This window comes from Hipposideros armiger, unplaced genomic scaffold (assembly GCF_001890085.2).
Source record: "Hipposideros armiger isolate ML-2016 unplaced genomic scaffold, ASM189008v1 scaffold_521, whole genome shotgun sequence".
Lineage (NCBI taxonomy): Eukaryota > Metazoa > Chordata > Mammalia > Chiroptera > Hipposideridae > Hipposideros > Hipposideros armiger.
Window position 1 is genome coordinate 1,060,828 of NW_017731871.1, and position 72,089 is coordinate 1,132,916.

General features: G+C 37.4%; 2 protein-coding genes across 3 annotated transcripts in view; both read left to right on the top strand.

The window, feature by feature from the left end:
- Positions 1-27,885: 27,885 nt before the first annotated feature.
- ING3 (inhibitor of growth family member 3) lies at positions 27,886-55,809 on the top strand. 2 transcript variants are annotated; one of them, XM_019668219.1, is made up of 12 exons: positions 27,886-28,061; positions 28,300-28,371; positions 31,234-31,334; positions 32,875-32,940; positions 45,894-45,990; positions 47,810-47,881; positions 48,724-48,843; positions 49,094-49,251; positions 49,925-50,049; positions 51,370-51,562; positions 52,732-52,770; positions 54,874-55,809. In XM_019668219.1, the coding sequence occupies exons 1-12, from the start codon at positions 28,034-28,036 to the stop codon at positions 54,988-54,990; spliced, it is 1,188 nt and encodes a 395-aa protein (XP_019523764.1). In that variant the 5' UTR covers positions 27,886-28,033; the 3' UTR covers positions 54,991-55,809. The 2 variants fall into 2 exon arrangements, with proteins under 2 accessions (XP_019523764.1, XP_019523763.1); XM_019668218.1 differs by having other exon boundaries at positions 27,887-28,061; positions 49,856-50,049.
- Positions 55,810-65,602: 9,793 nt separating this feature from the next.
- LOC109396421 (cadherin-like and PC-esterase domain-containing protein 1) overlaps positions 65,603-72,089 on the top strand; it is a 27,807-nt gene continuing 21,320 nt past the window's right edge. The window contains exon 1 of the mRNA XM_019668211.1: positions 65,603-66,715. Within this exon, the coding sequence (XP_019523756.1) occupies positions 66,467-66,715 (249 nt within the window). The 5' untranslated portion in view covers positions 65,603-66,466. The remainder of the gene's footprint in view (positions 66,716-72,089) is intronic.

Consider the following 72,089-nt stretch of genomic DNA (forward strand, 5'->3'; position numbering starts at 1 on the left):
ATATATAAATGACCATATGTAGATATGTAGTGTGTTGAATAGACGTCCCCATTCCATCCATATCTTACCTTCCAAGCCTGTGAATATGACCTTACTTGGGGGAAAAAGTCTTTGCAGATATAATTAAGGATGTTTATATGAGGTCATCCTGGATTAGCTGGGTGGGCCCTAAGCCACATAATATGCATTATTATTATTATCATTATTATTATTATTATTGATCTAAGCTCTCTGCCTTTAACAACCCTAGTGAACTTAGATAAGACATTTGATTTCTCTGGGCCCCAGTTTCTCTATCTGTACAATGGGATATTTGGACTATAAACTTTAGGTCCTTTCTACTTCCAACATTTAGCAATTCTCTTTTATAACCATACCAGCAGTTCTGTACAGCTTGACATGAAAACAAAACAACAGAAAGACTCCAAGAAAGGCACTTATGAAAAACCCACAACTAACATATTCAATGGTAAAAAACTGAAAGTTTTCCTTTAATATACAAATCAAGACAAGAATGCCCTCTGTCATCACTGCTATTCAACATCATACTGGAAGTTCTAGCCAGAGCAATTAGGAATTGAAACAAGATGAAGGAGCACTGAAGGACTGCTCTGGACTGAGCTAACATGCAAAGACTAGGAAAAACACTAGCTCAACACAAGCTAAAGGAATACAAACTTCAGAGACCACATATAATAAATGTTGTAGACTTTATAAAAATACTTTAGAAAAGTAATTAGGCTAACAAACAGCTAAGGCCTATAGCAAACAACAAAAACAAACACTTGAAAGAAAAAACAATCTGATTTCCAGAGTTGCCACATTATAATATTAAAAATATTCAGTTTTCAAAAATATTATGACTATGAAGAAAAAGAAAGTATGCCCTATTCACAGAAGATATTAATAGAAACTGTCCCTGAGGAAGAATTGAACTTATTAGAAAAATACTTTAAATCAATTGGTCTTTAATAGTCTCAAAGAGCTAAAGAAACAAATAGCTAAAGGAAAACAGGAGAACAGATATAAATAAATAGATAATATTAGTATAGAGTTAGAAATCATTTTTTAAATAGAACCAAACAAATCCTGAAGCTGGGAAGTACCATAATTAAAATGAAAAACTCATTAGAAGGTTTCAATAGCAGTTTTGAGCAAGAAGAAGAAAAAAGTTGTGAACTTGAAGGTATATCAATTGAAAATACCCAGACTAAGGAACAGAAAGAATAAAAAATGAAGAAAGCTTAACAGAGCCTAAGAGATCTGTAGGACACCATCGATCACCATCTATCGCACCAACACATGTATAATAAGGATCTCAGAAGGAGAGGAGAGAAAGAAAGTTGTACAAAGGATATTTGAAGAAATAATGGTCCCACACTCCCTGAATTTGATATAATACATAAATCTACACATTCAAGAAACTCAACAAATTCCGAGAAGGAAAATCACAAAGAAATCCACACTGAGACACATAATCAAAATGTTAACAGCCAAGGAAAAGAGAAAAATCTTAAAAGCAGCAAAATATAAGTGACTCATCATGTATAAGGGATCCCAAAAGATTAAGGGCAGATTTCTCATCAGACACAGGGAGGCCAGAAGAAAGTAAGATGATATATTTTTCTAATGTTCTGAAAGAAAAAAACCTGGCAGCTGAGAATTGTATATAAGGCAAAATTATCCCTCAAAAGTGAAGGAAAACTCAGGACATTCCTAGAGAGACAAAAGCTAAGGAAATTTATTGGTAATAGAACTGCCGTACAAGAAATGTTAAAGGTATTCTTTAAGTTTGTCATGCATTCTCATAAGAAAAGGAAGACACAAACACACAGGCGAAGGCCATGTAAAGACAGACGCAAAGCCTGGAGATACAGAGTGCTGACAGCCACCAGAAGCTAAGAGGCAGTAAGTGTCTTTCCTATGAGGCTACAGCGGGACTGCAGCCCTGTCAACACCTGGGTTTCATTCTTCTGGCCTCCAGAGCCGTGAGATTAGGAATTTCTCTTCTTTTAAGTTACTGAGGTTTGGGCAATTTGTAATGCACCCATATCATCACTAGGTCCCTTTACAGGCCTTAATAAGAGGTCCAGGTAAGACAACAGATTTCCTCTGCCTTGAATAAAAGCAGGACAGCCAAACTTTTGTGTGTAACTTTGTATTTTGAAACAATTTCAAATGTATCCTTCACTCAGACTCCCCAATTGTTAATATGTTAATATTTAATTTTAATATATTATATATATATAAACATTTTATATATATATATATATATATATATATATATGAGCAATTTAAGATTAGTTACAGACACAAGCCAGGTCCTGCCCCAAATACTTCAGCATGTATTTATTTCCTTAGGGGAAAACAAAATCATTCTTACATGTCTATAGTATGATTATGAAAATCAGAAAATTAACAATGATTCAATACCATTATCTAAAAATCTTTTCCATTTTCCCCAATGGTTCCAATGATGTCTTTAAAGAAAAAAAACAAAAAAAAACAGTCCATAATGTAATCAAATATCACAGGTTGTATGTAGTTGTCATGTCTTAGTCTCCTTTAATTTGGAACTGTTCCTCTCCCATTTTTTTTGTTTGTTTTGCATGATTTTGACATTTTTGAAGAAGATAGGTCAGTTATTCTGTAGAATATCCTCAGTTTGGGCTTGTCTGATGTCCCCCCATGATTAGATTCAGGTAGTACATTTTTGGCAAGAATTCCACAGAAGTAATGTTGGGTTCTTACAAAGCATCATGTCAGGAGGCACATGATATTGATTTGCCCCATTTCTGTTGATATGAATCACTTGTGTTTAGGTAGTGACTGCCATATTTCTCCATTGTAAAATGACTATATTTCCCTTTTAGCTAATGAACATCTGGGGGGACATGTTGAGACTACTCTAATATCTTAGTTCTTATCACACTTGTACCCACTTGTTCTAGCATCCTTTGATGATTCTTGCCTGAACTGATTGTTGCCAAACGGAACAAACTCCATTGTTTTTCAACATTTAATAGTTGGCGTTCTACTTTAAAGTTTTTCTTCCCCTGTCATTTATCTTTCTCAGATTTGGCTAGTGGGAGCCCCTTTACACTGGCTCCTAAGGACACCTTAAACACACTATGGTGTCTAATGAGGCAGACATGAGATAGGTAGGTGTGGTATAATAGAAAAACTATATTTTATTTTTGTCCCCAGTTCCTGACACAGAGGTCCTAAAACTTTTGGATTCTTTACATAATAAGAGTATCTTTCGTTTTTTACAACAAGCCCCTTTTAACTATACCTGACTTTTGCTAAGGAGATGGCTTGGCAGGCCCCTAGATGGCTTCAGGATGGGGCCTAATCACCAGAAAAATCAACCAGGTAATTAGAGGGATAGGAGTATCACTCCTCAAACTCCAGGCAGGGGCGAGGGGCGGGAGATTGAGTTCGCAACCAAGGGCCAATGATTTAATCAGTCATGTTAATGTAATGAAATCTTAATTAAACAACAACAATCTAAACAACAAGGTTTGGAGATCTTGCAGGTTGGTGGACACACTGAGGTTCTGGGAGGGTGATTTGTCCTGAGAAAGCGTGGAAGCTACCTGCCACCCCAACACTCATATCTTGCCCTATGAATCTCTTCCATAGGGAAGTTCTTGAGTTGTATCCTTCATAATAAACCTGTACATGTAAGAAAACTGTTTTCCTGAGCTCTGCAAGTGATTCTAGCAAATGATTGAACCTGCAGTGGGGCTGGGGTGGAGAGTTGTAGGAATCCCACAGTTTGTAACCAAGTCAGACAACAGTGCAGAGAGCCTGGGGACTTGGGACTCAGTGTTGAAATGACCTGGCCTTCTAAGGGCTGGACTCATAGAATTAGTTTATAATCTTTGGCAAAATCAAGGAAGCCTTTGAATAAGAAACAGAATAAGAAACAGGATGAAAATAGCCTCAACCATCCTGGACAGTAAAGTGGAAGCTAGGAGGAAGAAATGAAAGTAAGACCGTATGGGGTTTTCCTTTCACACCGAGTCTTCAGGCTGCCGTCCCCTCTGGCGTTCTCAGGGCCTGATGATCCTCCCAAGTCTTCACCAAATTGTCATGGAAGATAAGATGACAGACTCATGTTTTACAGCTGGACTTTGTTAGTTACAAGAATATAAGAATGAAAGGTACAAACACAAGTTCAATATGACTGTTAGGCAAACTTCAGTTCATTACCTGGACTTGCTAGATGTTATATATATTTTCTTAAGAATCTAAGTATTTTTTTTAAATACCAAATTTACATTTAAAAATTCAAGGCATTTTCTTTAGATGTATTAATTCATAAAGCAAACTGACCATGCCATTCTGCTAATTTATGATAGGCTAACAAACTTGGAGAGTTATCTAAAAGAGTGCTGATAGTGCTTTCAAAAGCGACAACAGTATGTTTGTCCAGGAAAAGTAAAACACAAGGACTTTATCAGTTTGTTGAGTTCATAACTACATGCACGCCCCTGTAGTTTGGACTATTACAGAGATTGATGTCTTCTTCTAGAGAAAAGAAGAGAGGTTGAATCTTAGAATGAACAAGACATTATATAAAACAGAGCTACTTTGAAGGACAAAATTGCTGTGGTTGTTATTAAGACATAATAGCCTCTAGGAAAGTGTCCTGGAATGGTGTGATCATCCCCACATCTCCTACTCCCAGAGTCATCGCCGCACCCTTCCTCGGTTATAGGTCATTGCTTGCCTATTGGGTTAGCAGAAGATTAAATGATGCCACTTTGGTTGATCATGTTTAAGGACATTTTATTGGTTGATGGACTCTCCTTTTTTCCACTCTGTTCCATCCACACCAGGCTCCTGGTTGTTCTATAACACACCAGGTGTGCTTTTCCTCCAGGGCTTTTTACTTTCTCTTCCTTCTACCTAGAATAGTCTCCCTTGAGGTATCTGCCTATATTAGTCAGTTTGGGCTGCTATACCAAAATACCATAGACTGGGTAGCTTAAACAATGGACATTTATTTCTCAGCGTTCCAGAGGCTGGGGGGTCCGAGGTTACATGCCTGCAGATTTGGCGTCTTTTCCTGGCATGCACATGGCCACCCTCTCACTGTGTCTTCACGTGGTGGAGAAAGGGCTCTGGTTTCCTCCTCTTCTTATAAGGACACTAATCCCATCCTGGGACCCCACCCTCAAGACCTCATCTAAACCTCATTTCCTCCTCAAAGCCCTACATCCAAAGTCCCTTGGTGCGGCTGGTTAACTCAGTTAGTTACAGCGCAGTGCTGATGACACCAAAGTTGGTGGTTCGATCCCCATATTGGCCACTGAAATGCATTCTCCACAACTAGAATTAAACAACTACTTGACTTGGAGCTGATGGGTCCTGGAAAAAACCACACTGTTCCCCAATAAAACAAAAACAAAAACAAAAACAAAACCAAGTCCCTTGCATTGAGGACTAAGATTTAACATTAATTTTAAGGGAGCAGCCTATGGCACAATTTCTACACATATTCTAATTGCTTCTAGTGAGCCTCTTGCCTTTTGTTTCTTGAATTCTTATTGTCCACCTTTTCACATAGACTTTTCTTTGTTTATCCCTTCCTAACACTAAAGGGTTAATGGGTAAAAGACCAGCAGGGTATAGACTGAAAGCTTAAGACTAGTGGAAGGAAGGGGCAAATATTTCAGTTTCTTTCCCCTAGCATTTTCAATTTTTAATTCTGCAAGCTTCAAGAGTGCTTTACTACATATTACCAGAAGTGAACTCATATAGCTTGCCCAATGAGCTGTTTCAGGAATTTTTAATGGGAAATGCTGTCTCCTGTAAATTTCACTGAGTCACTGATATATAGTTTAATAATAACTTCTAAGGATTCCAACTTTAAGGCTGGGATGTACTTCTTAAAGAAAGTTGTTTTGCTATGCTTTAATGTATATTAATAGATTTCACTTGAAATTACAGTAAATAAAATTAATTATAAGAGTTAATTTACACTAGTTATTGTAGATGTATTCTAAAATATACATTTAGAACAATCTTAGGTAATTAATTACTACTGTTTATGCAAAATTTGAAATTCAATATCAGCTCAATAAGTTCACAAATCTAAATCCAACATTATTTACATAACCTGCCTTTTATTGTAATTGTTCTTTTTAGAGAATTAAAAAATGTTTTGTTCTAAAAGTAGTATATGAATTACCACATTCCTTGCATAAATATCTTTGCTTATAGAATCATGACACTTTGGTTAAATCAGTTTACCACATTCTTGTATAACCATGTTGGTTTTTAGAGCTGTGTGCCATTAATCATTCTACTATTAGGTAAACTTCTCCTTTTCAAGGAAAACTCATATTTGAATCAATAAGAGTTCCAAAACACTTACTTTTAATAAAAGCAACCAATAACTTCCTCCATATAAGGCTTGTCTTCAATAGTAAACCCAGGGTAAAGAGTCACAATCTATAACCCAAATAAATAATAATTATAAGGAAAACAAGTGCAGAAATGCAGCTTGGAAAAACAAGAATTTCCATCATTATGGTTACACAGACAATGTACATTTCAATGAAGTTAATATTGTTTCTCCTATTTCCTTACATATTTTATCCAAAAAAAAGGAAGGAATTGTATAAAACTCCTACTAACTCTGAAAAGGCTTACAATGACTAGTGTAATATTATTAAGCTTGAAAAGGAAAAAGGATACTCTAGTTCACCATCCAATGATTCACTGAGTCAATACTCATTACTAACTTCTGATGATTTAATTGAGAAGCATATTTCTAGTAGGACTTGAATTTTTTGGTCCTAGTTTAGCTGGATGGTGAAGACTAAGGAGTAGCCAGAACCTGGATTTTTAATAAATTGCTAAGGCCAACAATACAGGTACAGGCTCATCTACAGTTGTTTGAAAATAGAAAAGCCCAGTTCACGAGACACAAATGGTGTCTAACATTGGACAGCAGAACAAACTCTTAGGTCATGTGGAAGGCTGCCTCCAAAATGGCTCCTAATGATCCTCACCTGCTGGTATTCATCCCCTTGTATATTGTTCTCCCACATTGAATCGGGCTGCTCTGTGTGACAAGTAGAGAATGACAGAGATTGGAGTGTGTGACTTCTGACGTTAGCCCATAAAGGGCCCTGTGGCTTCTGCTCTGCTCCCTTGGATTGGTTGTGCTGAGGGAAGCCATCCACTCTGTAGTAGGGACACTGAAGCAGTCCTATGGAAAGGTCCATGTGGAGAGAAACTGAGGCTTTCTGCCTAAAGTTGGCACCAACTTACTACTCATTTGAAAGAGCCTTCTTGGAAGCAGGCCCTCCAGCCCAGTCAAGCCTTCGGATTACTATAGCCCTGGCAGACATCATGACTGCAACCTTATGAGAGACCTCAGAGCCAGAAATGCTGCCCATCCAAGCAGCTCCAGAATTCCTGGCAGAGAAGTTATAAGAGATAACAACTGTTTATTAGTGTTTTCAGTCACTACATTTTCATTTGTGGTAAAACAATAGGTAAATAACGAATACTGCAATCATTATTATGACAGTCAAGAGACAGGCGGGAGGACATGAAGAGACGTTTCTCTAAAGAGGACATACAGATGGCCAACAGGCATATGAAAAAATGTTCAACCTCACTAATCATCAGGGAAATGCAAATAAAAACCACAATGAGATACCACTTCACCCCGGTCAGAATGGCTATCACCAATAAATCAACAAACAACAAATGCTGGCGAGGTTGTGGGGAAAAGGGAACCCTGGTGCACTGTTGGTGGGACTCCAGATTGGTGCAGCCACTGTGGAAATCAGTATGGAGGTATCTCAAAAAACTGAAAATGGAACTACCGTATGACCCAGCAATTCCACTCTTAGATATTTATCCAGAAAAACCCAAGACACTAATTCGAAAAAAATATATGCACCCCTATGTTCATTGCAGCGCTATTTACATTAGCCAAGACTTGGAAACAATTGAAATGCCCTTGATAGATGACTGGATTAAGAAACTGGTACATTTATGCAATGGAGTATTACTCAGCCATAAAGAAGAAGGACCTAGAGAACATTATGCTAAGTGAAATAAGTCAGTCAGAGAAAGACAAATACCATATGATCTCACTTATATGTGGACTCTAAATAACTGAATACATGAGTAATGTAAATAGAAAACAAAAAGAGACAGGCGGAACGATAACAGTAAATCAGGAACATTCACTATTCAAAAGCACAAGTGTTATATGACCGTGACTCAGATCTGTGGCAAAGGGTCATTCCCATTAGCAGCAAGAGCCTTGAGAATGAAATGCCTAAATAGCTCCTATGGAAAACACTTTGCTTTGACCAAGATACTAGAGGGGAGAGAATCTAGATGAGAGATGAGTAGCTGAATCGGTAGAGAGACGAAATCCAAGGCTCTGAGTTACATATAACTGTAAGAACTTTTCTAATATGTGTATAGCATAAATACAAATTATTCCCCTCGTTGTTTCAGATGGAATGCTAATGTGATTTCTGTGAGTCATGTTTCTATTTGTACTGCTCTCTAGTCCTGAATTCGCACTTTTTTTCCCCAAGAGGTTATTTTTAACCGTTGTAAAACAAACTATTTTAAAGTTATGATTTCTTGATCTGTAAGTTAACAAAAATGTACAATAATTCTAAAAGTGTATATAATTATTTTTATTCCTGCTGTGTTTATAAAATACAGGCATTTACAAAAACAATAATTTTACTTTGTATTTTAAATGTAAATAAAGAAAATGACATCTAACATTCTTCAAAGGTTTTACTTTCTGAGTCTCCCTGGGCCTGCTAAACCGATTGCACCTTACAGAAAATCAACTGGACTTTTAAAATAGTCTTCATTCTGTTCTGCATTCAGAGTTCACACTGTAGGACCCTACTCTTCACTTAGCTGTTAAGAGAGAAATAAACCAATTCACAAAATACACTCATTTCTGACAATCCCGAGAAATATGCATTTTATAAAGAATAATACTTTTAATGGTGACTTGTTTGTGAAGAAACTGCTTCTGGAAGGAGAGCTTTCCCACATAGACACTTGCCAGCCCTACAGCAACTCAGGTCTGGGTATGAGGGTCAGCATGGAATTAGTAAGTGGGTACATGAGGACACTTAGACCAGTTGGGCTTTGGAGGATGGAAAGAGTGACACAGAGTTGTGTTGATTCAAGAGCAAGAGATTTTCATGGCTGTCTAACTCCACAGACTGGCACTTAAGGGAGTGATATTCTTCATACGCCTAAAAATACCATGGAATATAAACTAACTTCCTTCTTTCCTTCTTTTCTATCTATGTATCATCTATCTATCTATCATCTATCTATCTATCTATCTTTCTATCTATCTATCATCTATCATTATTTTTTGCCTCTCTTCACCTTACTATGAAAACTTGTTTCGTTTTTATAAAAAACTACTTAAAAGTCTTTCTAAAACGTATTTGGGGTTTCTGGGTGCCACTCAGTAAGTGCTAACCATATGTTAGGTATTAGGCCAAACCTTTCCTCTAATGTAGTTAAGTATGTATTATTACCCTCACGTAACAGGGAAGGTAGGAGGTTGGAGGAGAGAGCGAATAACTGACTTGCCCATGCTACACTGACAATATGAGGTAAAGCTGAGATTGGTCCCCAGGTCTGCACAGCTCCTGTGCCCATGATTTTAATTACTACCATATATTGAGGGGAAATACAGCTAACATGATTGTGGTGCTCACAAATGTCAGCCCTTCTCCTAAGTATTTTGCATATATCTACTTTTTTAATCATCACAACAATGCTCTGAAGTAGGAACTTCTTTTATACCCATTTTACAGATAAGTAAACCGAGGCAAGGAGAGGTTAGGTAACAGCCAGGAGAAGGTGTTTGATCCCCTGCTGTCTAGCTCCTAAGGACATACAACTAATCAATAAATGAACAAAAGTTTTTTTCTTTTTTTAAAGTACATATATTTGAAAACAGTGCAATATGAAAAGTTGTAAGTAAAATTCAAGTCAAAAATGTATCTTTAATATTGCCATAGCATTAAAAGCAATAAACCACATTTTATCAACAAGTTTGAATAAGAATCAAAGTTTGAGTCTTTGGAGACATTTCAATGGTTTAATGATCCAAAAGCAACCTTTCAAAATTACACTATATTTTAATTCATTTAAAACAATTGCAAAGATGGGCCTTCAAAATTGTAGTTTTTACTGCATACACAAATATATATAATATTAAGTTAAAATTGATCTTTTTAATTTTTACTTGTTTAAGGGTTAATCACTTTTCAAGGTCTTTCTGCTAACAGGAATAGATAATGAGAATATTAATTAATTCAAGTAAATTTATTGAGAAAGTGGAAATTCAATGGTTAATAGCTGATGATGTTTTTTGCAGAGTGTCAGGAAACAAAAGGAAATTATGACTAATTCAACTGTAAATGAACTAAAAGAAAAGGCATGTGTTTGTCCAAATCTGGGCTAAAAGTCAAGTTTGAAGATATACGGAAATTCCATTTTCCTGTTGATGAACCAAGTAATTAATGATCTTGATCTTGAAATAGACAAGCCTCCACCCCAAATTTACTTATTCAGTTGAAAATATACACATAGTTTAAAGAAAATTTTTTCATAAGAATGACATGTTCATGGTAAAGCACTATTTATTGAATATTTATCAGCAAATTCCATTTAATTGCATCTATTCTGTAAACTCGATGGATAGTACTCACGCCTACTGTTGAGAAAAAAACATGTTATTCATAATTCTAAAAACCAAGTTGTAGATGAGTGTGTGTTTATAATGTAGACTGGGGAAGGAAGACAGGAGGAGAAAAGAGAGGTACAGTTCCTCTTAGAGGTAACTTTGTGTCCATGGTAAGGTTTTAAAAGAAGTTAAGATTTTCCTAATAATTCAATGAACTTTGATTTTAAAGCTCTCAGTTTTAAAGGAAGGAGAAGGAGTTGCCATTTAAACAAATAGCTCTTAAAAAAACCAAAAAACTAGGACAACATAGCTATAAAAGTTGTGGACATACATAGGTCATCATGAACACTTTTCCTACCAGATTACACTACATGGCTTTGAGATAGAAAGCATTGTGAACAGGAGAGAGAGAAAGCAGTTCTTTCCTCACAGAGAAATTAGCTGGGAGAACTCATAAGGGGAAATTATGTCTATGCTAGATATGCCAGCAGGAAAATATCCAGAATGCTAAATCAAAAGCTGGAGCTAGGAAGTCAGGGAGATTAGACACGACTCTGGGGATCTGACACGAAGAAAGTCTCAGGGTCAATGGTCTCCTCAATGTAGAAGGGAAAGCCAGAGTGAAGTGGTTATCAGTACAACTAATAACCAGAGAGAAAACAATTTTTCCAGTATTTTATGCTTCTTTAAATTATGCTCTAAATCTCTCTTTCTTAGCATATCAAAAAAATGGAAGCACTAAAAACAATATCATATATGATCAGAACTAAATCTCAACATATTTGCCATATCATAAGTGCAATAGAATAAATTAATCTATTAGATTGGCTGTAAAATAATAATCAACCATATACAAGAGTCATATTTACAAAAAAAAGCTGGAAGTAAAAGAGTAAACAAATCCTAGTCATATGGAAAAATGTAGGGTTTCAATGTTAGTATCAGGCAATTATTAATTCAAAGCAAAAGGCATTAAAGAAAAAATGGATTTTTTAAAATAATAAAGAATGCAATCCACAATAAATATTTCTCAAGGATATTTATGCACCAAATAACAGCTCCAAATTCAAAAGAGCAATGTTGTAGAAAACAGGAGTAGACACAGAAAAACAACAATGACAGATTAAGTAGAGAGAAAAACAAGTAAGCACATAAAGGTCCCTAAGTAACAACACTATAGAACTTAGAGGAAGATATTAAATCAATATCCTCAAAACGAAATAATTTTTTCAAAAACGCCTTAAAGAATTTGCAAAATTTTACCATATGTTAAGCCACAAAAAATTTAATAGATTGTCTACAAATAGAAATAACAGAGTACATTATCTGATCACAAGGAAGTAAATTAGAAATCAACAAAAATAGAAAACAACAACAAAACATCCTCATAATCGCCTAGAAATTCAAAACTTTCTGGTTAAACAATTTTGGAGGATGAAAGAGTATCAAAACCAAAATTTAAAATATTGGCAATGTATAGTTGTGACATGAAAAAAATAAGGCAATGTTTAAAAGAAACGTTAGCCTTATGCACCTATGTTACTGTGTGAGCATGAATGAAAAATATATTAAATTTGAGACTTTGAAAAGGAACAATCAAGTAAAATGAAAACAAAGGAATTGTTTCAGTAAGGTTTTTTTGGTTGAAACCAAAGATACTAGATCTGATAAAGGTAGGCAGTTAATGAATTTATCAGAGGAGACATTAGGCAACTCACTTTCTGGCAGGACCCACAAACCAGGCTTAACCCTTTTGCCTCGACGGTCAGATATATCCGAATGAATATTTCCATCCACTGACTGAGGGTGGAAACTTCCAGAAAGGAAGTCTAGGAAAGCAGATGTACATTTCTCTATATATTTGTGTTTTTCAAGAATGAATAACAATAGGAAATTTTTATAAATAAAAATGTCATTTATATACAAAGCAGCTCGAATTGTTATTATTAAATGCATAAAATAGTCAAAACATCAACTTTTTGTTTTTTGTGGCTTTCTGACACATTTTGAAAAAAAAAAAGAAAACTTGAAATCAACTAACGCAACGAGAGAGTTTAGAAGTTCCACAACTAAGAACAATATAAACAGTCACAGCACCGAACTGAACACACAGCCGCCACGGCTCAGTGTGGAAACGGCAGATTGTACCGTCAACTCTGCACATCATGGGGCCCCGGCTGTGGACAACCCCACCCCCACCAGAATGCTTCCTCATGGGACCGGCTTTATCATTAGCTTCTGATTCCTGATGCTGTTGGCTGTGGCTGAGCTGAGATCACATGTTATAAGGAAATCTGGAAAAGCAATCATCTACCTGGCTTTTATTCCCATAAAATAGAGAATTTCCCAAACACAGGCAGTGTATTCAATGACAGCTCAAAAACATGGTAAATACCACCACAGTCCACTGCATTCGCTGTCCCACATTACACACTATCTTTTTTCCAAAGCTGAATTTCTAAAAATGACATCAATAAAAACAACTTAATATAATGCAACATAATTTCCTTATCCCCTCATAAATGAAAACAGGGTCACCCTCTAGTTAAAGAGAGACCATCCCAAAATCTTAGAAATTGCAACATCTAAACCAGCAGTCAGAGGGCTGGACATCAAATATCTGGGCAGTGGGTCACTACCACTGGAATATTTACATTCCATCACTCATGTGTGCTCTCTCCATATATCAGTCTCTGATTTAGAGCAGATAGTACCTCCTATAAGGCAATATAACAAATCTGAATTCTCGATTGACCGGTCTACCTTAGGGGCAGATTCTTTTAGGATTGTTATATGGTAAGACTTGTGAATCCTGTGTCCATTATCTCATTGCTTGACTTATTCCAATGTAAAATGAATTACTAAAGTAGGTGCGATGATTATAATTAGGTATTTAGTCAATTCATAGATGGTGGTGTTGGCAGAAGCATGGTGGCAGGGAAAGTGAATCACAACTGAGTTTATTCCCCACGGGGAAAATCATGGCCCCTTTGAACTTGAAAGATTTCCAACACATACACTCTATCACAAGCTGACTGGGCCTCATAGGCTAAGAGCTGGTTGCTGCTGCTGTCAAATTTGGAGCATAGGAATGGCCATATCAAGTCAATTTTCATGAGAAAAAGTTCTTGTTGTTGAATCGCTGTCCTCCCACAATGCCCCTTGAGCAAGCGTTGGGACTGAACATGAAAAGAAACTGATTGACATCCACAGAACTGGGCTTGTTGCTCACCTGGTTATGGAGAGCTTATTTTGCTGTGGAGGTCTTTTTGTGAACATTCATGGGACACAAATAGGCTCACACATGAGATTTATCATCCCAAGCTGCTATTACTAATCTTCCAGTCTGGCTTTTCCCAAATCACAGATCATTTGGTCAAACCATGAACCATATCCATGAATTGGGATATTGGGATATCTAGTTCCTTATCTCAAGTCATCCCATCCACAGTTCTTATAATTAGCATTGCTTCCATTTCTGTTCAGTCCGCAAGGCCACAGCCCCCTCATGTTTTTCTGTCTACTGGGCTTTATCACAGGAGAAGTTCTCAGTAAGCATGGCAATGCCCCATGACAGGTGGGACCCCATCCCTCTCTGAGCTGTCTGCCAGGTACTAACCAACTCCACAATTCTACTAAGGACATGCTATTTAGGGTTCTTCTGGTGTCAACTATCATAGCCTGGGTTTCCCAGAAAGCAGAGCTGATGGCTTAGATGGAATTATACTATAAGGAAATAAAATCCAAGGGAGCAGAGATGAGTCAAAAAAAGACGTGAAGGAAGGAGGGGGAGTCGATAGGAGGATGAGTTTGCAACCTGGCCACTGCTTGGTGCTACTGTGTGTCCTCAAGAAGTGTATAAAGTGCATTTGCAGAGAATCACTTGGTGGGTCAGTAGGTGGGAAAATTCATTGGTTGCCATTCCCCAGGGGTCAGAGATTTGCTGTACTGTGTTAAGTACCCTGCAGTTCCAGGGTGTGCATGCATAGGCATGATTACAAAGAAGCAGGAAGTAAGAGGCATGCAGCATGGGCTGGAGGTAAGAATTGCATGGAATGGACAAAAAGCAAGAAGCACGTTGTGTGAGACAATGCAAGGAACCCATCTGGTTGTGCATTCGTAAAGTCAGTCCGAGCTCAGGCAGCTTGGAACAAGAAACAGGTGATGCCAGAGGCTTTGATGTAGTTCATAAATGGTGTCTGATTCACAGGATTCAAAAATATCTGTACCACCTTGATATCCAGGTCTTGCCTGCATTATTTCATCAATATAGTGAGCCAGCATAATGCCCAGTAAGATGCTGAGATGATCAACGTCCCTATGAATTCCAGGCATGGAGCTGAAGCGTTGATGGTGAATGTGCACTGCTATCTCTTCTAGATGAAAGGTACTTCTTCTGATGTTCTTGCTTATTAAGATATAGAACAAAGCATTTCACAGATTGAAAGCTGCATAGCGGGTGCCAAGGTACGGGCTGATTTGTAATATTAGACCCCAAAGGAAGAAAAGGTTCTTTGTCTAAGTATTAAAAATACTTTATATAGTCATAATGATGTAAATGTTGCTTATTTGTAACCTTTTAGAGGTAGCCTATAGACAATGCAAGAAACATTAGGCTGTGGTTACAAGGTAAAACATGACATCTAAAATATGATAATGTAAAGCCTAGTTGTAGGAAATTGAAGGGGAAAAGTTAAGCTAGAAAAGAAGGTAGGTACTCTAGTAGCTTTATCCCCCAAGAGAAAAGTCAAGAGATGCTGTCTCAAGGTGATGGAGTTGGGGTTAGTGTTAGAGTTAGGGTTAGGATTATACACTTTAAGCCTATGTAATTAACATAACAGATTTGACCAATGAAACAATTACGTATCAAACCTTGGAAGCAAGAAGGGAGTGCAAGTCCTCTATATCCTCATCTTTGGTGTCGAAGAGGTAACGTATCTTATCTAAAATTAATAATTTAAGAACTTTATAAACATAAAATTTTGAGTTCTGAAGGCAACTACTAGAAGAATTAAAAACCTCCAGAGAATGGGAGGGGGCTGAGGATGAATAGGACAGGAGTCTGTTGGATTTCATTGTAAGCTGTTTAATAACATTAATTTGTTATCACATGCAGGTGTTACTCTGAAAAAAATCTATCATCTATCTATCTATCTATCTATCTATCTATCTATCTATCTCTCTCTCTCTATCTATCTACTATCTATCTATCATCTATCTCCTTTATTTTTATCCATAAAATTGAGGACAATTGAATGATCATTTAGAAACTAATTATTTTAGATTATCTCTCTCAGATAATAAGTCAAAGCCAAATTTCAGATTTTAAAAAAATATTAATAAAGGAAAGAGAGAAGTTCTAAAATAACTAAAAGGAAATGGAGTGTTTAAAATCCTGAAATACCAAAGGCTTTTATTGTAACAAGACATAGCATTCTGAAAACACAATGAAAATATTGATCAATTTGATTCAGATAAGGCAGATTCCTGGTCTTTCATTTCATCATACTTTTTCCTATTATTATAAACATAATAAATATTATTTTTACCAAATGGAAAGGTGATTGTATTGAAAATAAAAAATGGCCTATCTTTGATTTCTTGGGGTTTTTTTTATAAGTATTTATTTAATTTGGAAGAAGACAAAGATATTTTAAAGTTCCTTGAGAATGTAGACTTTAATGTAAGACTAAATGTCTCTGAATTTCACTAAATCACCTACAAAAGAACATATGATTGTAGTAAAGAGTGTTGGGTTTGGCAGTTCCCAGAAATAAGTTATTAAAGACTAGAATAGTCTACCTAAAAAAAAAAAGTATCATCAGTTAAACATTAGTATTAGGTGATATGTTTGATTTTCTTAATATTTAGATGTCATTGGTAGTCTTTTTTTGTCTGTTTTGTTTTGTTTTTTTGTTTGTTTTTTTAAATGGGTAAAAAGTTGCAGATGTCAGTGCTCAAGGTATATACTAAGAAGATAAAAATGCCATGGTTCTTATATTTGCGGAACTTCTAAAATCTTTAATATACTTTTGCAGAAAATGTGGTGGGGTGATTTTCCTCAAAGATACAAAATTATTTTCTTTAGTTGTATTGTTCTGCTTCTGCTATTCTTTTTGTTTTAGGGGTTAGAGAAACAGGAAAAGGAAGAAAACTTTTTCTTGGAGGACAAATGATAATATAACAGAAAAAATGTATTTATCACTGCCCTCTGCTGTACGATTTTCTTAAACCAACGCTATTTGGTTAAGAAAACGATAATGTTACTGATAGACATGGAACATTGACCCTAAAATGTTGGGTACTCTTCAGCTACAACTGGTTTTCTCAATCTTGGCATTATTGACATTTTGGACCAGATCACAATTTTTGCAGAGGGCTGTCTTGTGGATTTCAGAATATATAGCAGCAGCCCTGGCCTCTACCCACTAGGTGCCAGTACTTCCCCAAGTTGTGACAACTAAAACTGTCTCCAGACATTGCCAAATGTCCCTGTAGGGGCAAAATCATTCCTGATTGAGAACAGCTGGTCTACAGGTTAGCAATCCTATCTGTAACATGGTCTCACTATGAATCAAGGCCCTAGGCACTGAACAATGTTCTCTGTTCCAAAGCATCCACTTCTTATCTATGTCTGGATGACATATACCCTTGTTTACTCCATCAAATCGGTCCTAAGGGCCGGCTGAGTGGCTCAGTTAGTGAAGAGCACAAGCTCTGAGCAACAGGATTGCTGGTTCGAATCCCACATGGGCCAGTGAGCTGCACCTGAGCTGAGCTGCCGCAGAGCTGCCAACAGGTGGCAGGATGGCTCAGCTGGTGAGAGCACATGCTCCTAACAAGACTGTTCCATGGTGGTCTATGCTCGCCCACAACTAAGACTGAACTCAGCACCTTGAGCTGAGCTGCCACCCAGATAGCTCAGTGGATAGAGCATAATCTCCTAAAAACAAGGTTGCTTGTTCAACTCCCGCATGGGATGGTGGGCTACACCCACCCGCAGCTAAGATTGAACATGGCACCAGAGCTGAGCTGCCCTGAGCTGCCAAAGGGTGGCCGATGGCACAGTGGTTAGAGTGTGTGCACTTAGCAACAAGGGTTCCTGTTTAACTCCTGCATGGGATGGTGGGCTACACCCACTCGCAACAGCTCATGAGCTGTGAAGGGCGGCCAGATGGTGACTGGACTTGGAGCTGAGCTATCTGCGCCCTCCACAACTAAGATTGAAGGACAACAACTTGGCTGGTCCCCCTCCCCAATTTCCAACACTGTTCCCCTCCCCCAACCCCCCAATTTAAAAAAATCTAAGAAAACAAAAAAAAATCAGTCTTACAAACACACTCACATATTAAGCTAGATGACAAGGCAACCAAAGTGACACCATGACCCTGAGGGTGCTATTCTTTTCAGTACCATCCCTTCCTGCCGTCATCATGCAGTCATCACAGTGTAAGAATTCTATTAGTAATTAGTTCCAAAACCGGGACTATGTTATTTGTGCTACCAAAGCTGACCCTAACTTAGCATTTTGCATGCTGTCCTGTGTTCCAGGATTTAATATGGCAAATAATCCTTTCCTTCTTGTGTTCTTGACTTCATTTCCTATTCGTGTATCTGCTTCCCCCAGATCCTGACCTTTATGTGTTTGACCCAAGGCCGGTAATGGGACTAGGTAATAGCACTCAGAGTCCTGAATACTTCCTTTGCTTAATGTCTTCACTTGGTATTTTCACACTTGGTTGATACTTTGACTCTGATAGTAATATTAACTCAGAATGAAAGTCTTTTGAGAATAAAATTGATTATTCTAAGAGTAGTTGAGAGATATTTGCTCAGTTTTATAATAGAACTTGGAAAACTTTTGGGGTACAGGCAGTACATACTACCTAGGTTACCAGTCTGAAGGCTTTCATCTCTCTCTCTCTCTCTCTCTCTCTCTCTCTCTCTCCCCCCATAAATATATTTATGATTATAAAATAATTTTAAGGTTTGGAAAATATAGAAGTATGTAAAGATAATAGTCACCTCTAATTCCACCATTATATAGAAATAACTATTAACTTTCTAATGTACTTTGAAGTCTAAATCTAAACCTATTTGTAGGTATGTATTTTTTATCTACATACACATTTTATTTTTACAAAAGTACTATCTTTCTCCACACAGCGTTTGTATCCTGTCTTTCACTTCATAATTTATCCAGGAGTGATATCCGAAATAATTAACAACCCAGAGCAGAGGCTGGGCTCACTGGAGCTGGGTGCCTGCTTGCCATGTGTTAACGCCACATAATCAGGGAGCCCAGACACTCTCCCAGGAGGAAGGGCCAAGGCAGCTGTGGGTAGTAAGGGACACTGATGGCTCAGAGCAGCTACTATATATTAACCAGAAGTATCTCAATTTTTATTTGTTTTTTTATTTTTTATTAGACTTCAGTTTTTTAAAAGGGCAGTTTTAGGTCCATGGCAAAGTTGAGGGGAAGTTACAGAGATTTCCCATATCTGCGCATGCACAGCCTCTCTCATTCCCAACAACCTCCACTGAAGCAGCACAGTGATTAAAATTGATAAAACCACATGGACACATCATCATCACCCAAAGTCTATAGTTTACCTTATGGTTCACCTTTGGTGTTGGACATTCTATGGGTTTGGGCAAATGAACAACAATATATACCCATCAATATCATACAGAGTATTTTCAGTGCCCTGTTTATTCATACCTCCAACCCCCCTCCCAGACCCTGGCAACCACTGATCTTCTTACTGTCTTCTGGTTTTACCTTTTCCAGAATGTCACATAGTTGGAATCATTAAGTTCCTCTAGGTCTTTTCATGACTTGATAGCTGATTTCTTTTTAACTCTGAATAATACTCTTTTGTCTGAATGTACCACACTTCATTTATTAATTCACCTACTGAAGGACATCTTGGTTGTTTCCAAGTTTTGGCAATTGTAATGGAAGCTACTATAAAATCTGCATGCAAATTTTTGTGTGGACCTAAGTTTTCAGCTTCTTTGGGTAAATACCAAAGAGTGTGATTACTGGATCATATGGTGAAAATATGTTTAGTTTTGTAAGAAACCACCAAACTAGCTTCCAAAGTGGCTGTACCGATTTGTATTCCCACCAGCAATGAATAAGAGTTTCTGTTGCCGCACATCCTCACCAGCATTTGGTGTTGTCAGGGTTCCAAGTTTTGGCCATTCTAATAGGTGTGTAGTGGTGTCTCCTTTAAATTTGCATTTGCCTGATGACATATGTCAAACATCTTATATCAATATTTTAACAACTTGTTAGTGCTGTATCAGGGTAAATCGGCTGATGAGTATTCCTGAATATATTGTATTTTAATACCTAAATAGTAAACAAAAACATAATATATAATGGCTGTAAACTATTTGAATTTGTGGATATTTATCTGCTGCATCTTAATATTGGTCTCCAGTACTTCACCCTTTTGTCGAATCTATATGTTCATTATTCATCAAAGAAACCATCATTTCTTGATTGAATTTATGTAAACCTCTCTTAGACCCTTCCTGAGAATTCGAGCAGAATATAGCACCTACCACATTGTACTTAGATGCTTTTCCTAACCATCTGCTTCCCTTACCAAGCTGTGCATCCTGCAAGAATAGCGGCTGTGTCTTGGTCATGTTTTGTATTGGTGGTATTAGCTCTTCAGTAAATGTTTACTGAAATGAACTGTAATAATATTCTTTCTCATGTTCCCTAGGAGTCATATTTATTCATGTAAATTAATATTTAGAACTTGAAAGGATTTTTTAAAAATAGAAAGCATCATGAATTGCCATATTACTTTCATTTTCCCTTTGCCTACTTTTAGGAAGCCCAAATTAAAACCACTTTGGAAGTCAATCTACTCCTGTATTTGAGAATTTTTCAAAGCCTTCTATTTTAAAACTTCTTGGCATTCCAGTCTAGTTACTTGAATGGCCACTGGAACCCTCTTTTCTTCACGGAGCTTAGTTCGCAATCATAATAACTTCATCTTGCCCTGTCTGGTCTGCTCTTGGAAACTTATGAACTTGTGTTTGATGCTTGTGCATTCATTCATTCATTCATTCAATAATTCATTACTTCTTTATTACCTGCCAGATCTGTGGATCAACAGATGAATAAAACCTAGTCTCTGCCCTTGAGGAATTCCAGATTAGCTGGGGAGGCAGGCGCTATACCACAATGTAGTAAGTCTCATAAGATATTTATGTACAGAGTGTAAAAAAGCACTATTCGTCATATTTCTACACTCTTTTTCCTCAAGGAATACCCTAACCAAGTTTAGAAAAATGTTTTTCCCCACTAGCAAAATAAGGTTCCATAAGCTTTTAATGATTTGTATTCATTAGAAAACAAGTTTTAAATAAAAATAAGAAACAAGTTTGTATTTTCCAAACTCCACTTTTCGTCAGTTTCGTAGAGAGCATGAATGTTAAAGGAGAAAAGGAAAAGTAGAATCTTCTAAGATTTTCCAGCAATGTTAAAAATTCTCTCAGTCATTGAGATATTTTCATATTGCTACACAAGGACTTCTCTTTGTAATGAGTAACTGCTTGAAAATTTATCTTTACAATACCAGTCTAACAAAAATGATGTTAGCGATCTTAAAGTTTTCAAAATCAAACACACACGCAAGAAATAGTTATTACAAATGATGCCATTGTGTGTCAATAAATTTGCATTTGCCTTCTGTGAGAAGTCTTTAAATAAGCTTATCTAGCGTATCTGACACCCGGAGCCAATCATTTTCTTAATACACCCCTTCTCCCTACATGAAAATTATTTTCAAAACTAATCATTAAATGAAATAAGTAATAATGACCGGCAAAGAAACTCAGACAGCATAAAATTTATTTTATTAAACTTCATTATATAATCAAACTTGTAATGAATAATTAATTTTACAATGAAAAGAAGTAATGGATTAATGCCTTTTAATTATATTTAAGAAGTTTTTTTGGAAAAGGGAAAAACATGGTTTTGTTGCACTAATAAATAACTACATTAAAATGTAACAGTAATTAAATACCAATTAAACAAGAACAATTTTAAAAGAATACATTTTAATATTCAAGATATTACTCAACTTTAGTCATGTTCCTGTATGAACTAAAATTTGCATTGATAAGCCAAAATATTACACCTAGCAGCTGATGGTCAGTCTCACTGTTTTAAATGTAAAATACAAAAAAAAACTATAAACCCCAAAACTTCCAGGTGATCACAGACAATTATATAATTGAATAATTCAAGTTCTGTGCCTTTGTCTTTACAATCACTGTGATTTCACGGTTTATTTCCAAGCTACTATATAATAAAAATATGTAGTGCTAGTTATTAAAATTCAACCATAACTTCAGAGACTGTTTAGAATTTGGAACAACAACATATTTTTCAGGGAGAAATATTTTATCACTGACATTGTTTAGAATTGCTGGCACATAAAAAAAAAAAAAAGTCCAAAACATAGTCACAGGGATATATAGCACAGCATAGGGAATATAGTCAATAATATTCTAATAACTATGTACAGTGTCAGATGGGTAATAGACTTATTGGGGTTACTATTTTATGAGGTATATAAATGTCTAATCACTATGTTGTTTTATATACCTGAAACTAATAAAAGAAAAAGAATTGCTGGCACATAGTAATAAAAAAAAACAGACTGTAAAAGTCAGTTTTATTATTGTTTTTAAATCCCCTAAAGATGATGCTCCCCCTTATTTGCCTGCTCTGGGGTCTCCACTTGCATTGCGATGCCCTTGGAATGGCACTTACTAGACCATTTACCTAATGGTACTGTTACTTCTACAAGAAATATTGTTTCATGATTGCATTTCTGTGCCAGGCACTGTGCTAGGTAGTCTTATATTAATACATTATCTTCTTTGAGCTTTGCCACAATCTGACATTGCAAGTACCCTTCCTTACTCTCATTTCATGGATGAAGAAACAATCTTAGGGACATTGAGTAACTTGGTTCAGGTCATATGAGCAAATCATAGAGACAGTGTTCAAATTCAGGTCTGACTCAACAGCCCTAATCCACCCAGTACTGCTTCTGTTTACTCAGGCAACAAGTAGGAATTGAGTGTCTTCAGCAAGCTAGTAATAGAGCAGTGCATAAGAAAGAGCATCTGTCAGCGAAGAGTTGTAAGATTAGCCAAGCACCCCACTCTCCCCAGAGATGGCCACCCTCCTATGTTTATCACTGTAGATTTATTTTACCTTTTCAGAAACTCCATCTAGTGTTATCATAGAGAATATGTATTCCTTAATGTCTCCATTTTTCTCTGTTCTCTCTTTCTGGAACTCCTATTAATAAGGTCCTGGAACTTCAAGATTGATCCTGCAATTTTCTTATCTATTCTATTTTCAATCTCTCTTTTTCTTATTGGTTCTGCTTTCTGAATTGATTTCATCCATCATGATTTCCAATACTTGTATTTTTAGAATTCCCATTTATTCTATCTGCTGACAGTCTCTCCGCGTCTTCATTTCCGTAAGTGATTTGTAATATTTCAATGTGAGCTCATTTCCAACAGAAGTTGCTGTTCTTTGTGTCCTAGCTTCAGGAGCAACTGCAATGGGTATGAATGCATTTGTCTCTGTATTTGTCCCTCAAGTTTCCCTGGGCCAGACCGATGTTGACTACCTTGGGAAGTGGTTCCCCAGCTAGTGAGGAGTCTGAGTTTGGACTCCATGCCCATGCATGGCTGGGGCCAGTCCACCTGGTTTGTGGTGAGAAAGAACAAGGAAATAAGTACAGAGCCCAGAGTTGTCGTGGCGTTTGGGGATTGACTATCTGGATACACTGTTTCTGGTCAAACGGAGCATTTATGGGGACATGAACATTACCTAAATCGTGGTTTGTTGACATGGCAGCCCACGTAGGAGTGGCTCCACCTTGGGCCTAGAAATTTATTTCAACATTTGAAATATTTTTGCTCTACCACGGTTAGAACCCCAAGATCCAATAGTAAAGGCCTATAAATTCTCTGGTTCTTTCAGCTCCAACTCTTGACACTGCTCTGACTTGGAGTTTACTGTTTATTTCTAGCACCTGGAATAGTTTTCTCTTAGTTTCAAGCTGTTTTTCTTACATTTTATCCAGAATTTCCATTTGTTTTGAAGGAATGATTTTGTGATGGCTACGTATCCAGTTATCCATCCTCTTTCTCAATATCCCACCCACTAAACCCCAACACAGCAGCCCCTCTGCAAAATCTTCTTAACTCGCCACCCATTAGTCATTCGTCTTCTTTCCCGTTGTCCTCTTCTCCATAATCTTTATCACAAACAACCAGGAACTAGGTCTGCAAAGCACTGCCTTCCTTAGAGGGGTCTCTTTAGTGGATATGAGGGATGGAAAAGGCTGGAACAGTCATAGATATGTAAAGTGAAGGCTGTTATCCTGCTGCTTATAACTGATCCAGTGAGTGACTCAATGGACTTTTAAAATGTAAAATTAGAGAAGTTCATGTAAAGACTGCATTTTATTCTTTCTTCCCATGTTTTAGAGGTCTGTCAGGGAGGATACACTGCTTGGCACAAAGTTAAGAAAATATTTCATTTCAAAGTTTCATGAGCAAGGTTTCAAGATGGTGGTTTTCTTTGTAAGATAGTAAAGTGGCAGAACCTTAAGACATAAGGCCATGGGTCCCCCTGAGGACATGCTACATGAAGGACTTCAATGTTCCTTTCTCTTGGACTCTTACTAACAATCGCATTTTGCATTCATTTTTTGCGTCTTTTCCCTATATTCTAATTCCTTCTATTTAGCCAGTAGCCTTCAATGCAGTACTCTTACATAGCCTCCCTGTATCACTTCTCCGTTGAATTTAGCATGACAGTGGCAATACAACAGTTGGAGGTGAGATCATCTTCAGTGAGTTCTAGGTGGTGTCCAGCCTCAAAATAAGCAGGGGCACAAGGCAAAGCTAAGAGCAGCACAAAGGAGCATTTGAATGCGGGGTAACTGAGGAGGGGACTTAACGGTATGGATGATGATGGTACTAGAAGCTGACATTTATTGTACTGTAACATTCACCATACATTAACCTAAGTGCTCCGCGTAGATGATATCATTTTTTCTAACACTCCTATGATTTAGATACGGTTGCTATTTCCAGCTTCCAGATCAGGAAACAGAGGCACAGAGTGTGAAAATAACTTTCTCGAGGTGATACAACTAGTGTTAGAGAAGGTGACAGAGAAGGGGAAAAAAATCCAAGGAAGGAAAGCTAGAGTTGCTCTCTGGTGGATCTCAGCACAGCAGCCTGTGGGCCATGTACGATGTATCGTGCTGCAATGAATGCATTTCTGCCACAGCGCAGTTTCCACGTCTTTTCATCCCAGTTTCAGATCACAAGAGTGTGCACCTAATATGCCCAGCTTTGTTCTGTCCCTGTTAAATTAATGAGCTCTGATCAGGGAGCATAGTAATGTAATAGATATGGTCAACCCTATATGTGAGGGGCCCGGCCCAGAGACACAGTAGTGGTTGTTAAGTAGGCAGAGACTCCAAGTGCTATCCTGTATGACCTAATGATGTAAGAAGCTATCACATGTATACATACACAATTTCCCGCAGCTGATACAGGGTCCAAGAATAAGAATTACATTAACTAAAGTATATAGTATTTAGTTTTATTAATTTTTTTTAGTTTCTCTAGAGTGTATATGCATATTCACTGAATTGGGAACCATCTGTTATCTCATTTTCCTTAATATAGAAAAGTCCCTGAAACAGCTCAGTTTACACTGAAAGGGTGGGCCCCCATTTCTTCTATTTCTGACAGCATTGACATGTTAGCTAATCTGATTGAGCCACGTGCCAAAAACAACAAAAAATGCTGGGTTAAAAAAGCCAAATACATTGATGAACTGGTAGGAACTGAAACAATTCTCGGAGGGGAAAAAGTGAAAAAGGAAGAAAAATGAAGATATCCTGCGAAACGAGTGAGGGTCAATATGGGCTTTTGCTACGAGATTATCTGTCAAATTCTGGGCACCTATAGCTCCCGCTTTGATAGCTGTGCAGATGCCAGGGTCCAGAAATAAAGCCAAAGACCCATCTAAAAGGAGGAGTCAATAAGAGACAAAACTCTGGGGCCCAAACGACTACATTCCCAGTGCAAGGGTGAGTGAGAAAGAAACCTGATGCACAGGTCAGTAAGGAAACATGCCCATCTTGACCATGGAACTTGGGCAAGGAAGAAAAAGTCTCCCAAGCATTTACAAAAAGCTGTTTACATTTGAGGCCCAAATCCAATCTATCTGTGCGATCCAATAAACCTCAAGTGGAGACCTTAATCTGGTCCCAGGGTTTACGGTGCCTCCAAGCAAGTTGCGGAAGCAAATTTTAATACTCTCTAGGAAAACTCACTTTTAATTCGGGCCTCAAAGAATCTCCATTGTTACAACCCCAGAAATATGCAGGCAGAGTCCAAAATCACAACCTACAAGGAAACGGGAACCATCAGCAAAAGCGTGAAGAAACAGCAGGCCGCACAGAAGACCCATACAATTCTCAGTATTAGATTTAACAGACACAGAATATAGACTATGTTCAATTTGTATGAGAAATTAGAAAATGACTTGGAAAGAGAGCCTAAAAGTACTTCTAAAAATGAAAAGTGTTTGAAAATGTCAAGGTGGGCCATAGAAAAGAAAGTTGAAGAGAATAGAGGATATTGGTCTTAGAGGTCTCCTATAGATAGAATGGTTGAGCATTTTCTACAATTGTTACAGGACACTAATACGTCACCAATAAGTCAGGAATCCTCTCAAATCCTCAGCATGGTTTAAAAAAAGAAAAAGAAAGAGAAAGAGGGACGGCGGGGATATCCCGGAGGAAGGAAGGAATCATATCTATATTAATTAGAAGGAAGGAAGGAAGAAGGGAGGGAGGGAGGAACACTGAAGGCACTGGATTTTAGATAAAAGTACAGAAAATAAATTAGGTAATTGTTATTCGGACTGAGTTAAGTTTCCTTTGGGGTTCATTAATATGACTGATAAGTATCCTGATAAACAGTGGTGAAAAAGTCTTGAGTACAAGAATATGTAAAGGTGGGGATGCGTGTGTGTGTGGGGGGGAGTCGGTAACACAAATGCACAAATGCAGTGTTTCAACTCCAATGAAAAATATAAATAGAACATTAAATTATGAACTAAAGTATCCCCGAAACCCGAAAAGAGTTCAGTAAAGTGGAAAATGACAATATCCAACCTTTTTTGAGTGTAAACGTATTTAAACCAGAGAAAAACTAAGCCGCGAAGGACAAATTATTGTGTATCACGGGTGAACATTCGCGGGGAGGAGTCAAAAGGTAGAAAAAGGCAACGCACTGGACTACAGACGTCGAACACGGGCTACTCAACATAATCTAAAGTTATTGCTAGCACAGCCCATTCAATATTAAGGCTGCCTCCGTTATTTCTGCTTGCTCAGTATTGTTTTGTTTTGCGGGTGCAGGTCGTACGTCTAGATCAATTCCATTAGAATGACGAGACGGACCGCAAAATCGACTATGAGCCTATTGAGGGCTAACTTTGCCTATTTTAATATGGGAAATACATAGTCACTCCATATTTAATATACGCTATTCGTAACGTGGAAGCGAACAAGACGTCCCATTTGTATTTTTAGGATTGGATAGTGAGGATAAATTCCAGCAGCGAGCTCTGTTTGAAACAGTACAAACCGCCCGAACTTCGCTGAATATTCTAGCGCTAGAACCTTTGCTATTTTCCTAACACTGCTTGAAATCCATGACTCACAAACGCCGGGGCGTGGAATCACAGCAGTAAGGAACAGGTGAAAAGTTGTTCCTAGTTGTGTTATGCAGGCGCATACAACTCCCGTCGTGCCCCGTGCAAAAATCAACAAATAAACAGAGGCACCGCATTTCAGATTCCGTTACGCACCGTTCGCTGTGGCGCCTGGTTTTTGTAGTTTCGATGTGAAGAACCGCCAGCCTGTTAACTTTTGCTGGGGAGGAAATAGAACTACACTTCCCACAACAGCGCGGGGGCGGGCTACGGTGGGCTGACGTCATTGCTTCAGCCAGCCAATGAGAGCTCCGGGCGGCAGTGAGGCAAGCGCCGTCAGGCGCCAAAGTGGTTTTTTTTTTTTCTTTTCTTTTTTTTTTTTTTTCCTGCCGAAGCCGAGCGGGCGCTGCTAGCGGAGGCGCCATATTGGAAGGGACAAAACTCCGGCGACAGCGAGTGACACAAATAAACCCCTGGACCCCCTCGTTCCCCCAGCTCTAAAGGCCGCGATGTTGTACCTAGAGGATTATCTGGAAAGTGAGTGGTCGGCGCTGGCGGGGGCCGCCTGTGGGACCTGCGGCCGGGCGAGAGCGCGAGGGGACGGGCGGGATGGCGGGTGGGAGGGGGAGGCGGGGGATGTTTCTTTCTCACGGTAACTGGCAGCCTCGCTGTGGGCTGCCGGCTCCCTCGCACCCCCCCGACGCACGCACGCCGTGACGTAGGCGCGTACTTTCGCCGTTGGCCTCGCCCCTCTGACGGACTCTCCCTTTGACAGTGATTGAGCAGCTTCCAATGGACCTGCGGGACCGCTTCACTGAGATGCGCGAGATGGACCTGCAGGTGCAGAGTAAGTCGGCGCGTTTACCCATGTTTGCTGGGCGCGTTCAGTCAGACTTACTTCCCTCGACTCCAGCGCCTCAGCAGTTGACTCTTCTCCGCCTCACTGGCTGGTGGTACCTAGGAGTTGTCCAAAAGAACTTGCAGTGCCGAATCTCGCCTCTTCCTGCCTCCCACGCTGCCTTTCTCCTGGCTTTTGCAAGAGAAGGGAGACATGAGAGAGCGCGCGTGTGTTCCTTTCCCGAATTTGGGAATGGGCAGTAAAAGTTCCTATACTTTCATGGAGAAGGTCGATACACGTTTTAATGCACATCAAGCATAAATGTTAGAATTTTGACTTCGAACCTCTTTGTATAGAACATCGATTTTAGCATTTACACTTTTAAAGTTCATTCCATTGAAAAATTTTCAAGAGCAGAAAACCCATAGAAACACGGATTATATGCCTCTTTTTAGACCCTCGAGTGTCAGATTTGAAGAGTTAGGATGGATTGTAGGATACATTCTCAGTTGTCAACATTATGGTATTTTGTCAGTCCAAATGAGTGCAGGAAATAAGATTTTACTGTAACGCTTCTTGTCTGCTGTAATAAAAATGTTGGCCTTCTGTCAGGGATAGCTTGCAACTGCGGTGACTTTTTCCCAGAATTTACCCTGACTCTGTAGAAGCAGTATTTGGTTTATATTAATAAGATCATTTTTGTTTTCTGTGAAGTTTCTGAAAAGGGTTTATGATTCAGAGACGGTATAGAATCAGAGCCTTTGCAGACAAGAAGGTAAACGCTTGAGTAAACATATTTAAAACAAGGAAACAGTGATGGCTACCAGATTTGTGTTCATGGTTTGAAAGAGCCTCACAAAACTTTCGCCTTTGCGAAGTGAATATAATATAGCTGTTTCAGCTATCTTGTAGAGATATTAAAAATTAAGACTGTGAAATGAATTTTACATAATTAAAATATATAATCAAGTGTACCTTTTTGGCTGTGTGTCACTCCCTTGCAGAAATGTAGGTATCTGAAATTATTGAAATGATAGTAATGACTGCCCTTCTTGGGGTATATCTGCAGATGATCTGTTTCTTGATCCCATTTATTCCAGCTCTGTTTAAGCAATACACAAAATGTTTCTCATGCTGTCAGGTTTTCTTCTTAGAAAAGCAGGGGGGAGGAATATCTGGGTTTTGGGGTGTGATAGGGAGGGAAGGAGTATCATGAAAAGAGATCAGAGAACTAAACATTCCAGAATATGAGAGTCTTGAGACGTAAGAACCTGATTTTCTCCACTTTGCTTCTCTGCCCTCCCCCACCACACACACTCGTACCCCTTGTTCATGAATATACTTTTCCCAGCCTCTTGTCAGTTTCATGTAGCACATAATACACAAGGTTATATAATATGAAATCCACTTTCCTTTATTCATTGGGTTGTGGTGTGCAAGTCTGAATTGTGTGCTTCTTCAAGTTGCTCTCAAAGTTCATTTTAACTTTAATGTAGTTGAAAGGCTGAAGATTTGCTAAAGCAAATCTTGTTACCTGCAGGTTTTAGTACAGATTTTTTTTTTTTTAAGCTGAGCCATCCTGCCACCTGTTGGCAGCTCAGCGGCTGCTCAGCTCGGGCTGGGACTCGAACCGCTGTTGCTCAGAGCTCAAACTCTTGAGCGAGCTCTTAACCAACTGAACTACTCGGCCAGCCCCTTAGCACAGATTTTTTATGTCAGTCAGATCTGAGTTCATTTTTAGGCTTTACTGACTTACTCACTGACCTTAACCATATCACCACTTCTGAGGAGTTTTCCTCGTCTATAAAATGAGAAGCATCTGAGGATTAAAAATAATACAGATAAATTAGTACATGTAGTACCTGGTACAAAAATAGGCATTCAATAAAGGGTTACTTATTTTATCCATTTTTATTATCATTACATATTTTAAATTCTCTTGTAGTTTGGTTTTAGATTATGTAAATTAGAGGTTTTTTAAACTTGTATTTTTTTGCAGTAATTAGAATTTTCTAAATTTAATAGGCATTATGTATTAACAAAAGAGATCTCTGTGTCAACTAAGTTAATAATGCTTATTTAAGCAAACAAAAATTCTTTTAAAAAATTAACCATAAGACTTCTCAGAATCTTTAAAGACCTATTACTGAAAATCTCCAAAAGAAGGATATAATAAAAAGCTTTTCCTCAATTTACATAACAACAGAATCCTTTTTATTTATTTTTTTCTTTTTTTAGCAGATATGGAATGAGATGATTATTCTTGGCACATATTTAAGGAAAAACTATGTAGAATAAATAATATAGTGTATTAAGTGAATAAATGATTTTATCTACTACTTTCAGCATGATATGAGATGATGGCGGAGTTTAAGGCCATATATCAAGAGGTTAAAATCTTTTTATCACTTTTCCTTATTAAAAGAAATGTGCCGATTATCTAGTGGTGCTTTCAGTAAGAAATTGTGTTTGACACATTTGGCTAATTTACTACCATTAGCTTTTGATCCTAAGGCTGTACTATTCAGAAACTACTTTGACTATTGGAAAAAATTTTGAAATAACAAAAATAAATTTTCTATAGGGAAAACTGCAACTTTTTTTAAGAAGGTAATTAAGGCATTATATATTTGTATAATTAAAGCATGACATATTGGGTTGTCGGAAAAGTCATGATGCATTTTTGCAATGAAAAACAGAGAAAAAATACATCATGACTTTTCCGACAACCCAATATTTAGTGTTGGGTTGTTAGTGGCCAAGTGAAAGAGTGTATGTTGTCAGATAATTGTTCTTTCCCCAAGTCAAAGTATGTATATTCAGTGTATGAATTTGGTCATCTAAATATGAAATGTTTTTATTACATCGTAGATGCAATGGATCAACTAGAACAAAGAGTCAGTGAATTCTTTATGAATGCAAAAAAAAATAAACCGGAATGGAGAGAAGAACAAATGGCATCCATCAAAAAAGTATGTTCAACACTCTGGATGATTTATCAATTAATATTGAGACCCTCTGAGAAAGATATTTTAAAGTTAAATAGTTTTCTGGATATCAAAATGGGGGTAAGCTATCAGTGGCTCTTTAGAATTTAAATAATTTGTTGTGATTTAGAGCTTCAGGTATAGGAATATTTAATCATTAAAGCATTTTGGTAATTTAAAAAGTTGTTTCGATAGCAGTGATTTTTTTTTTAGAGAGTTGCAGAACCATTACAAAAGTACATTCTTTTCTTATCATTTTATTCTAGTACAGGTAATTAACATTGCCTTGTCTTTAGAGATATAATACTGTCTAACAATTCAGACTGGGGTGAAAATTAACTGTGGAAGTGTATTTTATTATTGCTAGGTATCAAAGTTGCTGGAATCACAGAACAGAATCTTAAGAGTTGAAAAGATCCTTAAAATGTCTTTTAGTTAAAAGCTCTTAACTTTATACATGAATTGGGCATAGAAATACAGAATTCTAACTAGTTTTATACTTACAGCTATCTTCCAGTTTAGAATGGGTATCAGCTCTCCTTCTAAGGTTTGCTTGAAAGATCTACTTTATTCGGGATACACAGAAAGAAGTACTTAAAAAACCTGGATTTGGTCATGACTGCACTTAGCTCGTGACATTGGACAGGCCCTTTCATGTCTCTTGAGTAATAATAATGGCTCCCCCGTGCCCAACCTTCAGACAACTGTTCAAGGATCAACTGATAAAGAAATGTGAAAACTACAAATTTAGAGTAGTTGTGTTATTTATTTTACCACATTGGGGGAAGATTATTTCTGTTAGGAGAAAATCATTTTAGAATCCATAACAAAATTAACCCTGGCTTGGAGGATAGCAGGAGGCCCAGGTGTATTTGCATATAGTCATCACATATATACACCCCAGTCATTCATCATTTCTTTAACCTGTTAACTTTTTGGTGTAGTACAGCTTGGATATACTCTGAAATGCCTGGTTCTCCATGGAAGTTTATAGAATCTTTTTTTTTATAAATAATTTGCTTTATACTGAGGAGCAATCTAAAGTATAGGTTGAGTTGTGTGAATCAATGCCTAGGTTAAAATGAGTCATATAGGATAATTGGAAAACAGGGAAGTGCCGGACAGAATTTTTCAGTAGTTGTACTTTTATTTAAAAAGTTTTTAAAATGGAGACTAATATTCTTTACAAATTAGATAAATCTTAATTTAAAAAAAAATTTTTTTTTTTTAAAGAAAAAGATCTATTCATCAGCTCATAACTTTTGCTAGCATAGAGGCTAAACTTGGAATGGTATTTATTTTTATTTATACCTTTTCTAGGAATTCTGAACTTCTTTAATTTTTGGCCATTGTCCTTAATTTCTAAGCCTGCCCCATCCCCACCTTTTCCTTAACTGTGTTTTTATTGCTTATTTAGTATGGGTGACAGTGATAACAAGGTATGATAATGAAAATCCAGTTATATGTCCTAGATACACATTTTAAAATTATTAATTTGTTTTTTAAATGAAATGTTTTTATTCAGGATTACTACAAAGCTTTGGAAGATGCAGATGAGAAGGTACAGTTGGCAAACCAGATATATGACTTGGTAAGTAAGATTAATGTGCATGCTACACCTTAAGTACTTGAATTATGTAGTTTTGTTTTACATTTTATTGGTTTAAATGTAATAGGAAGAACAGACTAAAACTCTCTAGATCCCACTTAATTTGGGAATTCAGTGTCTGCTTTTTGGTTTCTTTGTGGACAAGAGTTCATAGAGAGTCGACAGTGATCTATATTACTATAAAATTCTACCTGATGTTAGACTTTTTTTTTTTTTTAAGCAAGAATTGGTGTTTAACTTGTGTTTAGTAATCTTTATGTTCTTAAGGTAGTGTGTTTACTTTCCTGATAAATCATCTTGAGATTGTTTCCATGGTAAAATATACATAAGACTACTGTGTTGACAGGAGTTCTTGGTAGTCTGATTAAAATGGAAAATCACTTGAATCGGCGTTAATAGATAGTGCTGAACTATCTTCGAAGGGACGTCAATAGACAGTACACAACTGGATCAGGTGGCAAAAATGGGAAACAGGAGACTAAATAAACTTTTAAAAAAGGTTCTTTTTTGCAGTGGCAGCACTTGTAAAAGATTGAAATCCCTAAGAAGACAGATACATGCAATATTTCTCAAACTGGCATAAATATGGTACTCTTTTTTATGTAAAGCATCTTCTCAAATATATACTCAGATAATACTCATTTCTGGTTTTGTCTCAAAGCAAGTTAAATTTGAAAACTAATGCTCACTTTTGGTTAACGTTGGCATATCGATTTTATCTTATTTTTGCAGTCTTGTCTGGACACAATCTTTGTTACTGAACAAGTGCATGTAAATATAAATGTCATTGGTATGCAAGACACAAGAAAAAACATGCATGCCACATAGGGTGTACATTGTCAAAGCTTATACAAAAGTAGAGAACATTTGTCATGTAAAACCATAGAAAGCATTTAGTTGTTTTTTTATAGTGGAAATATTTAATGGTTATAGTAATCTAGGCTAATTTGTTCATACAGTTATTCTGAGAATAATTTCATAAAAAATGTCACCTAAAGAAAGGTAGAGGGGCTGTAGCTTGATTTACTGTGGAATAAAAAAAGAAAGGTCTTAATTGTTTCGGTCTTGAATTGTATTTATAAACATAGAAAAAGACATTTATATATGAACCCAAAACAAATTTTTTAGTACTATTCTCCCTCATATTTATTTAATGATTGTATGTGTCGATCTTTATTTAGAATCTACTGCTTTTTAAATCATATAGTTCTTTGGTTCTACTCTTTATTTTGTTTATATTTTGTTATTTTGCTACTTTCTATATCTTTATTAAAAATACTCATTGGATTTCAAAAAAAAGATATGCTTTTTAAATGTGTGTGTGTGTTGTGTGTCCATCTGTTACGTATGAACCTCACGGTTTGTCGGCTCTGTACTGGATATAGTGGAGTTTACCTGGTATAATGGAGAAATAAAGAGAAAATACTGCAAATGGCTCCAGTCCTTCATGTGTCTTTAAACTATTGGGTTGTCGGGAAAGTCATGACGTATTTTTTTCTATGTTTTTCATTGCAAAAATGCGTCATGGCTTTTCCGACAACCCAATAGTTGGGGAAACATGACCCCCACAAAGGAAAGTGAAGAGCTTAGAAGCATGTCACAAGTAAAGATGCCTGCAGTTGAATATTAAGGGCTATCTGGTGAAAGACTGAACTAAATCATATGGAGTTCTTGTTGATTTTTTAGAGAGTATGAGATAGTATTGAATAGAATGTATTCAGAGGCTGAGGGGTCTGGATTAGGTATTGTATTGAGGGCAAAGAACTTCACTCAGAGATAATAGATAAACAGAATGAAAATATAGATTAGTAAATTTATTGAGGGGGACAGATTATTTAGCCTACAGTGAGGTAATAAAAGGTGATATAAATTTAATAAAATTTAATAAAAAGGAAGTGTCCATTTCAGATCCATACAGACATGAATTCAGCCAGTTCACTGATTGCACTGATAACTTTGGAAAAGTTATTTAACCCAGAACCTAAGTTTCCTTGTTTGTAAAATAGCAATATTTGTACCTTACAGGAGGATTTGCCACATCTATATGTAATGCTCAAAGCCTGGCAGATAGTATGCCGTAACTCCTTCTTCAGAGCCTCACTCCATCTCATTAACTGGAATTTTTTACTTTCCTGAAGCTACTGCTTCCCTTTCAGCGCTGCCAAGTTGAACCTGTTCTTTTCCCATTCCCACAGTATTTGTTTCTAAGATTGCCTTTTGTGTTCTCTTTACTCTTTTATCTCTGCCCTTCCCTTCCCTTCCCTTCCCTTCCCTTCCCTTCCCTTCCCTTCCCTTCCTTCTCCTTGCTCTCCTTTCTTTTTTGTTATTTTTTTCCCTTCTCTCCTTCCCTTCCTTCCATTGCTATTTCAGCTGACCGTCATATTCGTAATATAAAAATCCACTCTTCTTTGAGACATAATGTCAATTGTCTGTTATTCTCTCACCTTTGTGGCCTCCCTCAGTCTCCTTGAATATTGCTCAGAATGGTTACTGTTCCTCAGGGTTCCATTCTTGACCTACATGGGTTCTTACTCTGTTCAAGTGGCGCTCAGAACTCTTCCCATCTTCTGCCCCAACTCCACAGGCCAGGAAGGCCAGATGCCACATGGTGAAGACGTTCTGTCAAATGCCAGTTTTACGTCCTGCATCTCCACACACACCACCCAAGTTGAGAAACATTTCTCCATTACTTTTCTACGTGTTCTCTTGGTTTTAACAATTACACATTAATTATTCCTTAACTCAGACTTCTTCTCTTCGGAATGTGTTCATCTTATCTGAGAATTCCTAGGCCTGGAACTCAGTGTATTAAAGTTTAACTCTTAGCTTTCCCCTTTTCTTCTCTCCCTCTCCCCTCTACCCCCTCACTTTTACTTTCTTAGTCTTAGGAGAACCACTTACCTAGTCATTCACATTAGAATACTGAAGGTCATCCTAGACGCCGCCTGTCCCTGACTTCCCCACGTTTAGGTAATGACCATGTCGTGTTCATTTTACCTTCTAAGCATGTGCCTCTCGTTAGCCCTTCCTCCCCACTTCAGCCTGTCATAGTTTAGGCACTTTAAAAAGGAAGAAGAAATTGGATGCCTTTCTTTTTCGTCTTCACTAGGTACTTTCTCCGTGTTTCATAATCCTGTACAAGCATGGCCTCTTCATTGAAATCATCTTAATAATCTTGATGTTTGTGTGTCATTTATATCTAGAAGAGATTTGACAGCTTATAACAGAAAGGCCACACAAGAGTGATTTAAACAAAAGGTTTGTTTTCCTCTCACATAAAATAACTGGTAGCGGAGACAGACCAGGGCTTGTGTGACAGCTCCAAGGTCATCAGTGTCCCCGGCTGCTCCTAATGTGTTCCTCCTTCTGGACTGACAGGCAGAAGAAGAATGACAGGAGGGGGTTGCTCAGAAGGGCACGTTTTAGAGTTCAGTCAGCTCCTTTAAAGAGCCTTCCTGGAAGCCTCACCTGCTGACTTCCAGCTGCAGGGAGGCTGAGACATGTTTAACATGGCACTTGGCCACCCCAGGTATGAGGCTTCTATCAGTAAGGAGAAAGGAGAGAATGCATGTTGAGTAGGTAATTAGCAGTGTGTGCCTTACCCTCCCGCAGCAGAATCATGCCAGCTTCCACGTCCTCATTATTCACATGGCTTTATTATTGCTCGAATTGTAATTATTTATTTACCTTTTGCTTGTGTGTGTCTTCCCTACTATAAATGTCAGGAATTACCTCGTGTGTGTGTGTGTGTCTTCAGAGTCCAGCATTGTTCCTCAGTAAATATTTGTTGAACAAAATGGCCTGAATAAGTTCATGGGGAAAAGGCAGCACTAATGTGACTCCCAAGTTAGGAGTCTTAGGGATGGGTAGAGTTTAATGGTGCGTCGTTGATGTCAGATATGTTTTAGGTGGGTGACAATTTCTCCAAAGGTAATAGAGTCACATTTTAGTGTGTGGAGATTGGTTCTGTAGACTGCAGGGGAAATAGCCACTTCTTTTCAAGGTATGACTTTAAACCAGGAAAAGTGAAAGTGATATAATTCAGGTGAGTTTCGTTTCCTTTATAGAGTCATTTTAGGAGACCAAACACTCAATCTTCTGGTTCATGTCTTTGCTCATATCATTGTGGCATCCTTCTTTTTAAATTGCTCTCAGTTTTTTAGTTTCTTCAGTTTGGATAGATTTCCTTCTCTGATTCATAAGCTCATTTTGAAAGTTCTTCTAAAATAGGATTTATAGATGTGCCTTCAGCAAAAGGGAGTTAAAAAAATACTAAAACGTATTGTGATATACATGTTTTGGGTGTTTTTAATAAAAATACCTTCCATTTAATAACTTAACATTATATATAAATTTTTGCTATTTTCAGTTTCTTTGATTTTAGAGAGGTTCCTTTTTAAATTGATGAAACATTTACTAAACATTATTAGAACTTACTGTACAAAGTAATGACAATACTGGACATCCAGTCAACTCATTCCCCATAAAGTCTTATTTTGTCATTTTTATAAAATAAATATCTAACCAAGGCCCTGGGGATCGGTGCAGGTCTTAGTCATTCTGTGCCCTCAGAACCTGGTGGAGTGGATGAGTTGATTAGCAAACAGAAGTAAAAAGAAGACTTTTTCGAGGTGATCTAATGCAGTATTTTCTAAACCTGAATCATCTGAATTCTACCTTTAAGGTTTTTACAGTGTCTCCGTATCACCTGTATATCTATTACTGAGTACATTTTTTTAATGAAATTTATTTAAGAGGAAAACTGACTTACAAATTTGATACTACTTATATAAATAAAAGCTAGCATCACTTATCACAAATAAATAATTAAAACGTCAACACTTATCGTACTCCTTGATGTGCTTGTGCTTTTTGTGTGCTGCACCATATTGCCAGAGCGGCGTGTGGTATCTGAACACTTTGTACTTGAGGGTAAGACATTTACTTTATTAGCCTTGCAAGTAATTGCAGAGAGACGTAAGGGAATTATTGACTTGTTCAGTAGCAGGTCTTTAAATGAATTTACCATCTCACATTAGTTCTACTCCCTAAAATATCAACAGTAAACATCCAAGTGAAAGTCTTTATAAATATTAAAGAGAAATTAAATTCCTGCAATATTTAACATTTGAGAGCTTAGAATCCTATGTACTTGAGACATGAGTGGATGGGACATAGTGGGAGTGTAAAACTACAGTAATTTTTATTCATAGATCATTCACACAGTGAACAGTGGTACTTCTGATATACTGTGTTTTCCTGAAAATAAGACCTAGCCGGAGAAGAAGCCGTTGCATGATTCCTCCAGAATACGGAGGGCACGCACCCCTCACATGAGGGTTTTATGACCTGTTTCAGGGAGAAGGGTGCCTTTTCCACAAACTCCTTCAGCTTAAAATATTCAGTAAGCCAAGGTGCCATATTTTGGCACCTAAAATCATGCGAGGGCTATTTTCTGGTTAGGTCTTATTTTCAGAGAAACAGAGTACTACTGCAGAGTGGGAGAGTGTAACTTCATTGAGCAAATATTTATAGATCTCCAGCTACGAGTGGTCATTGGTACTAGGTGAGCAGTAATGCAGATGGGCAGCTACTACATAAAGATTATTGTAAATTTTGATAAGTGCTATGAAAGATAGAAACATTGTGGGAGATGGGGAAAGAATGAATAATAACTGGAGGAGGCCGTTGAGAGTGTAGTCACGGGAGGTGACATTTGTAGTGGTACCTGGAAAGTGAGAAAGAGCCAGCCATGTGAAGAAGGAACATTTCAGGCAGATAATAGACCAAGTGCAGAGTCGGGGGTGGAAAAGGGCTTGACTGACTGAACCAGAAAAGAGGCCAGTGTGGTTGGTGCATAGTCAGGAAGGAGGAGGTTCTATGAGAGCAGGCAGGCAGGAGCCACACAGGCAGGGCCTGTGACCAAGGGGACAGAGGGATTTTTATTCCAAAAGCAGAGGGAGGTTAGTGAAGGATTCTAAACAGGAGTGACATACACCTGAGACGAGGCTGATGTATTATGCCCTTGCTTAAACACTGTTATTATGGTAATTTTAAAACAAGCATGTATTATTTTGACAGATTTTAAGATATAACAATTTAATATATAATCCTGTTTGATTTTTGCCACTCAGTATTTTATTATAGTGTAGTATTTCATTGTATTATTTTTTCATTGAACTATTTTATTTTTAAAATAAGTAGTAAACTTTTTATTCCTATGACCAACACTGTTCTGATGACTTCATTTATAAGGAAAGAAATCGTACTACATACGAGTAAATATCAACAAATGAAGACATTTGTGGAACTAGGGTTCAGTAGAACAAATTAAAAATTTATTGCAGTAGTTGTTTCAGTAAAATTGGACTAACAGAAAAAAAAATCTATCCTATTAAAATAATTTCCTTCTAAAATCCTCATACTCATAGTCATTAAACACTTCTTTATATTCCTCAGCCAGATGTCACTGTCACGGGCTATATTAGATTACAATAGCTAATAAAGTTGATTTATGTATACTTTGATAAAATGTGAGCTTTCAGTCAATGCTCGAATGATTTTAGCAGTCTGTTACAGTGCTCAGTACCCTTGAACTTGCTTCCTTTTTATATCCTGGCCTATGACTGAGACGATTATGTTTCAGTCCCACATTTTACATATAAATTTGAGAATTCTTCACCTGATACTCTAATTAAGGAAATATATTATGTAAGTTAGATCTTTTGATTTGTCTCCCGGGCTTATTGACTTTTAGGAAAATGATTAGATGTAGTGTATGTGGTAAGGTCTCAAGTATTTGATTCAGCCTAAAGATGGATCAATTTTTCATCTACTTTAAATGTAATTCAGGGATGGAAAGAATCCTTTTCATGGCTTATCATCAGAGAAGTAATTTGCCATCATGGTTCCTTTTTCTTGCCCAATTTAGCCTTTTTATTCACGATTCCCAGATCTTTACATGGATAAAAATTTATCTTACTGCCATGGACTTCACCTTAGAACCTTGTGGACAGACTGAGTGCTTATTCTGAAAGCGTAAGCTAGACATCTAAATTTTAGAATTTAACCATATTTGGAATCATGTAGAAACTCTTTTCAGTAATTTATTTTTGTTTTTTTCAATTACAGTTGACATAAACATATTAGTTTCAAATGCACAGCATACAGTAATTAGACATTTATATAATTTACGAGATGATCACCCCAAGAACCATACATAGTTATTAAAATATTGACTGTATTCCATATGCTGTAGTTTACATCCCTGTGACTATTTTGTAACTACCAGTTTGTACTTCTTAATACTTTCACCTTTTTTTCAGAGACCCCCTTCTCCCCTCCCACCTGGCAATCCCTCAATTTGTTCTCTATCTGTGAGTCTGTTTCTGTTTTGTTTGTTCATTTATTCAGCTCTTTAGATTCCACGTATAAGTGAAAATATACAGTATTTGTCTTTCTCTGTCCTACTTATTTCACTTAGCATAATACCTTCCGGATCCATCTATGTTGTCACAAATGATAAGATTTTATTATCTTTTTATGTCCAAATAATATTCCACTGCAAGTATGTGTGTGTGTGTGTGTGTGTGTGTGTGTATACACAGGTTTTACATACACATTTTAAGAAAGGAAAACTGTATTAAAATTGTAATAATATATACAGATAACAAAAGATGAATACAAGTCTACAAGTCACGTTTGACTTCTGCAGTTACAAGAGGTGCTCAAAATGGTTACCATCAGCATCCAGACACTTCTGATTACGGCAAACTACTGTTTGAACAACGTTGACCAAAGTATCCACTTGTATACATTTTTTTGGCACCCACAGCATACATTGCGCACACACACACACACACACACACACAACCACACCCCCCACTTTTCTATCCATTCATCTGTTGATGGGCACTTAGGTTGCTTCCATATCTTGGCTATTGTAAATAATGCTGCAATGAACATAGGGGTATATATAACTTTTCAAATTAGTGTTTTGGATTTCTTTGGATAAATACCCAGAAGTGGAATTGCTACCTCACAAGGTAGTTCTATTTTTAATTTTTTGAGGAACCTCCATACTGTTTTCCATAGTAGCTGCACCAATTTGCAGTCCCACCAACAGTGCATGAATGTTCCCTTTTCTCCACATCCTCGCTAACACTTGTTTGTTGATTTATTGATGATGGCCATTCTGACAGGCATCAGATGATGTCTCACTGTGGTTTTAATTTGCATTTCTCTGATGGTTAGTGAGTTTGAGAATATTTATATGTCTACTGGCCATCTGTACATCCTTTTTGGAGAGATTTCTGTTTAGGTCCTTTGCCCATTTTTTTATTTGGATTGTTATTTTAGTTAGTTAAGTTGCATAAGTTCTATATACATTTTAAATATTAACCCCTTACTACATGTATCATTGGCAAATATTTTCTCTCATTTAGTAGGTTATCTTTCTGTTTTGTTGATGGTTTCCTTTGCTGTGCAAACGTTTTTTAGTTTGATGTAGTCTCATTTGATTATTTTTTTCTTTTGTTTCCCTTGACTGAGGAGATAGATCAGAAAATGTATTATCAAGAGCAGTGTCAGAGAGTTTACTGCCTAAGTTTTCTTCTAGGAGTTTTATGGTTTTGGGTCTTACATTTAAGTCTTTAGTCCATTTTGAGTTTAATCTTGTCTACAGTACAAGAAGTTAGTCTAGTTTCATTTTTTTGCATGTATCTGTCCAGTTTTCCCAATTCCATTTCTGGAATAGACTGTCTTTACCTCATTGTATATTCTTGCCTCCATTGTCATAGATTAATTTACCATACAGACGTGGATTTATTTCTGGGCACTTTAGCATTTTCCATTCATCTGTGTGTCTGTGTTTATGCTGATTAGATTACTATAGCATTGTAGTATGGTTTGATATCAGGTAGCATTATACTTCCAATTTTGTTCTTCTCAAGATTGCTGTGACTATTTGGGGTCTTTCATGATTCCATATAAATTTTAGAATTATTTGTTCTAGTTCTGAGGAAAATGTCATTGGTATTTTAATAGGGGTTGCATTAAATCTATAGATTGCTTTGGGTATTATGGATATTTAATGATGTTAAGTCTTCCTATCCATGAGTACAGCATATGCTTCCATTTATTTGTATCTTTTTCAGTTTTTTTCTTCAGTGTCTTATAATTTTCTAAGTATAAGTCTTATACCTCCTTGATTAAATTTATTCCTAGGTATTTTGTTTATTTATTTTGATGCAGGTGTAAATGGGGTTGTTTTCTTAATTTCTCCTTTTAATAGTTGGTTATTGGTGTATAAAAATGCAACTGATTTCTGAATATTAATATTGCATCCTGCTATTTTACTGAATTCATTTATCAGTTGTAATAGTTTTTGGTGGAATCTTTAGGGCTCTATAGATAGTATCATGTCATCTACAAATAATGACAGTTTTAGTTCTTCCTTCTCAATTTGGATGCCTTTTATTTCTTTTTCTTGTCGATTGCTGTGACTAAGACTTCAATATTATGTTGAGTGAAAATGGTGAAAGTAGTCATCCTTGTCTTGTTCCCAATCTTAAGTAAAATGCTTTTAGTTTTTCCCATTGAGTATAATATTAGCTGTGAGTTTGTCATAGATGGTCTTTGTTATGTTGAGGTACGTTCCCTCTTTTTACACCGTGCTGTGAGTTTTTATAAATGGATGCTGGATTTTATCAAATCATGTAGAAACTTTTAAAAAGTTACACGTATTTAGTTCTGTTTGGGTCCATCAGTGACACATGTTAAAATTTGAATATTAGAACACTGAGAGTCAAAAGAGAATAAGGGGTTATAACTCTGTGCAAAAATATTAAAGAATGAGGAATTTTTGTTTCATGCAGAGGGGTCATGTGTGACTTAAATATATTTATGATCATGAATATGTTAATGTTGACAGTGTTTCCTTTGTCTCTGGAGAAGTCAGAAAAAGGATGATAGATTTAAACTTAAAGCGCTTATGATTTGGTGTTATAGGATATGATTCTGGCGTTTAAGGAAAGTTTTGTGGCTAGCGTTTATTGACATTAAGTGAGGAACAAATCAATAATTAGACACTGTGGTCAACCTTGTATTAGGAATCTATGGTTAAAGGAAAATCTCTCAATTGGATCAGTGTCCTCTTTACTGCTATAAATCAATCTTATGGGGTAACTTAGGTTCTTGCTTTGTCTGATACTTGTGGGGCCATTGTAGTGATCAGCTGGAGTAAGTCTTTTTCCCATTCAGAATTGTGTAGGTAGAGGGAGTGCACTCTCTAGGTTTCAGTCAAGTTCAGTTAAGCTCTTGCTATGGCTGTTTAATACTGTTTAAGTATCCTGGTACTTCATAGGGTAAGTTAAATATGGTGGTCAACTTATTTTCCAACTTCTAATTAAATTTAGTATGGCAACAGTGAATCGAAAATTCTATTGCCTAGTAATTGCTTACAGCCAGCTCATAATCTTTTTTACATACCAGTAGGAATGATTGGAAGCTCTTACAAAGCTTCCAACCACAGTGTGGTTAAGTCTTTCTTAGTTTATTTTAATTATGAATTTGGTTTTTAGGATTATTAATTTTTTAGGCTCTATTGCTTTTTCTGAGCTATATAGTATTGAAATTTTTTATCATTTTTCATGCTTTCAGATGTAATAAGCCTTATCGATAGTTTCTTTAATAGAGTTAGACAATTCTTAAATGAAGTGGTGGAGTGATTAGAGGTGTGTGTATGGTGTCTTCATCTCACTCGAACCCCATCCTCCCATCTGAGATTTTCACACTCTTCTTCTCTATATATACTATATTTTTATACTATGTATTTATATATTATAAATAAATACCTATTACAGGTCACACCACACTTTCTTTTTCTCTGGGAATACTGTTTGTCTTCCTGTCTCTTTACATTTTTTAATTATTACTCCTTTTTTCCATCTGTTTGAATACGATTCATTCTTCAGTAACGCATTCATACTTCCTTTCTGTTTATACAGCCCAATTATGTATTTTTTCAAATGCTACTTCTGACCCTTTTTCAACTGTTGCTTATTTGTTAAATCTAGGGTATGTGTGTGTGTGTGTGTGTGTGTGTGTGTGTACTTTAAACCTTTATTCTGTTAAAAGTCTTATATAAATCTTGATTTGTTAGATAGATTCTAAATATTATAAAGGTAGGGATTCTCTCTCATACTTTATATATCCTTCGTTTAACCGAGTGCCAAGCACATAATTGGAACTCAATATTTATTAGTAGTATAATTATAGGTAAGAAAGGTGGTAGAATATTTTCATTGTATTAAGTGGTCTTGGAATTTAAATATGAGTATTTTTTCTGATTTCCCTTGAGATTACATTTTTACAATGTAAAAGATGTTGAATAACTGAGGTCTGGTCTGTGTTCACACTTTATTTTTAGAAGGGAGGTTTCATTAAACGATGCTCAATTACCTGCAAGTTCTTTGGATAGGAGCAAATGTCTGTAATATGTGATGCTATAGGATTTTAAATATTGTAATTATAACTTATACCAAGCTCTGAAAAATAACTTGTGTGTGTTTATGGATAGAAAATTGTGCTTTAAATTATTGAAAAATCGTAAACCAACACCCCAATTGTTACTGTTAATATACAAAATACTAATAATAAGACAATAGTCCTATTTTTTCAGCTTGAATTATATTACTCTGAGTTAAAACACAAAACAAAACAATTGGCTCTTGCATGTACAAATTCAGAGGGCAATGTTAAATATAAACGGTGAGACAAAATTTATTACAAGTATATCAAAGTTAAATCTCATTTCCATAATGCATTAACTGTTGACTTTGGGCATGTTACTCTCTGAGCCTCAGTTTCTTCTTATGAAATGGAGACAGTAATAACCTATCTCAAAATGTTAGAGGGAGAGCCAGAAAAGGTAGACCATCTAAGCATCTTACCTGGCATCTAACACACACACATTGTCTTTTGCTAACTTTCCCCCCTCCCCCCTTATTATAGATACACATTACTTAATGAAAGTCTTATTTAAATTTTTTAGTCGTGTATCACAGACATTTTGATATTTGTAAGAAAGTTACTCTTAATTACAACAGTGATCCAGTGGGAAATGAGTTTGAAAAAGATGTCAGTAATGTAATATGACTATTTTTCAAAGATTTCATGATTTTTGGTTTCACTTCAAAGTAGTACATTTGAAAAAAAATTTAATATTAAGCTTAAAAAATAACACTCAGACTTTTTGTAGTTTGAAGAAGCAGCTACCATTTTCTGAAATCAGTCAAAAGATCTAGGCGAATGAGAAAACAAAATTTGCCACCTTTACAAGGGCAGTCGTTTTACAATAAAACCATTTTAACCAGGCTCTTTGGGGAATGGAGTTTTCTGGCTAAAAACGCCTTTTGTTTCAGCCCTTTACATAAATGTTTACAAGTATAATGGTCCACTTTCCTGCCTTAGAGAAATGTATGTATAGAATATAGTGGCTTCTTTGTCTGTAGACTGAGGATCTTTCATTCCTCGTTCGAGTGGCAGTGGCTGTGGTGTGGCCGCCGGCCGTGTGAGAAGCCGAAGGAGACGGGGCTGAAAGCAACCACAGAGCAGAGCACACTGTGGAAAGTGCCCGGCCCCCCTGTGCCCCACCAAATCCTTATTGTCAGTTTGGATTTAGTTTTTATATCCCACTTCTTTTGAACATTTTCTAACAAGTCGCAGTTGTTTACTTAAAACTTAAAATTTATTAATGGGGACTTCAGAGATTATTTAGCCTAGCATCATCGTTCTCTAGATTAGAAACCTGAGGTGGAGGTTAATTGACTTCCTCAAGGATACAAAACAGATTTGCTAACAGAAACAATAATTTAGGTTTCCTCATTAAACTGACAATTTAATAGTGTCCCACATGTTGATTTTCTTTGAAACAGGTAGATCGCCACTTGAGAAAGCTGGATCAGGAACTGGCTAAATTTAAAATGGAGCTGGAAGCTGATAATGCTGGAATAACAGAAATATTAGAGAGGCGTAAGTAAAATTTACAGTTTTTCATTAGTGTTGGGCAGTATGTCTGCAAAGCACTGAAGACACACTTTCCCACAGAGACATCTTAGATCCTGCACTATGGGGGATGGTGGTAGCCGGGTCAGGGAGCTTGGACCCCGGCTCTTGGAATTGTTTGGGCCGTGGACACCTAGAGATAATACAGGATATTATCTAATCACTCTTTATGAAACTAATATATTAAGTCATTCCGTTTCTTAACATGCATATATAGCTAGTAAGATGAGTGGTAAGAACAAAGATTTAAAGAAATATAACCATCTAGAAATAAATCAGCCATCTATCATTAAATGTATTGTCTTTACTCTGCCTGTTTATGCACCTAAACTTTGAGGAAGGTTGTTATTTCTTAAGAACTGTCTTGAGGCTTTTCCTCAACTGTGTTACTAAGAAAGATTTTAGTGAGTTCCATAATACTTTCTCTTTTTCTCAAAAATGCCTTTCTAAGCTTTCTCATATCAGCAAGAAGCCATTTTAATATTGCTTTGCAAAACTTGACTTGACCTCCTGCTGTAGTTTACCCTTATCACTTCTTGGATTTAACTCAGGAAACTTTCCAAAAATGGAGACACGAGCTGTTTCTAACTACTTTAGCATCTCATCCAACCCAAATAGTTAACAGATCCAGCAAAGCGTATAGTGTGGTGCTAAGCCCAGGCTAGGCATTCACTACATGTTAGTTGAACCAAATCAGTATTATGGCGGGTTTCTACCAGAATAAAGTGTCCAAACATCTTTTTTCTCTTGGTGCATTTCAACAGCAAGAACATGTACATATTTCTGCACATAGATGAAATGTTTCTTTACAGTGTTAGGTTTTGTGTCTGTTTATATACTCACGAGAAGTCAACTGGAGACGCAGGCAGCCACAAGTCTATCTGATATCCGTAGTTGCATTTTGTACGCAAAAGTAGATCCTTTACTTTAGATCATCACCTAAATTAATGTGTGATGCTTCTATTCCAGGGGGGCTATCTAAGGAGAAGTATTTTCAGACAAAATAAAATATCCTATAGCTGCTTTGATTTTTTTTTTGAACTACTGATAATAGGTGTGTGTAACTGTAATCATGCCTGTTTAATACTGCAGAGGGGTACATGAAGTATCCTCTGTAAGGACACAGACATATGAAACTAAATTGGATCAAGTTATAAAAACTCCACCCAACGCCCTGCCAGGAATTTCATCTCAAGGGATCAAGATAAATCCAGAACTTTTCTTTATAAGTATTTTAAAGCTTGGCAGTAGAGATTCTGTGCTTTTTCCCAAGCAAAACCCCTAACTTCTTTTAGGAAATCTTTACTATCTTATGTTGTTTTAATGATCAGAGAATTTTTTCTCATATAGTAGTGTCCCATCATCTGATACTTCAGGATCCCCCATAGAAAAGTTTTCATCTCAGTAAAACTAGGTTAAGTTTTTTTCCAGAACTTATCAGTAGTGGAGTTAACAATATCCATTCATCCACTTAATGTGATACCCACTTTCGTGAATTCCCTTATTAAACATTAGTATGCTGTGAGCTGTTTTGTACTTGAGGTGAATATTGAGAAATGGATTATTTTTTATAGAGAGAGGATGAAATTGGCTCAGGATGAAATTGGCAGTGGTGACCCTGTAATGTGTGTGACTAAAATGACACGGGCATATGCATCAGAGTTTGTTAGTCGTCTGCTGGGTCAAGGTACACAGTGCCTAGAGTTAATTAATGTGTAAAGTTCTGTGGTGACAGTTAATGGTAGTACATACATCTCTATGCCTCTCTTTTCTTTCTTTATTTTAGGATCTTTGGAATTAGATACTCCTTCACAGCCAGTGAACAATCACCACGCTCATTCACATACTCCCGTGGAAAGTAAGTTTGGTTTAGTGCAGCCAAAATTTTAAATACAATTAAAAGTTCATTATATATTACCTGTGTATTCAATTCTTTTATTAGATTTGCACAGCCAATTGAGAAACAGATATTTCTCCCTTCCTTTTATTTCGAAGGAGACATGCTTTTCATTGCCATTATTGGCAGACTTCCCTCCTTCATTTGTGTAAAGCATATTTGATTTTGGAACAGGGAGCCTGTTTTCCTTGGAATTCATAGAGTAAGAACGTATGGCAGTAATAGCAGCATATATTTCCTATGCATTTTTTTTTCCTTTTTTTTTTTTTTTTTTGTATCATTTATTGAAAAGTCCATTCTCTCTTCGCTTTCCCTAGCATCACCCCTATCATTTTTAGCTGAGCCATCCTGCCACCTGTTGGCAGCTCAGCGGCAGCTCAGCTCAGGCCGGGCATTGAACTGCTATTGCTCAGAGCTCAAACTCTTGAGCGAGCCCTTAACCAACTGAGCCACTCTGCCTGCCATGTCTGCATTTTTTTGACAAAACAATTTGATATGAAAGGTTAATTGAAAACTTACCTAAATTGTAGATAATGTTTTCGAAACAGGATTTCCCTCATGTCACCTGTGAAACCATCGTGGGTTATCTTCAGTACTTTGCTGCTCAAGTTTTTGCAAATGCCTGAGCAGTCTACTTTTAATAAAATATGTGACAGAGAGTTCTGCCTTTGAAGAAAACAATGTTCTGTATTTCATGAGGAACTTAGATCATAACTGTACCAGTTTATAACGAGTAGAAGTATTATGCCTTATCCATAGTTCTCTCAAGTTTAAAAACACATGGATTCTTTATTTATATTTAGAAAGGAAATATAATCCAACTTCTCACCATACGACAACAGATCATATTCCTGAAAAGAAGTTTAAGTCGGAAGCTCTTCTATCTACCCTAACATCAGATGCCTCTAAGGAAAACACACTAGGTAATATTGTCTTAAATATGATGGGTTGCTTGTTTTTGTTCATGTTAAGGTAAAAAGAAAGCTTTCAGGATTGATAATCATACTTGACCTGGTTAAAGTCTCCAGAGGAAAAAGAAGAAAAAGGAAAATTTTATAGTGACATGAAAATTTTAAATTTAATGATTATATCTATGCTGAGAAATAATGTATTTTAAACTCACTAACGTTATGTCCTCTCTAATATTTTTATTTCTTCTTTAATTCTATGCAGGTTGTCGAAATAACAATACGACGGCCTCTTCCAACAATGCTTACAATGTGAATTCCTCCCAGCCTCTGGCATCCTATAATATCGGCTCATTATCATCAGGAACTGGTGCAGGGGCAATTACCATGGCAGCAGCCCAAGCAGTTCAAGCCACAGCTCAGGTAAAAAAGAAAATGTTTGCGAACAGAATGTCCCGTTTTGTCTGAGTCATTGGCAGACTCTAGAGTAGAAACAAGTAGACGTGAGCAAAAAGAGCTCTCTCAATTGTATAGTTTCTTGTTTAAATCATAGTTGTATGATATATGACATTTTATTTAATGGAATGAATGTGCAGAAGTTACCTGATTGACAATGAAAAGGAGAAACAGGTGACACAGTGTGACGCAGGTTCCTTGTCACAGTGACTGCTCACAATGCCATGTCCGTGGTGATGGCCCAGTCACCTCTGGGACAGCGCTCCCTTCTCTCCGCCGGTTCAGGGCCTTCCCTATAGCCTCAGAGCTTAGGTGGCCTCGAATCTAGTCACTTCTGTACAGTTTGTGTCTATTCCAGGTTTAGTTACCCATCCTGTCATTATTTCATAACTGTAAAAACTGATTTAAATTTTTTTACATAAAATAGCGTAAATTACAGTGAGGAAAATAATGGTGTAAACAAAATAAAGAAATATTGGTTAAATCAAAATAATGCTATAACTAGTAAAATTTGAAAAAGAACATCTGCATATTTACATATATTAATGCTATCAACGAATGTCTATTCAAGATGAAAGAGGGACGAAGAACATCAAGTTTAAAAGCCAGTTATGAAGCATTTAAAAATAATGACTTTCAGCTGGGAAAAGAGTTTTCAATGCCCAGGGAGACGGCTGGCTATTCGTCATCCTCAGCTCTCATGACCACGCTAACACAGAACGCCAGTTCATCCGCAGCGGACTCGCGGAGTGGGAGAAAGAGCAAGTGAGTGTGTGTTTCGGTAGCCCGGTACCTTCACTAGGCGTGCCGTCCCCTTGGCACCCAGCTGCCTTCCAGATGTTAAACAGAGCCAGCCTGTGATGGATCAGGATGAACTTGGCAGAGGTGGGAGACGTGACAGTTTTGCATTCACATTGCCGTACTTGGAAGGGTAAAGTCTTTAAAGTGTCGAGTCTTTAATTTTTCTAGAGTCTGAACTGGGTTTGTTAATAAATGACTTCTGCTTACTTTCTTTTGTTCATTAGGATAAACCATTTTATGAAACTTTCTTCATTTATAACCCCATATTTTGCCATATGTTTCAAGGTAAATTAATTAAGAGTCCAGTTATATCCTAAGAATTTTTAAAAATAAGATTCTTCACTTGGATTAAGAACAGGGTGTCATAATTTTTGGTCTTACGTCCCCAAAATTGAAATTATGAAACTATCCCTAGATTTTGTATCTGACACTCTTAGGATGATTGTATCAACTTTAAATATGAAAACTTAACAGCATTTGGCACCATCTGTCTTAAGTACCTATATATGCTAGGTGTTCATATTTAATGAAAGTTCACATGCTAGGCCGAAAGAATTAGTTACCTAATAATTGTATTATAGGTTTTTAAATGTACTCTATTGTTGTGAGTAAATCTGTAAAAGTGATCAGTGCAAAATTACCACAAAACTGCTAAGTATCTTAAAAATTAATCCATATCAATGACCCAAATTGATTATTACTGCAGATGATAAACTTCTGTATTTTTAAAATTCAGTTAACATTCATATAATTGGTAAATTACATCTGAATCTTAAAACTCTTTGTTCCTGTCCTACACAACTTAAATATTCACACATTGGTTGATGATCATCATCATTTTCACCAAATACTTTTGTGTATGTATTTGTATTTTAGATTCTTGTAAAAATAGCATATTTGTTGTAAATACAAAAAATTGAAGAGCGTTCAATTTGCTTTAAAATACAAAGGATGTCTGTAAGGTAGCCATAACTAATATTGATCCTTAAAGGTATTACCTACAATTTAAGTCGATGGTAAATTATTTTTAAAACTTTGAAACATTTTGAAAGAATTTCCTTTTGAATATCATTATTCTCCAGAAAACAAAAAAAGCTCAAGCAAAATAAACCGTTATAAAAAATGTTACTCTCTTTTTCCTAAATAATTGTGCTTTTAAATTTGATTATCAGGTTAATTTAGTCTTAAACATTAGTTTATGCATTTCATTATATCGTTTGCTTAGGAGTTATTCTTAGGTACATTCTGGAAGCTGAGTATAAAAAACCGATTCAATTTTTTCAGAAACAACAACAAGTCTTCCAGCCAGCAGTCGTCGTCTTCCTCCTCCTCCTCTTCCTTGTCATCATGTTCTTCATCGTCAGCTGTCGTCCAGGAAATAGCGCAGCAGACAACAGTAGCACCAGAATCAGACTCAAACAGTCAGGTTGATTGGACGTATGACCCCAATGAGCCACGATACTGCATTTGTAATCAGGTGAGTGTCTAGTGTATGTCTCCAAAAGCGTAATCTGAATAACCTAGGAAAAAGATACCTATTTCTTTCTTTTAGGTGAGAACTACTTTTACTCCAGTTTAAATACCCTTGCTTTTTGGTATATTTTTTTTCTGCTGCTTATAAAAATAGCATGTTTGTTGTAAATACAAAGAGTCTAAAGAAACATATAAGTCACCCATGATCTCAGCCTTCAGATACAACCTATAATTAAACGTCTTTCTGTACCACTACTATTTACCTCATGTAGATGTAATCTCGTCTGCTCAGGCTGCTATAGCAAAATGCCTCAGACTGGGTGATTTAGAACAAATGTATTTTCTCAGAGCTCTGGAGGCTGAGTGGTCCAAGATTAAGGTGCTGACTGATTCTACTCCTGGATTAAGAAAAGGAAATTCTGTAAATGTCTTGGCAAAAAAAATAGGGTATCTATAAAAGAAGAAAATCAGATTTCCCCTCCATAACACTAAATCTAGATGTTGATGAAATATGTGTATAGAGCTTTGAGGGAGAAATCTGCATATCCCCCAAAAGTTGTTCCTCAGAGAAGTCGTTGTTCACATGCATAGAACCATACACAGAATGCCTCACTCCTGTAGAGAATCAGAAAGTATGCCATCTAGTTACCCCCATCCGAAAAATTACTGAGTCATCAAGAACTTCAGTGAATTTAAGAGTTTGGAAGTTCTATAAAGTTCTGACAATGAACAGCAGAAAGAAAATTGAGAAAGGATGTGTAATAGACAAGGAGTTTAGGAGTTTCGGTGAAATGCTAAAATAAAAACGGCCTAACGTGATCCAAGAAAAAATAAAAATCTTAAGTAGATAAATAACTAAGCAAGAAACTTATAATCTTTACAAAAGGAACCAACCACAAAGGTGAGTCCCACGTCAAGGAGATTTACAGAGCATGTTCTTCCAGACTTTCAAGGAGCACAGCATTTCTGTGTATCTCCCTCTGTGGCCTCATCCCCCCAAACAAGTCTTTTAAAAAAAAAAATCCTATTAACTGTGTAAATCTATATACCCTGCTTAATACAATTGTATAGTCAGTATATTTCTATTTTCTAACAGTACCTTAAACAATTAATTTGGATTTAGATGCTTGTTATATAGACATAATAAAAATGTTAAAAATTTCTTTAAACTAGGTATCCTATGGTGAGATGGTGGGCTGTGATAACCAAGATGTAAGTATTAAATTTTTCTATTTAGGAATGAGAAAAATCACGTATTATTATTATTGTAACATTTTTATTTACTGTGTTTCTTAGTCTAGAAAACAGTTTGTAGTTGTTAATTATGTCATATTAATGCTAGAATATTCCTCTCCAGAATAGGATACTGTCCCTTAATGTGTTCCCTATTTTAACATTTATTTATTTATTTTTTAATTGGGGAATTGGGGGAGGGGAACAGTGTTGGGGAATTGGGGAGGGGGACCAGCCAAGTTGTTGTTCTTCAGTCTTAGTTGTGGAGGGCACCAGTCGCCATGTGGCTGCCCATCAGCAGTTCGTGGCCTCTAAGCTCAGGGTGCTGTGTTACAATCTTAGTTGCGGGTGGGCGTAGCCACCATCCCATGTGGGAGCCGAACCAGCAGCCTTGTTGTTAAGAGCGCATGCTCTATCCACTGAGCCATCCAGGCGGCAGCTCAGCTCACGGTGCCAAGTTCAGTCTTAGTTGCGGGTGGGCATAGCCCACCATGGAACAGGCAGTCTTGTTGTTAGGACACGTGCTCCCACCAGCTGAGCCATCCTGCCACCTGTTGGCAGCTCAGCAGCAGCTCAGCTCGGGTGCAGCATCACTGGCCCATGTGGGGAACTGAACCAGAAGCCCTGTTGCTCAGAGCTCGCGCTCTTAAGCTAACTCTTAACCAAGTGGGCTGGCCCCCTATTTTAACTTTTAAGCTAATAATACCATTTTAGATGCACATTATATTTCTCAAAGGTATTACATTGTATGAAAATTAGAAACACCGTCCTCGCACTTTTCTAAAGAAGATTGTGTTTACTAGAATCCAGTTCATTTATCACAGTAAAGAATTGAACTTGGAAACAATACGTGCTTTCAAGAAGCGTGATGCTCAGGTGAGGGGTAGGAATGTTGAGGATCTAATGTAAGATTATTTTCCTCCTGTTAGTATAGTGTTTCCTATTGTACCCTGCAGTTGTCAGCTGATAAGAGCGACTTCAGATATAAAAAAAATAATAGTAAAGGAGGTTTAAAAGAAAGGAATTCCCATTTCTTTTTGGGAAGCCTAATATTGGTTAGAGATAAGATTATGAAATGCAGAGATTATTTCTGTCTCATCATTTTCATTCCCTCCGTACTTCCATACAGCTCAGCTGTCTTTTGTCCGTCTTTTACTCCAGCGGGATAACAGAACTCTGAATTCTATAGAAATACCACCCAGTAATGTAGGAGTGCTAAGGTTAATAATAAGAGTATGAAATTTTTAAACAATGTGAAGATTGAGCAGGGTTGGCTTGGTGCATTAAAATGTGTGCTTTCCCAGACCTGACAGGGTCCCAACAACATATTCACACAGAGAAAAACCTTCCTTCCACTTCCCTCTTTCGAATGAACTTGTGTGCTGTTTGTGATTATTGCAAAACAGGATTGCCAAGCCATTTCAAGAACCTTATTGTAAACTGTCTTCTGGGCAGTTAGTGCAAATGACAGACGAGATTTCTGTGACTGCCCTATCATTCGTTCTCTAACCCTCTTGTTCCCAGTTACACTCTGCTGAGTGCCGAGGTGTTCTGTGGAAGTGTAGAACTGCCCACTACATTGCAGAGTGGAATACTTGTCCTCTACATTCCTAGGCATAAATACACCCAGAAAGAAACTCAGGGCACCCCTTCGTGTCTTTAATTATAAGTAGCTCATTCCACTCTAGGTGGGAGCTAATAAGGCTGAATATTAAATAAAATCTTAAAATACGTTTATCTTCTACATAAGAGATCCATCTCACGTCTTCTTGTCTTTGAAAGTTGGTATCAACTTACTCTCCAAGTTAATGGAAATTATTAATCAATTTTAGTTCATTATTTAGGATTATGGGAATAGATTACATGAACCTGACTTAACAAAGAGGCATAATTTTTCTGTGCTTCCATTTCCTCATCTTTGAAGCTTATCAGTTGGACCATGTGAGTTGTCGTCCGCTCCTAGATCTAAAAATTCCGTTTCCATGAATCTAATTAATATTCAATCTACTGGGCATATTTTAATATATACTCCCTAACCTTTAGAGGTAGTAAAAATGACTTCTTTGCAATTTTGCTCTCTAGTGCCCTATAGAATGGTTCCATTACGGATGTGTTGGATTGACAGAAGCACCCAAAGGAAAATGGTACTGCCCACAGTGCACTGCGGCAATGAAGAGAAGAGGCAGTCGGCACAAATAAAGGTGGCTGTTTCATTTGAGGAAGAAAAAAACTTCAACTAAGCATTTTATATAGGACTTGAAAAAAGAAGAAAAGAGAAAGAGGAAACAGTGCATTTATTTCCAGGCAACCACTGAAAGGATTCACATAGACAATCCTGTAAGATCTTGAACTTGAATTTTATGGGTTGTATTTTAATAATGTAAGTAAATTATTTATGCACTTCTGGTGTGCTATGAATATTATTCCAGTTAGCCTTGGATTATTTCAGTGGCCAACATATGCAGACATTTGTACTCCTTAACCATTTTCTCCAAGTAATGGGCATTCTATAATTTAGACTTCAGAGAATTCCAACGATGAAGATTTTAAGAAAAGTATTTTATATTCAACAGGTATGTTCTGCTGCATGTACTGTACTCCAGAGCTGTTATGTAACACTGTATATAAATGGTTGCAAAAAAAAAAAAAAGTCAGTGCTTCTAAAAAGAATTTAAGATAATGGTTTTTTAAATGCCTTTATAATAAGCTTTGTTTCTTTGTGAAACTAAATTCAGCAGGCTGAAGGAAATTGTTCATGCGATAAAGTGGGCTGGTGTCCTCTAGAGTACCTAGGTACATAAACAGAAACTCCTGTAGGTAAAAACTAATCTGTGCCATTAGTCTTTATACGTTTCTGCATCCAGACAGTGCAGTTCATGAGGGAGGGCGTGGGAGGGGCCGAGGGGGAAAGGGTGTTAAAGTGATACATTTTTATACGAAATGTGTTTATTTTTTTGTGCGAGTAATCCTTAAAATTGGAATTGTATTAGGTGTTAAAATAAAGTTTTTAAAAAATTACTTGTATTTATACTTTACAAACTTAATAATGAAAATTTCTTAATTCCAATTAACCTGAAGTTTTCATAACCTAAAGAGGACAGAGGCCCAGAACACAGAAAGCTGTGTAATCTAATTTCTTTATTAATAATGCTTGGAATTTGTGATGTAAAAATAAGGGAAAGACATTTTTAATGTAAATTAAAAATGCAAATGTATTTTTCTAGAACATCTTTCTGGCTTTTCCTTCAGTTGGAGGGATATGAAAGAAGTCTAATTACAGCAGATAAAATGAAAATAACGGTTATAGATGTTGTGACTTGAGGCAGTGCGGCCAATTTTAAGTAAAGAGACCCCCAGAATTGGAACTTAAAATTCAGTTCTGTTTTCTATTTTACCACATCCTGGCTTGACAGTTAATTCAAATTTTGAATCACTCTGGGGCTTACTAAGCCAGGGTGATGCTGGCTACAGGAAGCCTGTAGAGCACTCCTAAGGTTTTATTCTATAGGTGCTACTTAAAGTATACATTTTGCATAGTAGAGATTTTATTTAAGGTATACTGTCGAGTGGTCAATAGAAAAATCCTTAAAGCTTTTAAAATACTTATTACATCACATTTCTTTTATATTTAAACTTACTGAGTCCATTAGATTTCTGCTTTAATCAAAACCACTGATGAGCTTCTTGGAACTTATTCAGAAAACTGTAAAATCTATGCAATGCTACCCATAAGGTATGGGTTAGATAGGGGAGTTCAGAGGTCTCCCCCAGCTTTGCCATCCCCCAGTTCTGAGCTGCTGCAGTCCAGACTTTATAACTGGACAGCCCATAAAACTAAGTGAGAGGTTCATTCGTGGATACTTACGATATCCTAGTACCATGAGTATCATGACTTCATGATGCTCAGTCTTTTCATGGAGATTTTATATACCTTTAAAAATTAATATATAATGTAGTATTCGTTTAGCTAATTAGCATGTTGCCTGGAGATGCTTAGCGGTATTGTTCTCATTAAATATAATGATTTTTCAGATTTATTTGTATTATAGGAATTGGTCAAAGGGAAAAGCCTTACATACAGCCTTATTTTAAGAGAAAGACCCTGGTCAGAGTCAGGAACACCCCTGTTTCCAGCTGCTATAGCCCCTGTCAGTGTGTGAATTCCATTATTGACCAAATAACTCAGAACACATTTCGACAAATTCTAATCTCAAACCTTGGAAATTTATGAAGCGTGTATAAAGAAGTAAACCAAATTTTTTTGCAATTATTTAGTAATGGGTGGAACCTGTTAATATCTTAAATAGCCAGCCATGGAACTACCTCATCAAAAAATAAAATATGTGGCCAACTCTTAATATTCTTTGTGACATATACACCAAGGGGTATAATGAGTATTTTGGGGTATTATAAAGGACACATTCAAAATCTTTGTTGTACAAAACTTGTGTAACAATTGGTGGCACAAAAAAATCCAAATGTGGGTTCACAATTTATAGGTGGTGAAAATTGAGGCCTTACTGCTGTGGAGTGTATATTAAAATGTTCATGGTGACACACTTGAAGCAATAAATGGCTTAATTAAATGCCTAAATAAAGCTGAGTGTTTGATAAACATACAATCATTCTTTTTAAGGGCAGTTAATTTTTTTTTGCTCTTCTTTAAAGCCAAGTCCACATATTTTAGATTTTTAACAATCCTAGGTTTGTGCAATGTGGGTGCCCTTTTTCTTGGACCTCAAAAATGGTCATCTTGATCTAACTAATTATTTCCATCCTAGAAACATAAATGTCTTAATAAGCCTGGGTTGCAAGGGGTAAGATACTCTTTGAATGTGTAGTCATTGCAGTATTTTCCCTCAACTCTTACATATTTAAAAAGAAATCTTTCAACAGATGGGGTTTCAGAGAAAAAGTATCCTCAAAAATGTTTACTTATTATTTTATAATTTTACAAACATTAAGCACGTGTGTGTGTGTGTGTGAGTGTGTGTGTTTGTGAGTGAAGTGGAATGGACAGACATGTAACAAACAATTGCTATATATTGAGAAATGCTGTAATAGGTGGGTGTACACAGCACCTGGGAACACTGGGAGACTTAATATGGGTTTCGTTGAACTGATTCCTGAAGACAGATGGAGTAGGGAAGGTTTTCAAGGTGAAAAGTCTGTTTGGGGGCCGCATCCATTCTGGGAACTTACAAGTAGTCTGGGATGAGTGGACCTGGGGCAGAGGGATGTGGTGTCAGAGAACGAAGCTAGAAAGCTGAGCCAGAGCGTTCATGAAGGACGTTTTACACTGTGACATGGAATGCTTGTCAGTTCGAGTAGAGGTGATATTTACTCGTTGGTTGAATACGTTATAATTATTTTAACAGTTTCATGAAACCACAGCACTTCTCTTGCTAAGGTTATAAACTAGGGATGACAAACTTAATTAGTCTATACTCTATAACTTGGAAATTGCTAAAATTCTAAATTTAAGATGAATTTTTTCTCCCAATTTTTGAAACTCTGCAAATTAGAATTACTAGTCAAGATTTTTTGATTTCCTTCTTTAGATGACAAAATCTAAATTGCTCAAATAGATTGTAATTCCTGACCCAGGATCTTAATATGCATGATTTAGTTCTGCTACAGAGAAATAAGTTCAAGTTTAAAGTGATTTAAAGATAAACTGACTTCAGGATTTTTCTTGTGTGTGTTTTTAATTGGAGTTTGACACAAAGAAGAGGCATACCCCCCTTCTGGCCATTGACATTTTAAGGTAGTAAGTCATGTATACTTTGTAAGTCAGTATCTTAACTAATAACTTATTAGAGACTTCAGCCTATTAAAATGTATATGTGAAAGGAATTTAATAATTTTGTAATAAGTTCTTCAGACCCATATGATTCAGTTTTTAGATTATCCAGAGCTACTTTTTACTTGCTGCACTGCTGGCAAAGGAGACATTATAATCATTCATTTTTCTGTTCCTTGTTAAAAATTCAGAAGCCTGTGTGGGAAGTGCGGGAAGGACTGTGTGCGCATGTGCGTGTTGCGTATTCCCCATCTCTACTTGCCTATGTTAACGAATAAGATAGTTTTTCTTAGGAAAGTGTATAATTGCAAGTCTCCAATGATGAACTGATTTGAAACATTCCCAAGTTTAACATCAGCTGTAGGGAAAAGTAATAGTCATATTTTAATTCTTTTTGCATTGTTAAATCGACTCCGTAGAGGGACCCACCATGTTGATACATTAAAATAAGAACAATTGTAATAGGTACTAAGTTACTTTAAAAAGCTGATTAGATCAAATGCATAGAAGGGGCCAGCCAAAAATATTTGTAAATAAGTGAACATAAATAGGAGTCAGTTCATTAGAATGATTTTACTAATATTATAACTAGTTAGTAGAAAGTTTTAGTATGACCTCCCCAGCATGTCATTAGAATTTATCAAAATTTTATGTTCATATCCTTTAAGCATTTATACTGGGAGGTGCCAAAAAAATGTATACATGTGACTTATATTCATCTTTTGTTATCAGTTATAGTATTACAATTTTAATAGTTTTTCCTTTCTTAAAATGTGTATGTTTTTTGGCACCCTCTGTATATTTATTTTTAATATGACAAAACCATTTTCTTGAAGGGTTCACAAGTGTGCCAAAAGATATTTTCACTCACCAATGGTTGTCATTTATAAGTGTTTAAAAAGAGTCCAATTATCTTGTTGAAATGAAAAGAGTTAAGCTTATATATCAGGGATCACATGGTTTAGACATAGAAGTATCTTAGTATCTTGTGACTTTTGTGGTATATATGTGACCAAAGACCCACACTCTCAGAGAACATCCCCTCTTACCACCCACATTAGCTGATGCCAGCCTTCACTGTCACATCAGTGTTTCAGGTAGCACATTTGATGATGTAAGAATTTCAAAATACCTTTTATTTTCTGAAAATAGAAATGGATGATTGGATTGTGATTATATTAAAAAAAGAAACACGCTAAAATATGTGCCTTTCTTGAGACAATGTTTAAAATGTGTTATCCTTTCCCAGGAATATTATTATTATTTTTATTATTTTAAGATTTTATTGGGGAATTGGGGGGAGGGGAACAGCGCTGGGGAATCGGGTGAAGGGGAACAGACAAGTTGCTGTTGTTTTGTTCTTCAGTCTAGTTGTGGAGGATGTTGCTTTATTGGCCCAAGGTGGCACCATCATTGCGCTCTTCCTGGGCCGGGCAGATCAGTCACTGGCCTCTGGACGGCCGCTCACGGCGGCTGCTGGCCGCTCACGCTGGCTGCTGGCTACACAGAGTAGCCCATGGCAACCCATTGCAGCCTACGCCATTGCCAGCGACTCACGGCAGCCCACCTCCAAGTTGAGCTATTGTTCAGCATCTTAGCTGTAGAGGGCAGTGTCACTGGCCCTCATATGTGGGATTCCAACCGGGGCCCTCTGGCACCCCAAGCCAGTTCTTAATCAACGCACCACTTGGCCGGCCCTCCCAGGAATATTATATTGTAGGTCTACAGAGAAGACAAATAGGATTTCTCATTGAGTTAACGAACATAATTTGATACTATGGTAGAACAGAAGAAAGCTAAATTTGTTCATGTTTTATATATTGATTGATGAAAACTTAGGAATTCTGGCTCCATGCCAAGGTATAAAATTGTCCTAAAGAAAGTGAAACAAATAGTATGATTCATTGGATTAAATGTTTGCTATGCTACCTGTGTGCTCACTGCTTGAAGTGGTTCTATTTATATCTAATCATCTATCATCTGTTGCAATGTGTGTGTAAATAAATGTATGTATATACATTTATGTAGATATATGTATATATATTATACATGTAGTCTTTTAGAGGATGCAAATCTTAAAACAAATTTGAGAGACTTAAAGGACATTACATGCACAAAGTTGCATTTTTTGGGGGAGCAGTATAATTACACATTCAAGAAGTGGTTTAAATCCCAATGTCATTGCCACAAGCTCCTCAAGTATCACTATTCTAACTTAAGTAACAGACCATCTTAGACAGCCACTTGTAAAAACTCTGAACAACAATTCCTTTGGTCAAATTTCTGTTTCCCAACCTCAGCGCTATTGACATTTTGTTCTGGATGATTCTTTGTTGTGGAGATGTTGTCCTGTGCATTGTGGGATGTTGCACCTACATATTGGATGTCAGTAGCACCCCCACCCTCAAGTTTTGAGAACCAAAGATGTCTCTAGACATTGCCAGATGTCTTCTGGGGAACAAAATTGCCCCACTGGGTTAAATGTTACCAGGATGTGAAATATTTCTTGTGGGAAAATGGGAACAATATATAGAAAGTATTTAAATTTATGATGTGTAGACCTCAACAAATGTAAATTTTTAAATCCCTTGCAAGAAGACACTGCTAGATGCTAAGAGTATGGAGATGAGTAACATAGTTTCATAAAGCAGTTTATACTATAAAGAGATATAAGTACACTAGTAACTAAAATACAGTATGGAATATAAGAGTAATTTTGGTACTGGTGCAAGCAAAGTCAAAATGCTTATAAACAGAAAAAGTTGTGAAAAATAAGTAATGTGACCAGTTGAGAACTATTGAGAGCTGAAGAGCTTACATCAATCAGGTCCTCAAATAGCATAGTTTTGTTCAACATTGTTTAGTTATAACATTGACGAGAAAAAAAATTTGATTCCCTGCTGGGGCCACTGTCTGGAGTTTGCATGTTCTCCACACATCTGCGTGAGTGTTCTCTGGGGATTGCAGCTTCCTCCCACATCCCGAAGATGTGCCTGTGAGGTGAACGGGCATGTCTACTGGTCTGAGTGAGTGTGGGTGTGTGCGATGTGCCCTGTGATGGGAGGGTGTCCTGTCCAGGCGTGGTCCCACCTTGCCCCTTGAACTGCTGGGAGGGGCTCTGGCCCCTACAGCCCTGAACTGGTATCATCAGGTTGGAAAATAATGCTCTTGTTTTTATTAATATTTAAAAAATTATACCTAGTTCACATTTATTTCAATGTTTAGAAGTGTTTTGGGTCTTTATTTAGAAGTTAAGTGATGTTTCTGTAACCAGAAATACACCGTAGGAACTTAACTCTTATTTTTATTTGAGTATCAGCCTGTAGTAAAATTGGTTTCCTTATCCACCATTTTGCTTAAAATTGCAATTTCCAAGAATCTATTGACATTAAGTGAGGACTTACAGTATGTCCCATTCAAAAAGACAGTGCCAGGTGGTGTCATAAGGGATCTCCAGGTGATTTGTATGCTCAGAAATACTGGCTATGGGACAATTTATAATGAAAAGTATTTACTTTGAAGCGTTTGGTTTGCCTGGGCTGTTTGTTCATGTAGAAACGTAAAGAGACTGTAGAATGTATCTATTTAAATAAACATCAAACAAGAGAAAGATAGTAGAAAAATGAAGATTTTCACTGCAGCCTCCTATTTCCATGTGTAAATTGAACAAATGTTGTGCTTGAGGTAAGCATCTTAATAGAAACTGACAAATACTGAAAAATTTTGAGTGCTTTTATTGTATCCAGCCACTGAGCTTTCGAGGTTGTAATGGAAGTTATCCTACATTGACCAATTTATCAGTAGTGTTTATTGTATTTTAGTCACTTATAGTTTTTGCCATATGTCTTCTGTGCCTAGGACGGTGTTTTGGCATAGTAGAGGTTCAGTGTGTGATTCACGATTTAAAAACATGTTGAGAGCTACCGTGGAAAGTTCTAGAGCCAGCATTAGATGAAAGGTAGCAGGAGTTGAGAAGAGGGCAGTCGAATTCTCTAGGCCAGAAGTGCTGGGAGGTGAGTGCCCAGGCAGCACCCAGGACCCAGTCGTGACCTCATCCCTAGGCGCTTCTGCTGCATCTCACGGCATCATTGTCAGGAGCCTTCCTGAAAGAGAAAGGCTTGCCCCTGCAGGAAACCAAACGGGCCTGTAATCAGAAGTTTTCACCTTCCTGCCAGGCTGTAACAGAGAGGAAATCTGAACAAATGTATCCTTAGAAGCATAACTGAAGCCTCAGGTGACCTTGGAGCTTATATACTGATCACTGAAGCCGATATTTTATGAGGAAGCTGATAAAGAGGTAAGCAACTCTCCCAGAGTTCCTGATCTAACACTGGACTCTTCATTGGTATGGGTATTTTTATTCCTCTAGTTTAATAAGTTTTTGAAAACACCTTCTTCAAACAATGATTATAAAATGTAACCTGTGTATGATAGAAGAGTTTATTTGTATTGGAGAAGCCTGTCACTCTATTGTCCCAGGTTGATGCTGCTGAAATTACCGGCCCTTGGATACTGAAATGATTTAGTGGGCGGGGTACTTTATGAAACTAGATGCACAAAAACATTCACTCTGAGACACTGCCGGAGTCCACAGGCTCAGAGTTCTGCATATTTATCCTCCCACTCCCTTTGCTGAACCAACTTACTCTGTCTTCATTGCGCCTGTCCTAACGCCCTCAGACTAACGCTCCCGCTTCGCTTTCCATTCCCACTCGGGCATAAACACCTCCCACTTGCAGTCTCCACTCCTATCCCCACCCTTGCGCTCCTGCTCCCAAACTGGTATCTGCCACCCGCCTCCAGCTCACAGAGCGAAGGGAAAAGAACTAAGACTAAGTGCTCGTTTGCTTTGGGTGCTTTTGTGTCCCCAGAGCCCTGTTACATTGTTTACGTATCTGTTCATGTGTCTGACGCATAGACTGAGCTCAGCGGCAGGATCCAAATCATAACGCATGTGTTCAGCACGCATTCTCCCAACAAATGCGCACAGAACACTTAGGCGCTTTCCATGCATTATCTCATCTAGTTACCCCAACAACACGTCAAGAGAGGCATGCGTATCCTCATTTCACAAATCACATGCTTAAAAACAGTTGATAAGCATCACCATGATTCATACCCAGATTGGGTTAACGCTAATGTCAAATGTAATTGATGGACCCCCTTAATCTGTTCAGTGCTAATTCCTGCTGTAACTTCTCTTCCACCTCTTCTTGCACCTTCCCACTCCAATGCTTTTCTCTGTTCTGCGGACATCCTTTTATCTGCTATCTTCTCTCGTGCTCTTGGACCCATTGGTTAAAATGGGCAATTGCGTTCTTCAGCCTGTCAACGTTATTTCTGGGACATTAAGTTTCCACCTTTCTGATTTCTGTTATCTGAAGTCTAGTTATAAGATTATGTTGCTGTCTTTTTTTTAAGCCAAGGGCAATATGATTTTAGCATTTTGAGTTATGCTTTCTTTTGTATTCTGAATAAGCCATTTAAGAATGCATAAAAATGACCCTGTAGGTTCCTCCAACTCGCAGTTTTTCAGACTTCTTGCCTTAATAGAACTGCATGTCCATTCCTTTTCGCCTAGTAAATAACTTTGTCACAGCCTGGATCTCGTCAACACAGGGACAATCCCATCTTCGAGATCTCATACTTCCTGTTGTCTCAAATCACATTGCATCCACCCAAACCATATCTTCTAAAACACTATTGTTTAGCCATTTCTTCTTAAAACTCTTGGCTTCTAAAAGTCAAATTCCATTTTGTTTTTCTGTACTCCATTTATCATGGGATTGAGCACCCTGTTCCTATAAATAAATTAATATTAAACACATTGTGGGAAATATAGAAAGGACTGGGATAAATACAGATTTAGTGATAATACTTATTCTGTAGAACTTGAATGAAACTTTTATAAGGTGTTAAAATAATGTAGTGTCTCACAAGTAAGGAACTACTGTAGATGCCCATTTCTGAGTCTATAATAGCTGGGCACCCCAGGGGGCGCTCCGCCTCACAAAATATAAGTGACTGATAGGAGCCTGCCAAAAGGAAGGGATCACTCTAGGGGTGTGGCCTCACAGAAGAACCTCAGACTGCAAGGAGTTTGAGTTAGAAACAGGTTACAAAACCAATTAAGATTCAGAGTCTTTGAAGAATGTCTGCCATCAGCCTTAAACCGGTCCTGGGAATCCAGAGTTTGCAAAGCAAGGGCTGGGAGAGGTGAGCACTGGGCACTAGACAGATTGCCTCTGTCCTTGGCGGGTCCCTCAGCTGACTCAGCAAAAACGGATGGAGTTTGCAGAATTGCCCTCCTAGGAGTGTCCTTGTGGCGGTCTGTATAGCATTACACTGAGTTGAGTTTTGGGCAAAGCTAGCTGTGTACCCGTTTCCACTGAGTAAAAGTTGCTCAATACCTGATACAATCAATTCGGTATAAGAGCAAAGTGCCAGGCAATTAGCCTTTGAAATACTCAGTCATTAGTCCCGAAAAGGAGTAATAAGGGCTGTGAAGTGGGTTAGGTGCTAAGGCAGACGGTTCACTTGCAGTCATTCTGGCGCATATAACAGGCTTGTATGTTCTGAGGTCCAGACGGTAGTCACGACCCGCGTATCCCCATACCCTCAAGTGAAGAGCCTCCCGCCTCACGCACAGAGTTTGCTCTAATCTCACCCTCAACCTTGGTCATCAATTGACGAAGGGCTACTTGTTTTTGCAATGTTGTGTTAGGAAAAAGAAATTACATAACGGATCAAACATCACGTGCGTATTTACCATTCTGCTGCCCTGGGGAGGCAGCCACATTTCGGGGGGAATGAGACATGCTGCCCCCTCCCACCCCCGTCTCCAATCTGTGGAAGCCCACGTTTGTGTCCAGAGCAGCCTGCGCCGCTCCAGCTGCCCCCGAGGACCCGAGAGCCCCGGGCCGTAGCCCCGCCCCGCGCCGCCCGCGCTCTGGCTGCGGTGCCCGCGGGCCCGGCTCCCGCCCCGAGGGCAGCAGGCGCGCGCGTGGCGCTGTGTGTCTGCGCGCGTGTGTGTCCGCGTGTGGGAGATGAATTGGAGCCCCGCCGCTGGGTGTTTCCTTCCGAGTGGCTCTGCTCAACACTCCGCTAGGGGAGCACGGAAACTTTTTTTTTTTTTTTTCTGACTGAAAGGATGAAAACCGAGTAAGTACCCAGAACTTGGAATTTGGAACGGAATGCAACAAACCCAAGCAAAACCCTCCCAGTAACCATGTCCATTCAAACCGTTTCTTCCCTTTTTATGTGAAAAGCCGTGAATGCTTCCAGGAAAGTGGCAATTTAAAACTGAATGAAGGGAAGCAGTTAAGCAACATGAAAGGCTGAACGCTGGACTGCTGTTAAAACCGGAGCGAAAATGAGAGCTGCGCCCGCAGGCTGGCCTGTCTCCAGCTGTGCTACAGGCGCTCCGGGTTTTAACCTCCTGCGTTTTTCAATGCTGTGTTTAGGCTCCAGATTTACGCTGGGGTTGTCTTCTGTTTTCCTGTAAAGCCTTTATTGTGCGTTGAAGGATGTTGTGAAAATCAGGCATTACCGGAAGCAACAGTTTGGCAGCCTGGAGGGACGCTCAGGTTATTAGTTACAACTCTTATTATTTTGATGTCTTTTTTTTTTTTTTAACCCAGGCCAGCCACTTTATTTTCTGTCATCCATGGGACAGCTTTTACTAACCTTCTCAGACTTTGGGGACCGATGATTCTTTGGCATGGTTCTTCGGAAAGTTCTTAAGCGGGATGGAGCAATCTTGATGTAAGTTGTGGAAAAAGAAGACAGATTTCTATTTTTCATGCTGACAAAAAATAGCTGCTATGACTTTTCCGGCAACGTGGATGCGGGCCAAGTGAAGTTGAACTGGTCATGGTCTGTCGTCCAGTGTTCCTTTGTCGTCGGCGGTTTTGCCCCCGGCCCTTCTTGGTGGGCTTGGTGGTGGCGATCTGTCTCTTCTACCAGACCCTGACACTGCGAGGGACGAGAAAGCTCCCAGCCACTGTCCCCGGGGCTGCCCCAAACACACCCACCGACAGCCAGACGAGCAGATGCAAGAAAGGATTCTCTCCAGACAAACAGTGCTTCGTTCTCCCCAGCAGTGCTCAGGAAATCAGAAAGGTACGATGGTCATCAGCTTAACCTTGACATTTTCTGCAAAGATAGCAGCCTGCCTCTCTCTGTCCTTCCTATAAAACTAAAATTAACTTCCATGAGCTCTGAAAGGGATCCAGAGAATACACAGCCCAGAGAGTGACCTTAGGACAGCGAAACACATGCTAGCTTCAACTTATTTCCCTTCCAGAAAGTTTTTATCTCTTAGAATTTCACTTAATTTCAACTTAATAGACAGTTTGGAGGAGGTGGGAATGATGTGAATGCTTCCTAAAATATTAGGATTCTAAGATCAGAAGATTTATAGGAACGTAAATCAAAAACACTCAGAATTTCTGTTTTCATATACCACTCCGTTTGTTCCTGTCAGTGAAATGATGACATTTAAAATAGTCCAGTCTAAAAGAGAAGAAAAAAGAAACACACACACAAAATTCATGGTAGCAAAACCAATGATATTTATACTTACAGGAAGTAGTATAACAAGTCAATTTAGGAATCTATAGAGTACTATCTTATATTTGCAGTAAATCCTATGATTATGGGATTGTTTGAAGCAGAATTGCTTGATGAATACCAATACTGCTACCATTACTGCTAACACCTCCATCACGACTACCACTTTGTTTTAAAAACATTTCATGTCTTTCATATCAGACTGGACCCTGTGAGACAGGGAAGGTAGGTATGTGTGTCATCATTTTACAGATAGGATGACTAACCCTCAAAGATGTTCAGGTGGGCCACATTATGACATGGTACATCTACCTGGTTCCCACGGTGAGACTGATGCTCTAAATAGAAGTAAATTCAAAGTTCTCGTAACAGTGTGAAACTACAACTCTAAGAACTTATTTAAATACAAAATAATATTAGGTTAAAACAAAGGAAACTTGAAAACTTTTAAGTCAGTGACTTATTTTATCAGTAATGTCAGGAAACTCTTGACCAAGAAATACCTTATGCAGAAAATAGAAAATCATACTTATAACTAAAAACACTTCTAGATGAAACTTCAACTGCAAGTGTGAATCAATTATTAAATGTTCTAAAGGAACTGAAGAATGCATATGCTCTGTTCATTTATATAAGCATGAACTTAACTCTTATTTGCTTTTTTTGTGTTTTCTGAGGACATCACATTTATGATGGGTGTAAACTGTGACTTTGAAAGTCACTTCTTGTTTGTTTCTCATATTAGTAAATATCATTTCTTTAAAAACAGTTGAAATGGTTTTGCTCTTTAAGTACCTAAAATTTTTGCTGAGATGGACAAAAGGTTTTTCTTCATTAACTTAGATTTCTCACTCCCTACTTGACTACGTGACTCTTGCTTTTGTCTGTAAGTTAGGCATATGTTAACTATTATTTGTAGGCTGTCACAGAAAATTCCATTTCAGCTTTGGATCTTCTGCTACTTATAAACCATCCAAAACTTATTGGTTGCTTATATAAAACATTTACTCTAGAATTTTCCTCACCAAAAAATGCCAAACGTGATGAATTTTTTGTTTTTCAAATTGTTCACAGTCTTCAATATTTTAACCATAAGCAAGATTCCAAATTCACAACAGTCCAGAAGCCCAGTAGATATGAACACTGACTTTCCAAACATTTGCCATGTGTCTCTATTTTTAACTTAATTTGTGCCATTGGTTTAGAGCCAGTTTTCACTGGAGATAGAAGGAAACTAGAAGGAAAGTGTCATGGAGAAGTTAGTTAAAATCAGATATAAATTAGCTCCCTTTGTAGTATATGATGTAAAAAGAATTGAATAATAATCCAATTTTGAAGATTAAATATTATTTCAGATAGCTTAAGGGAAAAAAGATATGTCTTCGGAGTCAATATATAGATTATTCTCAAAAACAGCTACTTACAAAGCTCACTTAAAACATAACTGATGAGACACTATGTAGATTTCCCTTAAGACCTAAAATATAGCTTTTAGGTATTTTATATAAAAAGCCTTGTTTCTATCTATAAGTTTTAGGTTTCGTTATTACTTTTATTGGCATACCAAAATATGCATGTTACTAGCGTTTTCCCCTTACTTGTATCCATCATCTTTAAGTGCTTTATAAAATTACTTAAAACAGCTGGTTTTGGCCTAAGCTTCATGGATTCCAGAAAGTGTTTGGATGTATAAGATGTCTACCAAACCCAAGATTTTATGCAAAATATTGTGCGTATGTGTGTGCTGTTCTCTGATGCCCTTCAGGTATTTGGAGTTAAAGAAATACTAAGAAACATGAAAAATGCTTGAAAAGCAATACATTTAAGCTTTAAACTAATGGCCCCTCCAGGAAAGGAAAGTTACTTCTAGATTTATAAATCTAAAAAAGGAAAAAAAATCTTAAAGAAGTCACATGAGGACATTTGAAAGTGATTCAGTGAATACTGTAGAGTCTCCAGGAATAAAATTCAGAAACCAAAGTATACTCAAAGTATTTCTTGAATCAGTTTTCATATTTCCCTGAATGAGCAATAAGTATGTCCCAGTCTTTTGGTTTCAGTTGTTCCCAAGAGAAGACCCTTTTGTATTGTATCAGCCAGCAACAGACGGTTGTGTGACAGCAGATATTTAAAGATACGTGACTGTGCCCTCACACCTTTACAACTGGGATCCAGTTCAATGTCTTAAACTGTTTTCAGCCCAGATTGAGATCATGGTATAGCATATGCCAACTTTCCATGGTGAGGAAGTACTCTCCCTTTTTCTGGCCAAATCTGAATTCTGTTTTTCCGTTTTAACTTTCCAAAGTGCCTTGCTAAGCAGATGTATTTTGGTCATTTCTTCTGGGTTTTCTCTGAGCGTTAAGTTGCTTGAATTTTGGCTGATGATTAGCTGTGTCTTAAAATTATTTCAATGTAACATAAACGGAAGACAATTTCAGTTGTTTTCACTGAATTAGGTCACTCAGTGGATTTACATATTTTTCTGGAATCTAACACTTTAAGATTTTGTAACATAGGAACACATAAACAGACACAATGGAAGAAAATCTCCTTCGTATCTGCTACGTTAATGGAAACTTTGCTATTTGGGGAATACATTTGTACTCACCATAGCCATGTGTTTCTGATTATCTCCTGTTGATGCTCTACAAGGAGAACTCTGTTTCTTTGTTGCTTGACTCTTCATTCTCCATTTCTTCTTAACTTCATTCTCCTTCAATGACTGTTCTTGACAACGCCTCTTTCCAGGATCCGCCCATAACCCAATGCAAATAAATGAATGCTTTCATTACACATATGTTTTATTTAATTTCTCTGTGTTTCTAATAACGCATAATGTATTTACCATTTGCAAGTTTCTAAAATTCGCCCAGGTTTTCTAGAAACAGAATCCAAGGCAAACACTTCATGCTGACAGTTTATTGGATGGTACAATCCCAGGATGCAAGAGTTGGGGGGGAAAGGGAAAAAGGAGGGAAACACAAATGGATGGATTATTGGGAGACATTTGCAGAGAGGCTGTATTAAACTATTGCATCTCAGAACTGGCACTGGGGGAGGGAGGCAGGAAGCACCAGCTGTTTACTTCCTGGCTCTCCCCTTCTTTTGTCTTTCATTAGTTCGAGTCTGCCCCATGCTACTTCCATGTAGTGTTTTCTGGACTCTCTGGGCAGCCCCTGGAGAGCCAGGCCTTGGTGGGTGCAGTCCTGCGTGGGCAAAGTGAGCTGGTCCCTGCTTCTCAGTCAGTAGTGGGCAGCTCTCAGGTGCAGGACAGGAACTCCCGGGGGCAGAGGTGGTGAAAACAGTGCCCATAGCTTACCACAACAATGGCACGAATCATGCCCACTGGAGGGTATGTGAGGTGAGGTGATCTAGTGTCTGATACAGTAGTTATGCTAATTTTGCTTTCTAAAACCCACAGAAAATATCAAAATGTGCTCTTGGTCTGGAGGAATGACACTGGGTTTTTTTTTTTTTAGCTGAGCCATCCTGCTACCTGTTGGCAGCTCAGCGGCTGCTCAGCTCAGGCTGGACTCGAACCGCTGTTGCTCAGAGCTCAAACCCTTGAGCGAGCTCTTAACCAACTGAGCCACTCGGCCGGCCTGACACTGGTTTCTTTAAGTGATATGTTACTGTGGGTCAGATCTGCTTTTCTGTGGGCAAGGTCTCCAGTTTGGGCTGAAAACTTTTTTATTGAAGTCCGGCATTTTATTTTATTAAAATTTATTGGGGTGACAATGGTCAATAAAACATAGGTTTCAAGTGTACAACTCTATAATACATCATCTATATACTGCATTAAGTTTGAGATGCTGGGATTAATGGCATGCTATAGCTGGGGATGTAGAGAGATGAGTTGGGTCAGAGCAGTAGGGGAAAGAAGTTAAGATTTTGGAATATATATTCATATATTTATTTATTTACTGCCTGTCTCCCTACATAGAAAAGAAGCTTTTTAAGAGCAGGGACTTTATTTCATTTACTGCTGCACCCTCACTACCAAAGCAGCACCTGGCACATAGTGAGCACTGAATAAATATCTAGTCAATATAACAATAAATAACCGAATCATGACTTTAAGGGTCAGAGAAGGCCTACTTTAGAGCAGAGGCCCGGAAATGAAATGAGAGGAACGTGTTCCCTTTCATTTTCGCCTTTGCTGAACTCTCAGGTTCTCCACTCCATCTTTTTCCTGGACCAGCATCCCTTGAGCTCCTCCTGCACCATTTCTTGCACTTCTGGTCAACGCTAATCATCCTGTCCCTTTGCTACACTGAACCTGCTTCATCAGTTATCATCTGTCTCTCCTGCTCCCTTCAGCTCATTTGTCTTGTTAGGTCATTAGCCCTGTAAATATTGTCAAGAATCTACCATATTGAAACATAAGAACGAGCAAAAAACAGCATCGTTTCCCAACTATTTCTACTTCCCATCTCTCTTGGCTTCTTTGTCATCATTGTCTAACTGCTCTTTCTATCAAGCAATTTCCATTTATTAATAGATTAATTCTACTAAAAATTGAGTTTTTCAGGGCCGGCCGAGTGGCTCAGTTGGTTAAGAGCTCGCTCAAGAGTACAAGCTCTGAGCAACAGCAGTTCGAGTCTCAGCCCGAGCTGAGCAGCCGCTGAGCTGCCAACAGGTGGCAGAATGGCTCAGCTTAAAAAAATTTTTTTTAAATTGAGCTTTTCCTCTTATGTGGTTTAACCAGATTTGAAGGTAAAGATTTTTTAAATCATGCCAATAACATCTAAATACAGGGGTCTATGTATAGAAGGCTCTCGGGAGTTGTTAGCATAGGAGCAGGTATGCAACTTTCATAGAATTAGTTGGGCTTACTGATGAGCATTTAATTAAAGCCCCTGGATATATCTGAGATAGTTGATTAGAGCTATGTTAAATTTTTGTAATGAAATATGCACAT

Coding starts and splice junctions, on each gene's coding strand:
- ING3 (XM_019668218.1), top strand. CDS start 28,034: ATGTTGTACCTAGAGGATTATCTGGAAA. Junction 50,050..51,369: donor CGGAGTGGGAGAAAGAGCAA/GTGAGTGTGTGT, acceptor CAATTTTTTCAG/AAACAACAACAAGTCTTCCA. Junction 52,771..54,873: donor TGGGCTGTGATAACCAAGAT/GTAAGTATTAAA, acceptor TTTGCTCTCTAG/TGCCCTATAGAATGGTTCCA.